This window comes from Scardinius erythrophthalmus, assembly GCF_964197995.2.
Source record: "Scardinius erythrophthalmus genome assembly, chromosome: 1".
Lineage (NCBI taxonomy): Eukaryota > Metazoa > Chordata > Actinopteri > Cypriniformes > Leuciscidae > Scardinius > Scardinius erythrophthalmus.
This window is the reverse complement of record NC_138221.1, coordinates 7,442,884-7,514,972: the sequence shown is the minus strand read 5'-3', so window position 1 is coordinate 7,514,972 and position 72,089 is coordinate 7,442,884. Positions and strand designations below refer to the sequence as shown.

General features: G+C 39.6%; 2 protein-coding genes across 2 annotated transcripts; both read left to right on the top strand.

The window, feature by feature from the left end:
• The first annotated feature begins 23,154 nt into the window (after positions 1-23,154).
• LOC308692656 (uncharacterized protein) lies at positions 23,155-26,622 on the top strand. The gene is made up of 2 exons (XM_081368871.1): positions 23,155-23,223; positions 25,381-26,622. The coding sequence occupies exons 1-2, from the start codon at positions 23,212-23,214 to the stop codon at positions 26,407-26,409; spliced, it is 1,041 nt and encodes a 346-aa protein (XP_081224997.1). The 5' UTR covers positions 23,155-23,211; the 3' UTR covers positions 26,410-26,622.
• Positions 26,623-55,395: 28,773 nt separating this feature from the next.
• Positions 55,396-69,975, top strand: LOC308692650 (uncharacterized protein). Its single transcript, XM_081368859.1, has 7 exons — positions 55,396-55,727; positions 55,801-56,166; positions 65,477-65,578; positions 66,045-66,131; positions 66,221-66,313; positions 66,503-66,577; positions 69,649-69,975. The coding sequence occupies exons 1-7, from the start codon at positions 55,472-55,474 to the stop codon at positions 69,807-69,809; spliced, it is 1,140 nt and encodes a 379-aa protein (XP_081224985.1). The 5' UTR covers positions 55,396-55,471; the 3' UTR covers positions 69,810-69,975.
• The last annotated feature ends 2,114 nt before the right edge of the window (positions 69,976-72,089 follow it).

The following is a 72,089-nucleotide window of genomic DNA, read 5'->3' as shown; positions in this document are numbered from 1 at the left end:
ATCCTTCCTTTATTGATCAATATCACGGATTGAGATATATGAAAGGGCTGCACAGTTTTTGCAATAATTAAATCAATAAAATCATCAAAAGTTGTAATTGCAATTTAATTATATTTGTGTGTGGCAGCTGCATGCACAATTATTATTATTAATAATCACAATAATAATAATAAAAACAAGCTCAAATCACATTTTAAAGGGTTTTAAACAAATGTGAAAAGAAATCATATTTTGACATTTAAATTCCAACATTGTTTGTGAAAGTCCAATAAAGGTAAATGTGGCTAAATAAAAAAAGCCAACAGTTGCTGCTAGGAGTTGCTGACATGTTTAAAAATGGTGCTATGCTTTAGCCAAGACAGTGATGAAGGTAATATAAAGTTAGATTAGGTGACACACACACCCAACTCAGAAACAGAGAAAAGCGGTTTGTTAACGGACATATGTTAACTCGCCCCCCACTTTCATAGATGTTTCCTCCAACTCCAGAGTTTCCTCTGAAGGCACAACATGCCTGTTCCTCACTTGATCTATGTGCCGGCGCACTATCTGGCAATTTCCAAGTGCAACAGTACAAGACACCAGTCCCGTCTGTTCCTGAACTGTCCCAGGAATCCAGATAGGCCCTGAACCAAAGTTCTTGGTGTATCACCTTCAGTCACCGGTCTCTTTTTAGCATGTCGATCATGGTAAAAATTTTGCTTCATCTGTTTTTCCTGCACTTGACTTTAAAAGTCAGGATGGATGAGATCCAAGGTAGACCTTAGTTTTCTTCTTAGTTTTCATATTTAGCATGCTAGATATTTTTCTGGGCTCGGCGACGCGTCTGCGAGCGTCTTTGATGTGTTGTTGGCTCTTTCATACTAACAGATTGGCGAACGTTCATCGCTCGCTAATCCCCCGCGATTTGCAAATCGGGCTTAAAATCATGTAGTGTGAACTAGGCATTAGACAAGTCTACCTCTGCTGTAACCATTCAGTGCCTGAGACAAAGTTTTAGCCAACATGGGATACCTGAAATGGTGGTGTCGGATAATGGCAGTAGTTTCACAAGTGCAGAGTTCCAAGAGTTCATGACCCGAAATGGCATCAAACACATCACCGTATCATGCAGCTTCTACGTAATGGACTGGCTGAACGGGTGGTGCAAGCGTTCAAAAGTCTAATGAAGAAGAGCACAGGAGATTCCACTGAGACAAAGCTGGTTAGAGCATTGTTCAGTTAGAGGATCACACCACAGTCGACTACTGGGAAATCTCCTGCGGAACACAGCCACGTCAAAGTGATCTGAGGGCGCGGGCGCTTCCTGCTGTGTGACTTGTCTGCTGTGTGACGTGTGACTCACTAGATGTCGCCTTGGCTACGGCAGTTCATTGGAACGAATGTCTTTAAGGCGACATCTAGTGTATCTATGCACCAGTCTGCGTACACGTCACACAGCAGGAAGCGCCCGCGCCCTCAGATCACTTTGACGTGGTTGTTTTATAAGAGGTAAAAACGATACTGTTCATTTTCTCACACAAACCGCTCGTTTCGTGTCTTAGGCCATCAATGTGTACTTACGATGGGGAATTGTTTAATTTGGACGATGTGGAATTGTTTTAATTTGGACTGTGCTTGCTCTTTGAGGGGGTGACCATATACCTGCATTATATGACTGACAGACAAGAACGGTTTGACCTAAAAATATCAAAATTGAAACTACTGCGGAAAAAAAGACACCTACATCTTGGATGCCCTTCAGGTAAGCTAAAACATACCAAAATTTAATTTCAAAGTGAACTATCCCTTTAATAAATCCTTATCTTGAGCAAAATAAGCAAACTGACATTCAGTACGTCATTTACGTCTTTCAGTTTGTCAAGAGATTTAAAGCACCGTTTCTGAAGATTGCGTATGTGTGAACGTGCTCTGTAAGAACGAGCCTGATTGAATCTGGAAATAAAGCAAAATAACATAAAAATGAGAATTAGTCCTCAGATGCCATGTCTGTAATTTATAGCAAAACATCTAGCATTAATTCGATCTCAAACGGATTCATTAAAAGAAGTTATTACTCCACCACGTGCGTGACTGTAACCGGTCTGCTGCTGACCGCTGTTACGATACTCTCTCTTAGGAATGGGACGGTTAGTATATAACCGTGAGACCGACGGTTATAGTTGAACACCATCATTAGAACTCTATAACCGCCAAAACCGTGTTATTAAAATATTTTTTACAAACATTTTTTATCATAGAGAATGTTTAAATACTAATTAAAAACAATTGTTAACAGTCTGTGTTATTAATGGTCTACGTCGTTTCCAACTACATGTTTCCAACTGTATTTGATTCTTTGCCAAGTAGCTACCCCCTGACCGACCGCGAATCATTTGAGATAGAAATAACAGCTATGATATAGTGATGTGCCATCATTATGAGATTTATGAAACAAATGAAAAACATTTGCAATAATAAACATTAGCAATAAACATTTGCAATTGGGAGACATGGTTTTTTACCACTTAATGAAGTTTTGTTTTGTAAATCGTCAGACATGATTTTTACCACTTCATTTAGTTTTGCTTTGTAGAAAGCCTTTCTTTAAAGCGAATTTCGTTTTGTACAAATTGTATCTTAATTTTAATAAATGTTTCATCAACCAATTGAATGTATTTAATAAATAAAAAGCAAATAGCCTATAACAGACAATATAATAACCGTGACATGGAGGCGCGGGCGCGCAGCGTTCACTTGCATTGCATTATGAACTAGAGCGCATCTCATCGTAAATGAATGAAACTCAGCGTAGGCCTATGCCTCATACATTAGCATTAAATATCTTTGCTGCATCCTTTCTAGAACAGACAAGGGCTTTCTTGCGGCTCGCATCAGCAGAGCAGAGCATTGCATCGTCTATAGACCGCAAAACAATCAGCGGATGGCGGGCGGGTGCGGCTTTGAAATCTGGTCAAAAAACGTTGGTGCGGATGATGAGTTAGCCCATGTGATGCGGTTGCGGATGAAATAATACCCCATCCGCGTATCTGTATCGATAACAATATTGAACACTACACAAATATTAATTGTATTTTTTTTAATTTAGGTGATCAAGTACCTAATCAGTGTCTGTTCGTTTATTCAAACTAAGTTGTCCTATAACAGACTAACGCCCCACGCCGGTTATGTTACGAACCGTCACATTTGACTCATGTCATAACCGTCACCACCCATTCTGAAACCGGCACACCCATAGTCTCTCTGCGTTGTGTATAAGAAGGACCAGGACACCGTTACTGCGGTTCACCACAATGGGGATGTTTATTAACAGTCACGCCCAACATGGGCTTCTCACCATCTGTGGATCTGGGTCAAAATCACCATAAAGTGCCTTTGAGACTTCACAATTTCCAAAAAAAAAAAATCAGAGATTTTCCATTTAACTTCATACGTGTTGTATTAAGGAGACATTAGGCTGTTAGAAATGCATATTGGTCAAGCTCCAGCACTTTTTATAAATTAACTGCAAGCTGACAATATACGAGCAAACCATAAAATATGTCCACCCTGTCATGGACAAATTCATAGTAGAATAAATACATTTTCATTGCATAGTGATTATAAAATGTAGATCTGTGGAAAGATAATGTGTCCCTTTCCCAACAAAACATTTTAGTTAATGTTAAAAGTATTTTGATAATAATGAAGTTACTGCTTAAATATGCATTGCCTAATAAAATATGCGATAGTTGCACATTCTATTCTAAATAAAATCTAACAACAAAGATATTTAGTCAAACTTTAAAACAATACTAACCTGCCCTCATTTGTTTAAGAAATCACACACAAGGTTTTGTTAACTTGTTAAAATAATTAGTTTATTTTCATCATAAAAGTTTAAAATGACAGGGTGGACAACAAAGTGACAGGGTGGAACTTGGCATGACAGGGTGGACAAATGCTTTAATGGGTGAACTAGAACGGGGGAACATTTTAAAAACAACAGGAACTTCAAGAAACCCTTAACCAATATAGAAGAAGGAGGGGCCTGGCTCAGGCTGATTTTCAGGAGTTGCAAATGTCCACCCTGTCATGAACCATGTCCACCCTGTCATGGAACAGGGTGGCCATTTTTTGGCTAAAGTTTGTATTTAATGAGCACATGGTGTACAGCAGTTAGCAAAGTGATTCAATGTTGAAGCTGACTGTGCACTGTTTAAAATATATATTTAGAATTTCTGAAAAGTTTTTATATTAATTAATATTTCACAATGACAGGGTGGACATGTTAAGCTTGACAACACGCAACTACAAACACAATGGTCCTCATTTATCAAAAGTGCATACACCAAATTTCCAGCGTACACCCAAAACCACGGTGACTTTGAAATTTATCAATATGGACGTTGGCGTACGGCATGCTCAAAACCTACGCCAGCTCAGGAGGTGGTGTACATGCACGCACGTTTTGAGTTAGTGCGGAAATGCGCAGAAAAACAATTCCTAACACCACAAAACGCACTGACAAACTAAAAGATATGATATATTGTGACCCACTGTAAAAAACAACAACATAGTAATTATAAACTTCAGTGTTTATTTTTGTGCAACATGGACTTCAATGTTTAATTTGTGTGAATTTACCAAAGCATTTGATTTGTAGGCATATGTATTCCTTCAGTTGCGAGCCTGTGCGCTTTACCTGACGGGCCGGTGACACACTGGATGCGTGGTGTGTCCGTTTTTATTTCGGCTCCCATGTTAACAGGTTAGAGCTTGCACACTGTCTGCTCGAGCCGCGCGGAAAACGCGTGCATGCTAGAAATAGAACCGACGCCTATTTTGCATTTCCAGGCAAAATAGAATAGGAAAAGATGTTTATATGTCATTTTGACACGAATACATATTAATAAATAACATTTTGATGTTTGAAAGTCTCTAGGTTTTGACATAAATGCAGATATAGCCTAAATGTAATTAAATAATAATAATATCGATTTTCAAATATTGCACCTGTCAGTACAGAACGAAATATTCTGTAGCCTATTTTGTGTCAATACTGCCGACGTTGTCTTTGCTGCTATATTTATGTTTAACATGAAGTATAGGCCTTCCACAACTCTCTCCCCATATGTCAAATATATCACCAATGACTAGGCTTATCATATGTCACCTATAGCAGCAGCAGCGCCGCGTCAGACACGCTGCTGGTGTGCAAAGACATAGAAAACGCCACTGACACGCAACAGAAACGCCACGCTCACGCCACGCAGCCAGTGTGTCACTGGCCTAATGAAAGGCCTTTCAATGACCAAAAAATAATTCAGACTGACAAAATAATAAAAATGACATTCTTCTTTTAAATAATAATAATAATAATAATAATAATAATAATAATAACAACATTCTTCTTCTAAATAACAATAAGCATCATTAATAATAAAAATCTAGAAATCATTTTTTTTCTTTCACTTCCCTGGTGATGGTCTCGATCTCCACGTCGGAGAAGTTTCTCTTCTTTGCCGTCTTCAGTGTGTCCATGGCGTAAAATGAGGGCGTGGGGGAAGCGGAGACTTTAATATATAGGGGCGTGTTATTCTAATGACGATCGTTATCAGCCGCGGCATTTGCGTACACCTGGATTTCAAAGGTACGCACAGCTTCATAAATCAGGCGGTGAGAGGAGTGTAAGCATAATCTTACGCCAATATATACGCCCGTTTCTACGCAAGAATGATAAATGAGGGCCAATATGATGAAAATTAGGAAATATAAGTGTAGATACTTACTGTGTGTGTTGCAGATATTTTAACCTCCACTGAAGAAAGACCAAATGGGGGAGGAGATGTCACTGAGTAGGCTACATCAGTTGGTTTCTTAAATGGGCGTTTTACCCCATAATGACAGGGTGGACAGCAATTTCAGGGACACATGCAAACTGCTTAATATTATTATGAACATAAAAATATGACTTGTTTTATTAAACAGCTTGCTGAGGACAATAAATACATTAAAAAAGTATTTTAATTTTATGTCATTTAACCACTTTTTACACTCACTGAATTTAGCTGAGCAGCGTATGGGACATGCCAAAATCACATACATCCAATCAAAGAAAACGGTATAAAATCAGAAAAACACATTTCAAGAGACGTAGCCTATCATTGTTCTTGTATGTGTGCAAGTGCTTGGCCATTTATAATAAAACCTCAGAATTTCATTATTTTGCATTATGTTCATGATGACTGAGCGATTCTGATGAGGACACCAAAGGCACTTTATAGAGATATTGACCCATCTGTGGATCAACATCAATAAAGTTGATAAATGGCGTGTGCAACAACCTTGCATACATATCATACAGTCCACACGATATATCACGCATATAACACACTATACAGTCTCCGTACTGTTTACAAGGGGTATTAAATCAATGTAGGCTACACACTTTGCAAACTTAATTTGCTCATAAATTGAAGAGCTCTGAAAAACGCTTACCTTTCCCCAGCATACAATGCGAACTGGAGAGAGGCAGAAAAATATGTCAAAATAAAAGTCTCTAGAGAGTGAATCGCAGAATCAACATATATATTGCTCAAAGAAAAACAGAAATAAATCAGTAATAAAATAAGTATTTTAGTGAAAAAACAATACATTAAGCTTGGATTGTACTTATAACTCGCTACACGTGACGTTATAAACCAACGTGGTTGAACGACCACTTTGCAACAAATTATGTTTTATAAACAAAGTTCGGGAGGAGCACGTTAAAATAATCAATCCAATCTACTTGTCATCAAACAATTACTCTGTCTACCCTATATCAGCATAAGAGGAAGCATGTATTCACTCTGTCAACTCACCTAATATTCCTTGACAGTTTTTCAGCATTCCTCCACCACCCCGACTCCTCACTCTCGGCTTGTTCTTTCACAGCCAGGAATACGGGGGGAGTACTCTGGGTTTGGGCCGAATACCGAGCCCACAAAGTGGTCGTTGGTTTATAACGTCACGCACGTGGTGGAGTAATAACTTATTTTAATGAATCTGTTTGAGATCGAATTAACGCTAGATGTTTTGCTATAAGTTACAGACATGACATCTGAGGACTATTTATCATTTTTCTCAGTTATTTTGCTTTATTTCCAGATTCAATCATAGGCTCGTTCTTAGTAGAGCACGTTCGCACATGCGCAGTCTTCAGAAACGGTGCTTTAAATCTCTTGACAAACTAAAAGACATAAATTACTTTTGAATGTATTCTAAATTAAAGACACAGGTTGTTCTGAATGTCAGCTTGCTTATTTTGTTTAATATAAGGATTTATTAAGTCCACATGTCATGCAAACTAGTAGCCTATGCTTCTAACCACAGCTCGAGATCTGTCGTTCCAGCCACACAATTGTGCGATGCTGTTTGCGAATGTTTGTTGGAACGATGGTTTCGGGGAAACACTCGTTGAACTATGCTGATAACAACGGATCTTGTGAACATAGTTGGCCAACGATGCTTTTGAGAAACCCAGAGGCTTTAAAATCTGCTGCGTTTCCACTGTCGGGTCAGAGGCTCCGCAGCGCTTCACTAAAACACACCTGTAACAACACGCCTCTCTGGAACAACGTCACACTAACCCAGCATTTCACCAACAAATGGAAGTTTCATCAGAAAACTAATCAGAAAGAAATCACTGGAAACAGCGCCATCGCAAAACAAACAAGATAAAAGCAACTGTTTGCTGGCATTTTTGTTGTTTACTTGAATATTTAAAACCCAAGAATCAATATTTTACCACAGGTTTACAATAAAAACGGATGAATTCATCAATTCATCTGTGTCAAAATTGTACATTAACCGCACAGAAATAAAGTGGCTTACCACTAGGTCTATTTAAAAAAGAAAGAGGACAGACTTACTTATTCAGTTGTGTCGGTTTATTTAGTATTTAGCCTACATGTAACCACCCCAAGTCGTAATAAGGGTGATTTACAGGTTCTCTACTGGACCAATGATTTTCTGTGGCTCAATAACCAAGGAAAACACTCAAGTACACAATTCCTTAAATATAACATTTTTATTTTTGGACAGTCATAGTATTAAAACCCAGGGGGACAGCAGGTTGATGCAGTGACAGGTACAATTCTAATCATGTATTTGTAATTAATGATAACATTTAATCAATAAGCTTAAAGAGAAATAAAGCATCAATCCAACAGGACAATATACTCAGCATGGGGTTACCAAGGTTGTTAAATACATACATTAAATCAATTCATGTGATCACCTATAGCATGCATAATTTCATTACACTAGAACATAGCAATACCAAGACACACATCAACAACATTAAAATGAGAGTGTACTGCTGGCTTCCTTACCCGCTACCGGGCGTGGGTTCCCGCATTCAAAGAAATCGAGGGCGGCCGCCAAACTTAAGGGGAAAACCCCAACAAAATGTCCCTCCCAGTCTATTCGCATGCATCTATCTCCAACCCACGTCCCACCATGGCAGCCTCTGCAAAGAACTCAGCAGCAGCCCCAAAAATTCCCCCAAACAACAAATACATCATACCTTTATGGCTTTGATCCCTGATTGCTAATGCAACACAAGTGTTTCTCTTCCCCGGCACATCATGAGGAAAACACTGTGGACGCTACTAGCGTTGCCACTCCCCTTATTTGGGATGAGCAGCTTACATCCAGGACATATTTACATCACATTTAGAAAGAATGATCATTTCTACTGTAATGGGAAATTTTGATTTTCATTGATTTACATTGTTGATTTTCATTATTTTCATTATTAAGACATTGAAATGATCTTTGCTGGACTGTACGTAGTCTGCCAACATATGACTAATGTGTGTGTGTTTTTAAACACTGGGAAACAGGTGAGACGTCAGGAGGAGGCAGATTGAAAAGGGACCTCTGACCCCTAGGGTCAGTGGCCGCCCAATTTAGAACTTGTGAGTTTGTAAGAACAAACTTAGCAGTATCAGAAAACTAACAGGGAAGCCTCTCCTTGTTTAGATAAGGGCCTGTAAGCAGAAGACCTTGAAAGCAGTATAAAGGCTCCTCTGCCCTCCCTCCCTGGTCGCACTTGTTTCACAGACTGTACTGGTGACTTCTGTGTGGCAACTGGGCCTTCTTGCAAGAATAAATACTTTTAAAAGACAATTTGACTCAGAAATGTCTCTTACGCAGGTGATGATTGTTTAATGAATATTTTTGCCACAACAATTGGTGTCAGAAGTTGGGATTACATGGCAGTTTCTTCTGGCCCTGAGTAAAGCGGATTGACGATTGATCATCCTGAAGCACAGGCTTTAGTCTTACCTCGCAGAATTGAGAGAGAAGAGCCAACTGCTATCAGGGCCAGGAGGAACTCCACTGGAATCAAAAAGAACCCGGTGGCAACAGAAGCATCTCTGGTAAGAGACAGTAAATATTTTATTTTGGGGATTTTAAGAAAATGTATGGGTGAACCATGATGGCTGTATTTGGGAACTGAAACTAGAGCTGTGGTACGGGGAAGAGCGGCTTTTAAAAAGGGCACGGAAATTGAGACCTCAGGGGTCAAGAAATTGTCCGGACCGAAGCTGAGTACTCGTTGTGATACGGGGAAGAGCGGCTTTTAAAAAGGGCACGGAAATTGAGACAAAAAGGTCAAAGATATTGTCCGGACCGAAGCCAAGTACTCGTTATTGGGAAATTAATTCAAGAGCTGAAATAATTAATCACTGGAACAATCCAGAGAAAGACATTGAGAGTAAGCTGAAATTAATTTTCAACCTTCTTATTTTGGGTGAACAGTCAGTTAGTGTGCGCTAATAAAAGATTAAAATCCACGGGCAATAGTGACAGGAAAAAGGCAGCCATTATGGGAACTTCCAACAGTGAATATTGCACACCAGTGTACTGAGCAATGAAGAAAACTATGGGCAAAAGGGCATGTTAGACATAGGAAAGTTGTGCCTGTGCAAAACATGTGTGTAAAAAACTGTGAAGCAACGGTTGAATGTTGGTTTGAATGAAAAGCAAGAAATGAGTGTGTATAACAGCAGAGATAAGTGGGACTGAGAAAATAATGATAACGTTAAGTTGAATCTGCAGCCTAACCATTTGATAGAGGAATACTGTTTCAACCCAGTTTTAATAAAATTGATGGCATATAGTACAAATTTTATACTTTATGAAGAGTCCTGAAACAAACAGTAGGACAGAAGAGAGCAAACGCTGTAAGCAGCTGTGCTCTGAAGCTTTGACTTCAAAGAAATGTGAAATTAGAAAGAAAATGTTTAGTGAAAACCCCTTAGAATATGTTGAGTGATTTCCTTTGCAACGTATGGAAATTAATGTGCTGCCAATAATAATGATGAAGATTATGATTTGGCTGTTGTGATTGAATCCGCCACTGGTAGACTGTCAAAAGAATACAGAGAACTGCTTATCAGTGGCTCTGTTTACATTCCTGATCAGGACACACTGCTTCAAGGGTGTGCAGTAAGTTGGAGCCGTTTTGCAAGCTCAATGATCAAACTATAGGCAAGGTGACAGAGAGGGTTTTGATTATGGTCAGCAGGCCATTTAGCCCGTAACTGTAAATGCCCACTCAGAAGGTGTAAAAGAAAGTGATAATGTGAAAGTGACGTGTATTAATGTGGGTTTGAAAGTGGTACAGTTTGGATGACGATATTGAAGTTTTCGTCTGAGAAAGAGAACGAAGAAAGAACTAAGAATGTAAGAAGATTGAAGGTTAAAAGAAGGTTGAAAGATTTAAGTCTTAAGGGAATCCTTTTGAAGGAAAGATCTATAATATATATATTTTTTTATATAAGTAATAATGATCAAATAAGTAGGAGCAGTATAACTGGATTAACAGTTGCTAAATGTAAAATGTGTAGAAAGGCATCTGATTAAACAAACAGCTTGTTACGGTTTTGAACGTGGAGAAATGGTGTTGACCATGAAAGAACTAGAAGCTGATGTTTTGCTTTCAAAAGATAAGCTTATGATTGGCTGAAACAGGTTTGATTATCTGAATTTGGTGTGTGCTGTGGCTGAACTGCCAGTGCGACAGAGACACTTTTGTGAGAGATACAAATTTGTAATGTCTAAATTCCTTGATGTGGGCAAAAGACATATATAAAAATGATGTTCATTTCTGACAAAGATGACTTACGCTGGGCTAGAGTTAAAAGATGGTAGATAAAGTTTGATTTTAGAAGTTTATGAGAGTGCAGTGTGTCACCGGTGCAGGCCGGGGCGGACTTGGATGACCAGCCGCCCCTGACTCCAGACACCACCGTGAGGAGCCGACACCACAGGCACGCAACAGACGGACAAAGGAGGAGGCAAGTAATTGAGTTCACAAGTAACAATCTTTATTGAATAATAATCAACTTGAGGAAAGAATGAGCAGCTCTTTTCTTCTAGGGCTATTTGACCGGAGTAGCCGCTGGATCGATTCTTCACTGTCTTCAAGACACAATGGTGTGATAGTGGCTGGAAAGGCTTACTCCACAGCGTTGCTGCACATCTGCAGGACTCAGACGGTAGGTTACAGGTAAGGTTTCTTCTCTTAACAGCAGCTTCTCTTATCAGGATGTGAGAGGGGAATTGTGACTTTAAAACTCACTTCACAGCGTTGCTGCACATCTGCAGGACTCAGACGGTAGGTAACAGGTAAGATTTCTTCTCTTAACAGCAGCTTCTCTTATCAGGACGTGAGAGGGGAATTGTGACTTTAAAACTCACTTCACAGCGTTGCTGCACATCTGCAGGACTCAGACGGTAGGTTACAGGTAAGGTTTCTTCTCTTAACAGCAGCTTCTCTTATCAGGATGTGAGAGGGGAATTGTGACTTTAAAACTCACTTCACAGCGTTGCTGCACATCTGCAGGACTCAGACGGTAGGTAACAGGTAAGATTTCTTCTCTTAACAGCAGCTTCTCTTATCAGGACGTGAGAGGGGAATTGTGACTTTAAAACTCACTTCACAGCGTTGCTGCACATCTGCAGGACTCAGACGGTAGGTTACAGGTAAGGTTTCTTCTCTTAACAGCAGATTCTCTTATCAGGACGTGAGAGGGGAATTGTGACTTTAAAACTCACTTCACAGCGTTGCTGCACATCTAAAGGACTCAGACGGTAGGTAACAGGTAAGGTTTCTTCTCTCAGCATCAAACACTTTCATCAGACATTAGCGAGAGACTCAATAGGCAGCTTTACCAGCGATGTTATACATCTTCAGAGCTCGGTCAGTAAGTATAACGATTCAGACTTTTCCACAGCCATACGGTTCTTCATGAGACTTGTACTTTCAGAGAGAGGGAGAGGATTAACAGGAGCCTTCAATGAGGAATTACTTCACGACAATATTCAGTGGAAGAGAGGACAATACAAAGTATTACTTCACCAGTTCAGTTGTATCGTTCTGGACGTTGGATAAGGACAAGTAGATCATTTCACAGGAATGAAACAGGCGTTGGGAGACTCTTCTCAGCATAGCACACAGCACTCGTGTTCACTACAAATCCACAGCATTAATTCGACGTGCATCAGGTAAGGCAAACAACTGCAAATCACTCACACAGTAGGGCTGATCAGAAGCCTCGCTTCATCCATGCATTTCAACAGGAATATTCAACTCTCAATTCCTCTCCAATCTTTCTTCCTTCCTCTTCCAGCGCAGATCCAAGCAGCAGTTCAATCCAGTAGTATTCCACAAGCAGTTCTAAACGACAGACTCCAATGGCAGTTCTTCACTTACACAAATTTCCAGGATCACAGCATCAAATGTAAGCACTCAAACAGGAGATCTTCTACCCCAAAACACAACGACAGAGACCCAGCCAAACAACTCATCAACTGAACCCCAATTGACTTTTACCAGTTCCAACCTCGACCTCAACTCGACTCTGAATGGCTCTTTTATCCTCCTCTTGTGAAGCAAACAGCCTGTGCAAACGCCGCTCCTCTCTCTCTCACACCTGCCGTGCATCGGCGGTAATTAGTTTGGACAATATCTCCGCTACACCCGGAACCGGAGTGAGGCGTTACACCAAAATAATTCCCCCCGGGGAACATAGAAAGAAAACAAAGGTTCCGCTTTTCCCAGCATTTTGTCTCCCGTGACAAGTGTACCAGTCCTGAATGCCTCAGGGTCTCTCTCTCTCATTCAAAGTCAGCTAAAAGCTGTTATCTGAGCCTGTGTCATAAGTAATAATGTGCTAGTAAAGAACAGTGTTTCAGTTGAAAACCATAGACATAGAGATGTTAAAAGAAATCATGTTACAGGATTGTATATTTAGAGGGCATATGTTTTAAAAGTAAAAATGAATGATTTTAAAGAAGTCTTAAATGATAGAAGGTTACGTTTTGACTATTTTAATTTAGGCCCAGTAACTTCTTTGTCTGATATTAGCCTCCACCATGAAACAGGGCTGATGGCTCCGGCTACAGATGTAGATGTACACTGAATAGACGGATGTGATTAAAGTTCACTGAGATTTGGCTGATTTGAAGATGTTTAAAATATTTAAGTGATTAAATACTGTTGTTGTTATTGACCTGTCTCCCTGTTGACACTATTAGGCAGTCCAGAGTGCTCTGGTGACTCTTGAATGTGCCTTCCCTAAGCTCCAGAAAACAACTGAGTCTGTTGGGGAAAACTGATTTCGTGGTGGGAAAGAGCGGTTACCAGTGTGCACGAAGTGACTACTCAAGGACGGGTAAGAACCTTTGGCCAGAGGTCAACCTAAGGCAGGGGGTCACGCCGACACTGGCCATCTCCTGAAGGGAGGTGTTTTTATGTGAGAAAGGTATTAGAGTTGAGCGGTGACTGTGAGGCCAGCAGCATCAGCAGAACATTGAGAGGGGAGATGAGCTGTAAGGAGTTACGGCAGGCTGACCCAGAAAATGTGAGTTCCTCTATATACCACTTGCAAGAAACCGCATTCATTGTATGGCTTGTTTTTCATTATGACAAGCGTTTGCAACCATGCCAGGGGACAACACCCTGATGAAGATTATAGATAAAGAGCTGATGGGAATGGGCTTTCAAGAGCCAGCTGAGACCATGAGGTGATTGTCATTATTTGTTGTGGAGACAGTAACAAAACTTAATTTATGTCAGGAACATGATGCTGGTTGCCTTATGGGCAAGGAAAATATTATAGTGTTGATATTGAAATAATATGTCTATAAGATCGTTAGACATGGTGGTGGCTAAAGATTAAGACAGCTTTTGTAGATTCAAGAAAAGTCTGGATAAAGGTTAATGGTCAAAGGTTATTGTAATGAATTTATTATTATGTTTTGTCTAAATTACAGTCTTAGGAGGCTGTTGAAAAGATTATTAATGATAATGAGAGAGACTGCTTGAGTGAAGGAACGGATGGTATTCTGTCAGTCTTTCTGTTATCAGCCTGCTAAAGCAAGCTGAAGCAAAATAATGATAATGAACCAAAACAACCCAGCTGACTTTTCTAAGAGAAAATGAATAATGAACAAACGTGCTTTGAAACTGGTAAAGAGACCATGTAAAATTAGATAAAAGCTACAGGAAATTGAGAAGTTTAAAATCTTATTTAAAATTCAAATATGTTTAGAGTTAAAATCAAAGATATGAATGTGAGAAAATGAGCAGTTAATAGTCAGGTGTGTGTGTGTGTTGGATGGTGACAGCATTGTATGTTTTATAAGTGTTGATTCATGATTGTATGTGTTAGTTTAGGGGAGCTATTCTGTCCCTATAGTGTCTATATTGTGTCATTAACCTCTGGAATGAGAGTTTTATCATTACAGATGGGTTAAAGCAAATGACAAATTTGAAAGAAATTTGGTCATCAAGCTCTGTAGATTATTGTGAACAAAGGAAGGAGAATGTTGTTTGACTGACACTGACGATTAAGTCTGTACACCACGACCTGACCTGATAGAAACAATTGATGACTTTGACACTGGAGGATGTTTGTAGATGACTGACTTAAGAGACTAAATAAAAGGCCTGAAAAGCAGTGAGACTCAGGGCCAGTGCCCTTCAAATTATTAGATAAGAAGATGAGATTGTGGCTTACGTAATGTTTTGTTTCAGAGGCAGAGAAAGATGTCTGGGAGAAATTTGGCTGAAGGACAACATTTGGGTTAGTGTTGAAAACTTTGTTTACCCAAACACCATTATGTTAAACGAGTAGTATCATGCATCAAAAGGGGGATGGTAACAATTGCCATATCAAGGGGTTCAAATTTGCTGAATGCAATCAAACAGGTGGGACGATAAATGTTGGGAGGACACTGCGTTTAACTGGGTAAAAGCCATGTAAGAAGTCATTTTTCTCCAGGGGCGGACTGGCCATCGGGAGCACCGGGACATTTCCCGGTGGCCTGACGGTCGTTCTGGCCTGCCGGCTGCCGCTGTGCAGACGATCAGCCTGGCATGTGATAGACTGGTGTGCAACTACGAATTAATTGACGGATCTCTCAATCGACGAATCAGGCAATGACGGAGTGAAAATGACACTCCCACCCAACGTCAGCGACGCACTGCCTACAGGGTATATCTGACTCAAATCGTTCAAAAAATGGAGCGTAAACGCAAAGGAGGAGCAGAGAGGGAGCGTATAAAAAGGAAAAAAGCCCTGGCCACAGACGCAGCAAGCTGCTGCAAAATCCCAGCCATGTTCGCCAGTAAGGGAACAGGTCGGTCAAGATAACATTTACATTATATTTATAATAATTTGACAGACGAACGCTTTCATCCAAATCACTTAGATAATCACAATAGATAAAATTAAACCAACAAACGAGCAACAATATGTAAGTGCTGCTGTGCTGTGTCAAGTCTCGTTTCGTCTACATGTAGCATATCATTTATATAATAAAAATGAATAAAAAGTAGACAGAATAGTGTTAGTGCAGGGCTCGACATTAAGAAGCAGGGGCGGACTGGCCATCTGGAGCACCGGGACTTTTCCCGGTGGGCCGCTGGCCAAAGTGGGCCGGCCCACCCGGTACACAAATATATATATATATAGGCTAGCCTATATATATATATATATATATATATATATATATATATATATATATATATATATATATATTTATATATATATATATATATATTAAAAATGACGGAAATCATTACATTTATTTTCTACGCAAATGGATGAGTGAGACGATCGCGCGGGCGCGGCCGACAAGTGTTTTGTGAGTGGATTGCACTACCTCCCTGTTAATTAGTTTGGTCTACTCCATTGCGTATCTTGAAACACGCCCCTTTTCACGTCCTGGAAGTTGGAACACACCAAGCCGACGCCGATGAACTAGCGCTGTGTTGTCTCCTCGCGTCGCGGGGAAAAAAGCTGCACTTGAACACACCGAGAAAACTACAGCCGGCTGTCAGCTAGAATGCGCGTTCTGCGTCTGCGTGTAAATGAGACAACGGTCTATTTCTGCAGATATATTCATATTCATCATTCAAAAAGAGAAACCGATGCTGCCGGCTGTAGATAAGTTACACAAACTGTAAACAAAGCAGTGCGTGCTTACCGTTTTGAATATCAATCCTGCTAAATACTTTCTTTATTCCACTCCGCTCATGTTAATATTGAAATATTCGCCAAGGAACACTCAGGTAACATGACGTGACATTAGAACAGCCTTCTAGCGTTTTGACTTCTTTGGTCGCTGTTTTGCTATTATTATCGTGCACTGACTTGTTCACTACCAGATAATTATTTTATAATAATTTATATAATTATTATAATTGTCCATGTATGACAAGAGGAAGTAAAGAAAAGGTGGAGCTGAAAAAAAAAGCATTAGAGGTAGATGCTGTGAAATGCTTCAAATTAACATATTATAGGCCTACATTTGGCGCGAAGACTAGCAGTTCAGCAGACTCTGACAGCTCTAGCTCCCCCTGACTAGCTGATATTCTGTCTTGATAGTTTTATATTAATAATGTTGTGTGTCTTAAGGTTCTTCTGTTTGTTTCCCTTTGTTTTACAAATATGACCTAATATATGTTGTTACTTAAAATGAATGTTTAAATAGCATTTATTTTTGTTTTGTGTTATGTTTTTATTAGGGCTGGGAAGCGATTAATCGCATCCAAAATAAAAGTTTGTGTCTACGTGATATATGTGTGTGTACTGTGTATAATTATTTTGTATATATAAATACACACTTGCATGTATATATTTAAGAAATATTTATTTATATATAAAATATTTAAATTTATATATAATATAAATTTTTATAAATATAAATTAATCTTTTCCCAGCCCTAATTTTTATGCTATAAGTGGTGTTAAAAATTATTCTGCACATTATTGTGCCAATGTGTTATGATGTGGGATGTGGTGGGCTGCTGTGGGCCAGAAAGTCCAGGGCCACTTTTTGGTCCCAGTCCGCCCCTGTTAAGAAGTCCGCTTGTCCGGGACAAGTGGATTTTTTTGTAGGACAAGTGGATAGTTGTCCCACTGGACAAGTTAAATTTCAAACAAAATAAAATGCCATGTTACTTCACGTTATGTGCCACTCATTACGTCTATAATTTTACATATTTAATTTTACCGATTTGAGACGTCGCATAACTGCCAGATTCAAACTGCTTTCGCGCGTTGGCTGGCGCTGAGCCAGAGTCGGACGCATACAGTGCTGTCATATATCACAACTAAACACTAAGCAGTGTTTTCAACCTCATAATGTTTATTTTAGGTTTCAGATATTTAAATACGGGAAAAACAATACATTTGGAGTTTGTAAAATACACACTGATGTCTGTGGAAGCAGCCATAACAATCTTTTCAAATATAATATCGCGTGACGCGTCGCCATGGAAACATTAAAGGGAACGTTCGCCTTGAAAAAACTCACTCTGGGGGTGGGGGTGTCAGTTAGAATATTTTAAACTTACGCGTGAAAGGGTTAAAGTCAAGAAAAGATCAAAAATAAATATTTGTGTGTGCTAAAGTCAAGTGGTTAGAAGAAAAAAATCGGAATCGGCAGGTCAAACTCAATGAAAAACCGGAATCAGCCTAGAAAATTGTAATCGGTGCATCTCTATGTCTACAAAATTATTTTAGATATCGTTAGCCTCATAGCATAATTGCCTAAGTCATATTTCAATGTCTTTGGAAAACAAGAAGAAACAAAAAATGACTTAGGCAATTATGCTATAATAGGGTTAGCCTACAAGTTTATCAGTCCAGTAGATTACATGAATAGGGTGGTGCAGCAGCAGAGGTGGCCTGGTAGTGGAGTCAAATTCCCGGCCTGAATTATTGTCCCAGTCCGCCACTGTTTTTCTCCCTAACAAAATTGCTGTCTGTAAGTGTGCTAATAAGGACTGTTTCAACAGGGAACGCCAGGGCAGATGCGGCAGTGAAGGCCGCTTCAGCACAGCAGACAAAAGAAACTATGTGTACTTTACTATCTGACAATAACCTCGACGGTTGTTTTTCTTTACAGAGCATGCAGACTTTTGATGTAGGTCAAAGTGTGCCAGTAAAATAATGGCTATGGATGAATTTGGCTGACTATCCTGGCTTGAGTTATTATTGTGGCAGAAAGGCCACACCTTGCGCAGCGCATAACTTAAAACTTTCCTTTTGCAGAATGTCAGGATGGATTGTGTCGAACAGAACTGATTCTGTTCCAAATGTATAAATATTGTTTTGTTAACATGAGCAAAGTGGGTTGAGTGTTTTTTTTTCTTTCAGGTTTTTGAGTGCTGTTCAGTGAGCAAAATTATCTGGTGACAATATGTTTCAGGCTGTTGATTCAACAGGTCACACCAAAAGGGACGACCGGCAAGACAAGCGGTCACTAACAAAATAGCTAGGGTCTGCATTGACAGGTGACAGCAGGCAGGAAATGGTACATTCCAGTGGAGGTGCAGTCGGGATCTAAGGGAAAATCTTGTAATGATCAGAAAATGGTTGGAGAGTGTGACACCTGGGTCCACGCCTCTCACCTTAGACTACACCAACCAAACTCAGCAACCCCATGCGCCGACGCGGAGGGCAGTGAGGGATCAAGGACGTGCTAGTAACGTACCTCCCTTGCCAGCGGGGGAAAATCCTCTCTACGGCACGCAAAGTGTCATATTGGTGAAGACGGAATGTCCATGGGGCGAACGAGATGGTCAACACACCTGGAGAAGGATGTGGACCAACTAATGGTTTAAGTTTAGCTGAATAATTTGTTTTGTGATGATGTTGATGATTTTATTTGATTAAATCAAACTAGAGCTTAGTATTGATATAGATCTAATGATTTGATTGGTGCAAATGTTTTCAGGAAAAGTAGAAAATCTATTCAATGATGTGAAGTACAGTAATAAGCAAAAAGACAGTCGGTCTGTAATGGAAAAGTAAGAGTTAAATTTTAACAATCAAATTGGATAGAATGGATAAAATCATAAAACTCTTCTGGTTAGATTTTATTAAATAGTGTATTAAATAGAGCTTACTAAGTAAAACCATTGCCCAATTGAATTAAAAGTTAACAAAATACGGTTAGGAAATGTGTAGATGGGCATGGATTAATGGAAAAGGCTGAATGTATAACAGTTATGATTGTATGTGTTATTCTGATAATTTTGTTATTCATGAGGGGATACGAGAAAATTGGAATGTCTGTTCAATTGGCGAAAATGACAGCCTATCCCAAGGATGAACAAAATTAGGCAGATGGTGGAAGTAGTGGAAGCTACAGTAACGTGGTAAATTGGGGGGTGTTTTTCATTTTCCTATTTTCTTACTTTCTAAATTCTTTCTTTCTAAGGACGATGATAATGTGTAAAGAGGGTTAAAAACAGTAGCCATCCGTGTTACGAGGTGGCATACAAGGACAGGGTTTGAATTGAGGGATATTTTTTATCTACTTTTCTTTGTGTAATAGTTTCTGAAATCAACAAGGGGTGTTGAATTGATACGTGTTGAACTGATGTGTTGTTTTCCTACTAAATATAACCTACACTTTTCTTGTTTATACTGAGATGACTGAGGGTCCGATCTATATAGTGTTGGGGATGCAATAACAGTGCTTATTCGTCTAGCCCGGTTTCAGAATAAACCTTTATTTGCTTGCTATAAAATTAAGGGCCTATCCTTACAAAACAGCCTAAGCTTATTTCATTTTAATCTTTTCTTTTCCTGCACGTTTAAGAAGAGTGATCAGAGTTGCAGTATTAGTATTATTGTTTTGTTTATCAGTGAATGATAAAAAGGGGGAATTGTAATGGGAAATTTTGATTTTCATTGATTTACAGTGTTGATTTTCATTATTTTCATTATTAAGACAATGAAATGATCTTTGCTGGACTGTACGTAGTCTGCCAACATATGACTAATGTGTGTGTGTTTTTAAACACTGGGAAACAGGTGAGACGTCAGGAGGAGGCAGATTGAAAAGGGACCTCTGACCCCTAGGGTCAGTGGCCGCCCAATTTAGAACTTGTGAGTTTGTAAGAACAAACTTAGCAGTATCAGAAAACTAGCAGGGAAGCCTCTCCTTGTTTAGATAAGGGCCTGTAAGCAGAAGACCTTGAAAGCAGTATAAAGGCTCCTCTGCCCTCCCTCCCTGGTCGCACTTGTTTCACAGACTGTACTGGTGACTTCTGTGTGGCAACTGGGCCTTCTTGCAAGAATAAATACTTTTAAAAGACAATTTGACTCAGAAATGTCTCTTACGCAGGTGATGATTGTTTAATGAATATTTTTGCCACAACACTACATATCCCAGATAGCAACATTGTGTCGGCCCATATCCGGCCCACATCTGGCACCCGTGGAAAGATGATCTGGCCCACATGCAGTGTGGAATGATGGCACTTGGGCGGATCGCTCCTGTTTGCCAGATCTGGGCCACAAGCAGGCCATAGCAATGCCACATGTCAGCCAAGAGCAAAGAAATAAACCACAACTGGACCTTCCCAGCTAACAGACTTTTGTTATAAGAACGTTCTCCAAATATTCAGAGTTGATTCTGGGAACGTGAAAAAATGTCCAGTTTTCTTGACTTTAGAGGAATGTGTTTTAAAAGGTATAATGTTCCTCAAATGTTCTTTCAACTTAATTTTGATTTAAAATTCAACATTATAGGAACGTTGATTTCTAACATTCCAAGAACATAAAAATGTCCAGTTTCCTGAATGTTACTAGAATGTTATTTAAAGGTTAGTGTGATGTTACTGAAACATTCTTCAACACAAACTACAACTTTATTCAGACACAGCCTTCAATGAACTGAAGATAAAAGACATTAACTCTCTGAAGATCTGATTAAACAACTCCACAAACAGCATAACCAGCTTCACTTATTACTAACCAAACTGACTTTATTTCTGTCTCACGTCTACAGAAGATCTTATTGAGAATCAACAGAGGTTTAGATGTTGATGTCTTGTTGAAAATGTTTAGTTTGATGTCACCATTATGAAGATCAGTGTCTGTTTTAGTTGGGCTCTTGACCCTTGACTTTCATTAAGTTTGTGATTTATCAGTAATTGCAGATGTTCATGGAGAACATATCTGTTTTAATAACAAAGGACTGCAAATAAAAATTGCTTTCACTGTAGATTTGCTCACTTTTACAACTTGAAAGTGATTAGAGAAGTTAATGAACTGAATTGATGTAATAAAAATCGTTTGTAACTGAAGAAAATTGTCTAAGATTGTCCAAAATTATTTAAAAGTTAAAAACGACACACTTAGACATCAGCGCTCATTATACAAACCTCAACAATGGTGACAATCAAAAAATTATTCATCTGCATAATTTAATCATGCCGCAATGCATGCTGGGAGCCATGAATGTGTTTTGTATGCTGGCATGAAGAATGTCACCATTGTTGTGTTTCATATACCGAATGTTGATGTCTGTGAGTGTATAAATGACTGAAGACTAGATTAAAACAAAACCTTAACACATTCAGTGTTTTAAACTCTCACAGAAATCAACAATCAGTATCTGAAACTAAATATTATTGTAACAAATCATCTTTTTCACATTTGTTGAGTTTAATATTTTTCAATAGTGTTTCAATTCCGTAATTCATCAATTACAGAAAAAGCAGTCATTCATCTGTTATTAAAACAGACATGTTTTTCTCCACGAACACCTGCGATCACTGAAAAAAACACAAACTTAATGAAAGTCAAGGGTCAAGAGCCCTACTAAAGCAAACACTGATCTCCATAATGGTGACCTTTTCAATAAGACATCAACATCTAAACCTCTGTTGATTCTCAGTAAGAGCTTCTGTAGACGTGAGACAGAAATAAAGTCAGTTTGGTTAGTAATAAGTGAAGCTGGTTATGCTGTTTGTGGAGTTGTTTAATCAGATCTTCAGAGAGTTAATGTCTTTTATCTTCAGTTCATTGAAGGCTGTGTCTGAATAAAGTTGTAGTTTGTGTTGAAGAATGTTTCAGGAACATCACACTAACCTTTAAATAACATTCTAGTAGGAAACTGGACATTTTTACGTTCTTCGAATGTTAGAAATCAACGTATAATGTTGAAAAAACGTTTGAGGAACATTATACCTTTTAAAACATGTTCCTCAAACGTAAAAAAAATGGACATTTTTCACGTTTCCAGAACCAACTCTGAATATTTGGAGAACGTTCTTGTAACAAAAGAAAAGTTAGCTGGGCTGGTGTTAATGGCGCAATGATGAAAACACAGAAAGGTTTCATTTGAGTAACTGCTCTGATGAATCACCTTTACACAAACACCATTAAAGATTCAGTTTCAGAGTGACTCAGGGACACATAAAGATAAACATTTCAAAGAAATGACAGTTACAGACCATATTACACAATGTTTTGTATGCGCAGGAAAACCATTGTTTGGTTACAGAGAAGCTGCCCGAGCCCTAAACATCCTTTAACGTGCTAAAAAGCAGTTCGGTTAAGAGAAACTGATTATCTTTGGCTTTGGTTGTATAAAATGTTGCATGTTACATGCATGTTTTAGCTTGTTTTGTTATACAATTTGCTATATCCTTATACTCTTTATCATTTTTGTATTTATTTGTTTTGAACTAACACATTTCCTGTGTGATCATGTAAGAAAAGTTAAGTTTCATTTCTAAAGAAAAGCCCTCATGGGTGTGGCCCTCAGAGGGAAAGCCTTTAAAAGCCAGCAGCGGATCTCACAGTCATCACAGGACAGAGCTGAAGAACATCACACTTCTCTTGAAAACATAAACCTCACGAAATGGCAAACGCAGTAAGTAGGCAATTCTTTTCATTTGGCAATAAACTCCTAGCAGACATATCAAAATAATATAGTGAGAACCAGAATGTGCTGAATATATTGCATTGTTGTTAATGCACCCAGCTGTCATCATTTTACAGTATCGCAGTATTTTTATAATATATGAAAATTTCTTAAGTTAGTTTAACTGCAGTTTTACAACAAAATAGTTTCAGTTGTTAGTGAATATGTTCTATTTTGTTCATGCTCTTGATTTTTACACTGCTGTAGGTTCACAGTTTGTATGGGGCGCTGTTTGTAAAGCGGCTCACTCTGAAAATAACAGCAACATTTTGTCACATTTAGCTTCAGACAATGTTTAAAAACTGGTATGAATTTTTGACGATCACTTTTTAGCACATTTACAACAATATTTGTCAACTTAGAGATATTTTAAATAGTTAAATCTAAATATTAAATGTTAAATCTAAATGCTAAATCTAAATGTTAAATCTAAATCTAAATGCTAAATATAAATATAAATGTTAAATCTAAATCTAAATGTCAAATCTAAATCTAAATGCTAAATCTAAATATAAATGTTAAATCTAAATCTAAATGTCAAATCTAAATCTAAATGCTAAATCTAAATCTAAATGTTAAATCTAAATCTAAATGTTAAATCTAAATGTTAAATCTAAATCTAAATGTTAAATCTAAATGTTGAATCTAAATGTTAAATATAAATATAAATCTAAATATTGAATCTAAATGTTTCGGTTGAAACTAAATATATAACTAATATGCAAATTCAAAATGCCGGTAACAGGAAGTGCCAAAATAAAAGCTCTGCACTGAACATTTCATGAATAAAAACATTTCTGCATTGATAAAGTAGATCAACATTTCTGTTTTAATAACAGATGAATAACTGCTTTTTCTGTAATTGATGAATTACAGAATTGAAACACTGAAACACCCCCTCAGGGCTCCCTTGTAAAAGAGATTTGACTATCTCAATGGGACATCACCTGAAAAATAAAGGATAAATAAATAAAAACTATTGAAAAATAATAAACTCAAATGTGAAAAAGATGATTTGTTACAATAATATTTAGTTTCAGATACTGATTGTTGATTTCTGTGAGAGTTTAAAACACTGAATGTGTTAAGGTTTTGTTTTAATCTAGTCTTCAGTCATTTATACACTCACAGACATCAACATTCGGTATATGAAACACAACAATGGTGACATTCTTCATGCCAGCATACTAAACACATTCATGGCTCCCAGCATGCATTGCGGCATGAATAAATTATGCAGATGAATAATTTTTTGATTGTCACCATTGTTGAGGTTTGTATAACGAGCGCTGATGTCTAAGTGTGTCGATTTTAACTTTTAAATAATTTTGGACAATCTTACACAAATTTCTTCAGTTACAAACGATTTTTATCCCATCAATTCAGTTCATTAACTTCTCTAATCACTTTCAAGTTGTAAAAGTGAGCAAATCTACAGTGAAACCAATTGTTTATTTGCAGTCCTTTGTTATTAAAACAGAAATGTTTCTCTCCATGAACATCTGCAATTACTGATAAAACACAAACTTAATGAAAGTCAAGGGTCAAGAGCCCTAAAGCAATCACCTGATCTCCATAACGGTGACCTCAAACTAAACATTTTCAATAAGACATCAACATCTAAACCTCAGTTAATTCTCAATAAGATCTTCTGTAGACGTGAGACAGAAATAAAGTCAGTCTGGTTAGTAATAAGTGAAGCTGGTAATGCTGTTTGTGGAGTTGTTTAATCAGATCTTCAGAGAGTTAATGTCTTTTATCTTCAGTTCATCTAAAGCTGTGTCTGAATAAAGTTGTAGTTTGTGTTGAAGAATGTTTCAGGAACATCACACTAACCTTTAAATAACGTTAGAAATCAACGTTCCTATAATGTTGAATTTTAAATCAAAATGAAGTTGAAAGAACGTTTGAGGAACATTATACCTTTTAAAACACGTTCCTCTAACGTCAAGAAAACTGGACATTTTTCACGTTCCCAGAACCAACCCTGAAAATTTGGAGAATGTTCTTATAACAAAAGTCTGTTAGGTCTTTATTAGTTCATTTGCATTGTATTTATGTTCACTGTACTATATAACACACTGTTAACTAACTTTATCTTCTCAGGCAGATAACGGCTTCAGAGAAAGATTGAACAAGCGCATAAAGCGAGAGTTATATGTTGAGGGAGAGCATGTCAACATACAAAATCTGAAAATGAGAGATGATATAAGAGAAGTACAACAAGTACAAAAGTATCTCTCCAAAGATATCACAGGTTATCCAACTCCTGTTGAATTTCACATCACAGAATTGACCCATGTCACTAACAAAACTAGCCTTCAGGAGATCTGGAAGTCAGAGGGATTCATGGGATTTGAACAAGATTCACTTTCATGGTGGAGCCTGAAGATCAATGAAGAGGATATAAGAGCCGCTGAGGAGCGTTTCCTCGAGAGTTCATTCCCAGACAGAAGCAAAGAAGAAATAGCAGCTCAGCAGCCGTTCCTGAGTAAATTCACCACGTCACCAGCATTCAAAAATGAGTCCTCACGCTACGGCAACTTCCGCTTCACGTTTCCTCTGACTGAACTGATGGAGGCCTACAAGAAGCAGATGTGTGAGGACGAAGAGCCGGTTCTCAGGGTATACGAGACCAAACTGTTCAGGCAGGAGATTGAGTATGTTGTTCTCATTCACAGCCCTCAGTTTAATGAGAAGTTTGGTAAATATCCACTGCTTACATCCATCAATGTGCCCAAAGTGGTGTCTGATCCATCCAGCCCATTGGTGTCTTATGAGGGAAATCAGATCATCTGGAAAGCACAAGCCATTTGTGAAACCCACAACTACCAACTGGACATCCAAGGAAAAAAAGCAGTGACAAAACCCATGAATTCATACCAGTTTTATGTGTGGGATCAGCTTAGCCTCGTCTTTCACATCAAAGAGGATGAGGTCCTTACCTTCCCTCAAAGAAAGCTTAAAGCAAGCCTCAGTTGTTGTGCAATTGATCCAATAAACCTTTCCAATGGAGAAAACTGCTCTTCCATTAAAGAAGCTGAGAAATTGCTTGAAAGCTTGCAAGATGATGATGAAAAGGAAGATGAAAAAGAAGAAAATGCACTTGAGGAGGTGAAAATGGAAGCGGACTAAGAATGTGAACGTTTTGTAAGAACTTTTTGCAGTTCTGCGAATTTGTGGTTTTGCCCATCCTTTCTGCTAATAGATTTTGTAGAGAAATTACAGTAAATGAAAGTTGGAGGGTGTTTTTTTTTTATCTAATATACCTGTCATTGAAAGGCTATTATGGGATAAAAACACTGAAATCATCTGGATTGTTCAAAATAAATACACCATTTTTAACCTATAATGCTCTCTATTATTCTTTCACAAGCTGGTCAGTGTTTGCGAGGCAAGACTATTACAACTCCTTGTATATGTGTGTGTGTGTGTGTGTGTGTGTCTGCCAAACTGATTCTCTTCTTTCCTTCAGTGATTTTGCTTGTTAACAGGCTTTTTAAGGCTGAGGTGACTCCATATTTAATATACACAGGTTTTGTGGCTCTGATCACCCCGCTAACAGACTTTTGTTATAAAAACGTTCTCCAAATATTCAGTGTTGGTTCTGGGAACGTGAAAAATATCCAGTTTTCTTGACGTTTGAGGAATGTGTTTTAAAAGGTATAATGTTCCCCAAACGTTATTTCAACTTCAGTTTGATTTAAAATTCAACATTATGAACGTTGATTTCTAACATTCCAAGAACATAAAAAGGTCCAGTTTCCTGAATGTTAATATAATGTTATTTAAAGGTTAGTGTGATGTTCCTGAAACATATTTTAATCATCTTTCGAAAGAGCAATAAGAACACAAACTACAACTTAACCATTATGGAGATCACTGTTTGCTTTAGTTGGCCTCTTGACCCTTGACTTTCATTAAGTTGGTGTTTTTTCAGTAATCGCAGGTATTCATGGAGAAAAACATTTCTGCATTGATAAAGCAGATCAACATTTCTGTTTCAATGTCTGCTTTTTCATGACTTCAAGAATTGTTGGTTAAAAACTATTAAAGTCAACAAATGTGAATAAGATCATTTGTAGCAATAATAAAATAAAATATAATACAAATAATAATAATAAAAAAGCACTTCTGAATCTGAATATCTTTTTTCATGTTTCTTGTTATTTGGTAATGTTTTTTTTGTTTTTTTTTTAAACAAGTATAGAAACTAATTAACTTGATCAAAATAAGAGAAATTACAGGAGATGAGACTAACATCAACGCTTTAAATGCACATTATTGTACTTTTTCACATGTTTTTAAAGGTTTGCTGTAATAAAAACACTTGTCATGGAATAATTAATATAATTAATAATTAATAACAGTTGATATGTTTATTTGATGCTGATCTAACAGCAGAAACACTCGCCGGGTTTAAATCCCAGTTGGACAGTTGTGTTAAATTTCCATGTTGTCATACTGCGTTACAATGCGTTTATATTTTTTTCTATATAAAATTGTCAAAAAAGTTATTTTTTTTCCGTTAAGTCTATTTTCCATATACTAATTCTATATTCCAATAGACCTTATTTTAAACCCGGCGAGTGTTTCTGCTGTTAGATCAGCATTAAATAACCATATCAACTTTTAAATAACAGATAAAATATCAGATTTGTCTAGTTTTAAATAAACACAAAAAAAACAAAGATGAAAAATGAACTTCTTTAAATGGTTAAATAGCCTACACTGTAAAAAAATTTGCTGTAGTTTTGCAGCTGTTTGCCAGTAACTTACTGTAGATTTAAATTTATGTTATTTACTGGCAACAGTTTGTTCAAAGTTAAATGAATATGAAACATTAACAAGTCTTTGTCTTTAAAGAATACAATTATAAAATAACAATCTAATGCAAAGCATTCTGGGAACCAGAAATCTTCATCAACCTTTTTCTGTTTTTTTCCTTCAGATTTTGGTTCCCAGAATGCTTTGCATGAGGATGTTATTTTAGTTTTATTCTGTAAAGATAAAGACTTGTTAATGTTTAATGTTCATTTAATTTTGAATAAATTATTGCCAGTAAATAACATCAAATTAAATCTACAGTAAGTTACTGGCAAGTAGCTGCCAGTAATACTGTAATTTCTACAGATTTTTCTAACAGTGTACATGTTCAGTGATATCTTCCAAAGAATTTTTATTTTTATTTTTGCGCAATATTTTTCTCTATATAGGCTAGTGTCACTACCTCCCATCTAGGATTAGGAATGTAGATGACAAAAAAAAAAAAAAAAAAAAAAAAAATTGTTTGATATATCCCTTCTCCTGTCCCAGCTCACAAACAAATACTAGCGAGATAGTGACACAAATAAGCTTATTCACACAAAAAAGAATAACAGGAAGCGTGAATCTTCAGGGGTTCAGGCCAAAATAACAAACAAGAGTGAATCAAACTAAAGAGGAATTAAATACAAATAAAATACAAAAGCCTTCCCTTACTCCCCAACTGACCAATAAACAAGAGAAAACGATTCATAAAAATAAAAAAGAATGGCAAGCGTCCTCCCTACGGCTTCCAAACTATTAGCCTAAATAGGCTATATAACTCAGCAACAAAATAACTAACAAAAAAAAAAAATGTATATCAATTGCAAAACAAAAGAGGAACTTAAGATACACAAGTACCATCTGCCGCATCTGAACCCGATCAAGCCCTCACTGAGGAGCGGAGAACCCGAACTACACAATCACTGTCACGGCATCGAGACATCAGACACACAGCAAAGGGGAATAACACATTAGTACGTCCAGGGCCGGAACAATAGAGCTGATATGGAAACTAGTGCACTAAGTTTCATCATGTGTGGAAAGTTTTAAACCACGAGTGTTTCTAGTGAAACACCCACACGGCACAATGATCAGTTCATAAAGTGGAGAAATCAGCGCTTCTGTTCCAGCGTACGGAGAAATCATGTTCATACAAACTTTAATACTCGAACTACAACATGCACACACTCTCTCTCTCTCTCTCTCTCACACACACACACACACACACACACACACACACACACACACACACACACAAACAAGCGAAAGAGAATTAAATGATAAAACACTTCCGCGTTTCCGGGGAAAAAAAAACGCCATTGTCTGTCACTACACGATGTGTGTTTGATTGATTAGAATATGATTTTATGCACAGGCAGAAACTGATCCTCGGATTCACGAGCAGCCAAAACCATCAATGATATTTTTCTGATGACATTTGAGTTAATTTAGAGAAACTTCTCATTCTTCTCGTAACTTTCGCTGCATTATGCCTTATTTTACATGCAGTTTTCATATCTATTTATAACACACATGCAGCCTGTTGGGTCATACTTAAATTAAAAGTGGTTATATTTTTAAAACCTAAAAATATTTAATTCATAGAGAGGGGGCATAGAGACACGTACTGGCCTTCATGCATAAACAGTTAAAAATACATTAAAATACACTGCCTATATGTTGTTTCGTTAATTTGGAGAGTAAATTTGAAATTATAACAATATAAAAATGTATAAAAAACTTTTAATGTTTGGTGGATTCATTAAAAAAAGGGCCAATAATTATTTGTTTTTTAATGGATGTCCTTCTCTTTCATTTGCGATACAGAAGCACATGTTCAACCATTTCTGTTAGATTGCAATATTTAGATCAAGAATCATATGCTATTCTGAGAGGAGTTATTATCGAGTCATTTTATGACCTAGTGCTCACCTTGTTTGGACACTTCCCTTTGTTTCTTTACTGTATTAATCAGTTCTGTGATTCCTCTTTAAACTCTTAGTGGTGTTACAGGCCAACATGAACATCAACTTACAGTGAGTTTTGCAAGATCAGCGACTGGGTCACTATGGAAATGTCCCGATTTGAACAATTACGATTTGGCTGTTTTCAGTTATCAGAAATGTTCTCATTTATCTGATTACATATGAAGCTTTTAGTCGAACTCACTGCTGAGTCTGACCTACTTTATTGTTAGGGAATTGTAAAAAACTAGAATACATATGGATTAAACTACTTACAGTAAGTTAGTGATTATACCATGATTGTCAACATGTGGTTTGATACCTTGCGGCCGCCATTTTGTAAACATGCATTTTTCATGAAGATTGTCACTGGTGTCACTTTTCTAATGGGTAACACCAGTGACTCCCATTTATAGATAAACTTTATTCAAAGCTATTCATTTAGTTATTTGCATAAAATAGCACTAAGATTTGGTGATTGTAGCTTTTCTTTATCATTGTTAATCCTCCTTTGGTCAGGTCTAGTTAAACTGAGAAGCAGTGACTTTACAGACAGTGTAGAGATGCTGATCCTGAACGCGTGATCTTTATGATCTTTTACAAACTGCTTTATAAGTGTCAGTGATAGATTGTGTGAGTCATGAGTTGTATGAGATTGTGTACCTCTGATATAGAACTTTTGTCTGTGTCTTTACGCCCCTTTTATCTGCCCAGGGAATTCCCACAGATATTCGTCACACTTGTTTACATTCACCCGAAGGCTAATGCAGATTTAGCAACTCGGCGATGGTTAAGTGTGTGCAGCAGCTTCAGGGGATTTCACCTGAAGCACCAAATTTCATCATGGGCGATTTTAATAACTGTAAGCCAGGGAAGTCCCTGTGTAACTTTTATCAATATGTCACCTGCACAACACGACGGACCAAAAGTTTGGACCTCTGTTATGGATCCGTCAAAGGTGCTTACAAATCCTACTGCAGAGCTGCACTCGGCATGTCTGACCATAACTCTGTTTATTTGGTTCCGTCTTACAAACAGGTACTGAAGAAAAACAAGCAGGAACGGAAGTGGGTTCCGGTTTGGTCAGAGGACTACAGGAATGTTCCGGATGCACTGACTGGGATCTATTCAAAAATGAATGTAAGGACACTGATGAGCTCACAGAGACACTGTTTCCGCACACATCACCTTCTGTGAGGACTCAGTCATCCCTTGTAAACCCATTTCTATATATCCAAATAATAAACCATGGGTCTCCAAATCTGTCAAAAGCATAATTAATCATCGAACTATTAGTTTCAATCAAGGTAGCATGACTCAATACAGAGTACTTCAAAAACAAGCTAAAAAGGAACTTAAGCTTGCAAAACTTAATTATAGGCCTATAAGGACAAAGTTGAGAACATGCTGAGCACAGGTAAATCGCGTCCTGCATGGGAGGGTGTGAAAGCCATGATGGGGATGCAGCCTAAGAAGTGTCCGATTTCAGACCTTTCCCTCTCAAATGATGATTTATCAATATAACAAAAGACATAATACAGAGAAGAAAAAAAAAGCAGTTAAGATAACACTCAGTGATGCTTAAGGTTAGGAATAAGAGTCATTTAGCGCTTTGGGTTTTAGAAAAGTCCATTATAAATAAAATGTATTATTATTATTATTATTATTAAAATTGACACACTTGAGACTAAAATTTTACTCTGAGCTGGACTGGTTAATAGTGTCCCCAAATCTCTAAAGGTGATGATACACAGGGCAACTTTTTGAGCAATGTTGCAAGCAGATGAGACACAGGGCCCACGACTGATCTAAATTATCCAGATAGAAATGTATTGTCCATTTTCAATGGGTAAGTGCCCAGTAACATTGCTCAAAAAGTTGCCCTGTGTATCATCACCTTTAGGCTTCATGCACACTTCGAGCCTTAATGCTCAATTCTGATTTATTGCTCTGGGGCCGTATTCACAAAGCATTTTATCTTACCATTAGGAGTACTCCTAAATCGCACTAAAAGATTTTAACTAGGAGTTTTCTCTTAAAAGTTATTCACAACGCCTTTCAGACCTACTCTTAGTAAAGAAAAATGACAACTCCTAAACTAAGAGTGAGTCTTCGTTGCTATGGATGACGTCATTACTCATGCACGAGCTTGACTTAAGTGACCACCTTGATTGGCTGATGACTGTAACGCGGAAATGATTCCAAACCCCTCCCCTACGATGATGAGTGACAGGTGACAGGTCTGAGAATGCGTGCGCTACACAAGTAGTACGAAGGACGGAAGATGATGAATAACTGAATAAATAGCCTAAATGAATAAAGAGTAAGGCAAAACAAATAGCCTAGTAGCCTAATGAAACATATGGATTGATGCAATATCTTTGCAACATTATTGAATTAATCTGTCACTATATGCCTCTGCATACGTTTGCAAAGAGAAGAACGAAAGAAAAGAGATTTTAATTTGATTCACAATCAAACGTTACAATTAGTTTACATGCAATGAGTAGTTTTGGTTGTTGTTGGTGGCGTTATTGCTGTGCCGTCCTTGATATGTCTGCTCAATATCCTGACAGCCAGCTAAACTTTTTCCCAACACCAAAACTCTGAAGACTGACTTTTAATTCCACAGGTTTAATGGAGTTGCAAGGAAAATAGTGAAACTGCAACACACACAAAAAAAAAAACAATGACAAAATACACATAAATAAAGGAAATTTGTACAATTACTGTTGTATTTCGTTTGTACTCATTTTAAAACTAATAAGAAATACATATGAACTACATAAAGGACATAATAGCACCTAGACTGTGCAGCTCGTACGTAGTACACGTGAGCGCTTGCATATAGGCCTACATAGCCGACGTGCATTCAAACCATCCTCAAATTACACTAACAAACTTAAAATAGTCAAAAATAACTAATAATACTTCCCGAATATTCCCACAAAACAAAATACACATACCGACGATGCCACGTCAGAAATGAGAAGAAAACAGAAATGATAGAAGCTCCGTGAATTTTGCACACTCGAACAAACTGCCGAAACGCGTGAGTGTTAACTTCCCCACTAAGGATCCTGCAAAGGGACATTTAGAGCAGCGCGATCTTAAAGTGACATGACCCAAATAGAAACGCATAAGAAATAATGCATATTACTGAAACACAGAATACTGAAATGCTGACTAAAAGAAAAACACTTATCTTCTGAAACGAAAACTTAATGCTTATTTACATTTTTGCTATAATTTTGTTATTAAGAACAGAACACTCCCCGTCTGACGTGGACACACGTCACTCCCACAGTCCATGATCAGTCCTTTTTTTTTTTCTCTCTCTCTTAAACAGTCCATTTACTAAACAGTCTATTTACAGTGCCTCTGGAGGTAGGAGGAGAACAATTTCATTGACTGGCCTGAGAAAGAGGCTAGACCCGCCTGGTTTGATGATCTTCACCTCAACCTGGCGCACTTTCCCATCTTTACTAGGGAAGGCCTGTGTAATCAGACCAAGAGGCCATTCATTCCTAGGTGCTTGACTGTTCTTAAGAAGAACAACGCTTCCAGACTGAATGTTTGGCTGAGTGGACTGCCATTTTTGCGGGCCTGCAGTGTTGGGAGGAATTGTTTCCTCCAGCGGTCCCAGAAGGTGTTGGACAGGTGCTGAACCTGCCGCCACTGGGACTTGTAAAGGTCTGCAACTCCAAACTCACCAGCAGGAGCAGGCACAACGTTCGTCTTTTGTGTGAGAAGAGCAGCTGGTGTAAGTATGAACGAGTCATCAGGGTCCATAGTCACTGGAACAAGTGGCCTGGCGTTGATAATCGCTGCAACTTCTGCCATGAAAGTCACCAGCACTTCATGGGTGAGCTTGTCTTTCAGCTGGAGGAACATTGCGTCCAGAATCCTCCTAGCCAGCCCTATCATTCTCTCCCATGATCCACCCCAATGGGATGCATGTGGGGGATTAAAGGACCAGATGCAACCCTTGTCTGAGAGGTAAGTCTTTACAGCAGTGCTGTCAATGTTTGAGGCTATCTTCAGTTCCTTACAGGCACCAATGAAGTTTGTGCCACGGTCGGAACGAATGTATTTGACCGGCCCACGTATTGAAAGGAAGCGCCGTAGCGCATTGATGAAGCTAGAGGTGTCGAGGGATTCTATGACTTCAATGTGCACAGCTCTTATGCTCATGCACGTAAAGATCACTGCCCACCTTTTACTTTGAGCGAAGCCACCTCTGGTTTTGCGTGAGGAGACGTTCCATGGGCCGAACACGTCAAGACCCACATTAGAGAACGGAGGATCTGCTGAAAGACGATCGGCTGGCAGGTTAGCCATTTTCTGCATACTGAGTGGAGCTCTGAGCCTTCTGCATGTTATGCATTGGTGAATGATGCTGCTTACTCTTTTCTTCCCTCCAATTATCCAAAGGCCAGCTGAACGGACCGCCCCTTCGGTAAAGTGACGGCCTTGATGCTGGACTTGCTCGTGGTGGTGTTTGATAAGCAAAGTGGCGATGTGATGCTGGCCAGGAATAATCAGGGGAGTCTTTTCACTCTGATTGACACTTGAATGATGAAGACGGCCTCCAACTCTTAGAAGGCCGTTTGTGTCGATGAACGGGTCCAGATTTCTGAGAGGGCTTGTTTTTGGCATCCTTTCATGTTTTTGAATGCACTTTATCTCCTGGTTGTAGACTTCCTTTTGAACTGCTTGGATGATTACAGCTGACGCTTTCTCTGATTCCTCAACTGTGAATCCAGCTTTGCAGTAATGCCAGCCCTGGCATGCTCTGTTCTCTCTGTGAACTGTCTTGAAATGACAAGCTATGTGATTGAGGCGAGTGAATGCACGAGTTAATGACTTCCAGGTAGAGAATTTTGCAAAGCGTTGTGAATCCAGTTGCTGGTTTGAGGCTGTAGTGCTTAAGGCAGAGACCAGAGGGCGGATATCTGGGTCTGAGCTCGGGTCAACAAGGTCATAAGTGCTCTCAGAAATACTGGGCTCTGGCTTGGAGAGAAATTTGGGCCCACTTAACCAGTTGGTGTGTTTCAACTGACTAGCAGGGACGGAACGTGTTGCGTGATCAGCAGGGTTCATTTCTGTAGGCACGTAACGCCACTGGTCTGGACGGCAGGATCTTCGGATGCGTAACACTCGGTTGCTGACATAGACATAAAAGCGCCTGGTCTCATTGCAAATATAGCCCAGGACTACTTTACTGTCTGAGTAGTAGGTTACTGCATCAAGCTGTAGGTCTAGTTCTGCTGAGACCAGGTCTGCTAACTCAACAGCAAGCACTGCTGCGCAGAGTTCCAGTCTTGGCACTGTGTGTTCAGGGCGGGGGGCCAGCTTGGCTTTTCCCATTACAAATCCAACCTGATTGTTGCCATTACTGTCTGTCACTTTCAGGTAGCACACAGCACCGATAGCTTTGACTGATGCATCACAGAACACACACAGTTCTCTTCTTACCGCTGCTGATGGTGAGGTTTCCGTGTAGCGCCTTGGGATGGAAAGCTCAGCAAGCTCAGACAGAGAGGCTCTCCATGACATCCAGGCACCTTCCATGGCTGGAGGTAAGGGCGCATCCCAGTCACCGTTCTCCACCGTGAGCTCTCGCAGGATAGCCTTGCCTTGGATTGTGACGGGCGCAACGAATCCAAGTGGGTCGTATAGGCTATTGATTGTTGACAAGACACCCCGCCGTGTGTAGGGCTTGGTCTCACTGGAGACATTAAAAAGGAAACAGTCTGTTTTGAGATTCCAGTCAAGCCCAAGGCTGCGCTGCAATGGCAGCGCATCTGCGTCGAGGTCAAGATCTTTGAGGTCACTCGCGTGGTCGCTGGATGGAAAGGCGTCCATGACTTCTTTGTTGTTCGCTGCAATCTTGTGAAGTCTCAGATTCGACTTGGAGAGCACATCCTGTGTTCTTTTTAACAGGCTGATAGCAGCTTGAACTGTGGGCAGGGACTTCAACCCATCATCGACATAGAAGTCATGCAACACAAAGTGCTGCACATCTGGGTCGACGTGGAACTCGTTGCCTTGAACAGACTTGTGTAGACTGTGAATAGCCACTGCAGGTGAAGGGCTGTTGCCGAAGACGTGGACGTTCATCCGGTAATCCACGATGGCTTTGGAGAGGTCATTGTCCTGGAACCAGAGAAAGCGTAAAAAGTCACGGTCTTTCTCTCTTACCCGGAAGCAATAGAACATCTGTTCTATGTCGGCTGTGACGGCGATGGCCTCTCTTCTGAACCGAATCAGCACTCCCAGTAGTGTGTTATTCAGGTCAGGTCCCGTTAACAGCACGTTGTTGAGTGACACGCCGTTGTATTGGGCACTGGAATCGAATACCACACGGATTTTCTTAGGTTTTTTCAGATGATACACCCCGAACGTTGGTAAGTACCACCTTTCTTCATCCGGGCTGAGAGGGGGGGCTAACTCTGCATGACCGTTCCGAAACATGTTGCTCATGAAGGCGAGAAAGTGGTCTCTCATCTCAGGCTTTTTCTCAAAGTTACGCTTGAGAGACATGAGACGCCTCAGCGCCTGAGGCCTGTTGTCAGGGAGCCGTGGCCGTGGGCTCTTGAAGGGTAATGGAGCCACCCAACTGTTATTTGAGTCTTTTTGCAGTCCCTCATCCATTATCTTCATGAACTTTGTATCTTGAATGGAGGGAGCCACCTGGTTGTCATCCTTGGTTCGCCTGAACACTGTGCATCCAAGGTGATCGGTTTCGCAGATAGGCTGGTCCTCTGAATAGGCTGGAGGCTCACTGGTGGCTTGGGTGTCACTGAACCTCTCCTTTACATGGAACACATTGGGGCATGCGGCAAAGAGAGTGGGCCGTTGCAGCTCTGTGGTGTTCGTGTGGAACGTGCTAATTGTCAGTGGCCTGTGAACATTACCTAGGCACACATTTCCAACAATGACCCACCCCAGGTCTAACTTCTGTGCGTAAGGCAGGTTGTGAGGACCATTCACCTGTTTGCGGACTTTATGCACTCTGATAATGTCTCGTCCTAAGAGAAGCATAATGGGGGCTTGCGGATCAATGTCTGGGATGAGGTGTGCCACTGACCTTAGATGAGCATGATGACGAGCTACTTCGGGGGTTGGAATCTCCTCTCTGTTGTTCGGTATATCGTTACATTCTATGAGGCTTGGCAACGGGATGCGAACAGCTCCATCCAGAGACTCCACTTCATAGCCACAGGCCCTTCTGCCTGCCGATGGCTTCACTCCGGCACATGTTCTCAGTGTGTAAGGAGCGCTTGGACTTTGGTCATTGAACATGTCGAAGAACTGTGAGCGCACCAGTGACCTGTTGCTCTGCTCGTCCATGATCGCATACAGTTTCACGGCTTTTTCTCTGTGCCCGACTGGGAACACTTTGACGAGGCATATTTTCGAGCAGGAGCGGTCTGTGAGTTCCCCTCCGCAGACTTTCGTGCATTTGTTGGTGACCTGAGACTGCGGTGAAGCTTCATCCTCCTCCCCGCCATGCTCAGCAGTAGGGCCAGCCCTCTGCTGCCAGGGTGCAGCTCCAGGGTGAAGCGCTGTGTTGTGCCTGTCGCTCTTACATTCAAAACACTGGACATTGACTTTGCAGTTCCTTGCTATGTGAGACGAGGATGAAAGACATTTAAAGCACACATTGTTTTCTTTGAGGAGTGTTTTGCGCTCGTCAATGGGCTTCTCTCTGAATGCCCGGCACTTACGGAGAGGGTGTGGCTTTTTATGCAACAGACACAGTTTGTCGCCTTCGTCGGATTTTGTTGGAGGCTCACCCGTGTCAGATGTGGCTCTGGGTGACACCTCTGTCTTGTGGACGGAGACTTCCCGCTGTCTGTTGGGTTTCCACGCTGTCTTCTCTGTCCTGGGGGCCATGTCTGCGTTGCCGATGAGGCTGAAGCTTGGGTCATTTGCGATGCGAGCCTGCTCGCTGACAAAATCAACAAAGAAGCCAAAGGGAGGATAGCTCACATGGTTTTGACGCTTGTAGGCTGCACCAGCTATCACCCACTTGTCCTGGAGACGAGGCGGGAGTTTCTGTACAATAGGATTGACGCCTCTCGACGTGTCCAGGAAAGCCAGGCCTGGTAAGTCTCCTTCAGCCTTAGCGGCCTGCAGTTCCATTAGCAGATCACCCAGCTTTGTCAGGTTAGATCCATCTCGGTTTACTATTTTTGGAAAGCTGTCAATGCGTTTGAACAGAGCATTTTCTATTGCTTCAGCTGAGCCATATGTTTGCTCGAGCCTTTCCCATGCCATGGCCAGTCCTGCTTCTGGCCGATTGATGTGTATTGCTCTTATCTGCTCAATATGCTCTGCCGACTCCTTCCCGAGCCACTTTAGCAGAAGATCCATCTCCTCACTCGGTTCCAGGATAAGGCCTCTGATGGCAGTCAAAAAGGAACGCTTCCATGCTCTGTAGTTTTGGGGTTTGTCATTGAATTGAAGCAAGCCTGTAGCCACAAGCTCACGGCGGGCTAGATACCTGACAAAGTCATTTATGTGTGAGCCGCCCTCATTTATGTATGAGCTGCCATCATTGTAGTCAGGCGGTATGGCATGGTGTGCGGGAGGAGGCTGGGTGTGGTGATTTTGTGTTCTGAAGTGGTGTACTAGAGAAGCATGCTCACCGCTGGACTTGATGTGAGGTAGACGAACGTCTCCAGGCATCCTGTTGAATGGCTTGTGGCTGTCCTCGTATGTGCTGATGTAAGGCTGCTGTAAGATGAGACGATGTGGAGCAGTATTGTTCTGCTGTGGATAGAAGGGACAGGCTTCAGGCTTTAGTGGTGGAGGTGACACGTTGTGGTTAAGGACCGGCGCTGTCTTTGCTTGTGTGTCACCGTTATCACATGACTTAAGTTCTGAATCCCTTTCTTTCAGTTGATCAAGCACATACTGCCTTGTGCGTTGTGAGGCTTCTAAAGGAACAGAGTCTTTGTTCAGGTCACAACTATGTTTCTCGCTCTTTACATCAGCAGCAGCTTCAAGTGCCTCTGCTTCTGCAATGGCTGCTGCAGCCTCTTTTTTATGTTTTAGCATTTCTATAGACACTTCCAACTTAGCTTGTTGTAGCCTCAGATTAGCTTCCTCTTCAGCATAGCATAGGCGTGCCTTTGCTGCTTCGGCTTTCGCTCTTGCTCTGACTGCTGCAGACCCCGCTGACGATGAACTGGATCTCACTGAACAACATACTTGCGAGCGTGTCCTTAACGATGCACTGTATGGGTTCTCCTGTGCTGCTGTATTTTCATGCAAACTCTCCTCTGTAGCCTGTAGCTCGGTGGCGCGTGCTGCTCCAGTAGCACTTGACTGTAGAGTATGGTCTGTTGATCGTCCACTGGATGCGTGTGACGACGACATGTCGGCTAGCTTCCAACTTGCTCTGATTTATCTCACTTGCTTGATAGCCGTCGTTTCACTGTGCCGTCCTTGATATGTCTGCTCAATATCCTGACAGCCAGCTAAACTTTTTCCCAACACCAAAACTCTGAAGACTGACTTTTAATTCCACAGGTTTAATGGAGTTGCAAGGAAAATAGTGAAACTGCAACACACACAAAAAAAAAAAACAATGACAAGATACACATAAATAAAGGATATTTGTACAATTACTGTTGTATTTCGTTTGTACTCATTTTAAAACTAATAAGAAATACATATGAACTACATAAAGGACATAATAGCACCTAGACTGTGCAGCTCGTACGTAGTACACGTGAGCGCTTGCATATAGGCCTACATAGCCGACGTGCATTCAAACCATCCTCAAATTACACTAACAAACTTAAAATAGTCAAAAATAACTAATAATACTTCCCGAATATTCCCACAAAACAAAATACACATACCGACGATGCCACGTCAGAAATGAGAAGAAAACAGAAATGATAGAAGCTCCGTGAATTTTGCACACTCGAACAAACTGCCGAAACGCGTGAGTGTTAACTTCCCCACTAAGGATCCTGCAAAGGGACATTTAGAGCAGCGCGATCTTAAAGTGACATGACCCAAATAGAAACGCATAAGAAATAATGCATATTACTGAAACACAGAATACTGAAATGCTGACTAAAAGAAAAACACTTATCTTCTGAAACGAAAACTTAATGCTTATTTACATTTTTGCTATAATTTTGTTATTAAGAACAGAACAATTGCATCCCTAGTTATGCCTACAATGCAGAATTGTTTCCTCGCGACTGGAACCTCCTGTAGCCGCCACAAACGCATTTCAAAACATCGCAACGTGAAATGCCACAAAAAGCGGTTTGTGAAGGTCTTAGTGAGTTAGGAGTCCTCTCGACTTCTTTTAAGCTGTCCCAGGCTTAGGTGCTACTTTTAGGGCTAAAATGCTTTGTGAATTACTCTTAGTCAAAAAATTAGGAGTCCTAAAGTAACGAGTGACACGCCCATTATTTTTAGGAGTTGCTCCTAAATTCGCCAGTTAGGAGCTACTTTTAGCCTTAAAATTCTTTGTGAATACGGCCCCTGATCCATATGTATTTATTTTAACTGTTCATGCTGTTTTTTGTTGTTGTTGTTGTTTTATGTGGCCAATGTCAGATTTCAGTGTAAACTAATCATGGTCCTAAACTGACTCGCATTCGCAAAAGAATGATAAAAAGTCAAGCAAGATTTCAAAGCAAAATGTTTCTTCATCATTGTGATGGTTTTAGTAGCTCATGCTATCCACTGATATATTTATCAGCCCCGCTCATGAAGCATCAAAATTATTCACTGCAATAATCATCAGCTCGCTCCTGAACGATCAAACAGCCCAGCTTCCCGTTCACCTTCTACTCTTCAGGGCCCGTATTCTTAAAGCTTCTAAGAATCCTCTCAGAAAACTGCTTATTTAGCTTAACTTTTACGTAGGAGTCTTAGCTTAAGAGCGATTCGGGACCAATCTGAGAGCAAGGAAAAAACAAAAACTTTTATCTTAGTGAGGAGGCGGGGCTGACCCCGTTGTACGTGTGACGCACTCTTTTAAAGACTGATTGGTTGGTTGTCCAAGAAGGAAAAAAAGTGATTTTAAGTACAGGGTCTATTCTAAGTAGGGATGTCCTGATCGGTCCACAACTTCAGTATCGTGCCGATACTGGCTCAGAACGCTAGATCAGAGATCGGAGGGGAGAAAAAAATATGATCCGATACCTATCCAACACAAACCATGGGAAAATCTAGCTTAAACCATCGCCTAAATGCTTGAATATTAGCATTTCCCTTGCCTAGACATCCAGTTAAGCGGTGCAGCCTGTCATGTGATAACAGTAGTAGCCAATTATAGTCGCATGAGTATGAGAGTTAGGCTGCGTCCCAATTCGCCTACTTATACTATGACCTAAAAGTGTGTACTCTTTTTGTGAAGAAAAAGTATATACTTTTGAGTGTGTAGCAAAAGAAAATGCACGTTCTGGGACATACTACGAAGACGTCATGCAGTGGAAGAGAACGTGGTTGCCTAGTTACGCACACCGCGACCGTTAACAAAACATTTTACTTTTCATTCATTCTTATATGTCCAATATAATTTTATTTACTATTCCCATATTTTTTCCTCATCTATTTTTCCACAATTCATTTACAATGCATTCCACCAATTTGAGGAGTGAAGCAGGGTGTCGCCGTAGATCAACCCGACGCAGGGCTTTAGTGAGGCGGCAGATTCTGACGTTCATGTGCAATAATGTGTACAATGAAATCTAACGTTACTTATTTGCTGAGTTGAAATATGTAAAGTATATAGTATAACTATTGTTTATTTATAATACACACACATATACCCCTATGAAAATGAACCGCTCTGCTACTCCGGTTATCTCTGTATGAATATTTTAGGCAACAATAAAACGAAATATGTTATACTGCCTCTTTTTGTTTTCATTTAAAGAAATCTTAAACATTATAGTCACACAAATGTGGTTCAGGCAACGCGTATTGATTATATTCACTGCATATAACATTAGCCTATTTATAACAAAACGAAATATAAAACAAAACCTGGCCTCTTTTCGTTTAAATATAATATAAAAATATTAAACATTTTAATATGGTCCAGGCAATATGTGCATTTGTACTAAACAACAGATGTTGCAGTAAACAACATTACAGACCATCTTCGTTGTATTAAAATTTAAACTGAACTCAGTCTCTTTTTGTTAAATTTCATTTGTTTCATGACGTGACCAAAAAGTACGAATACATTACGTAACTGTTACGTCGTGTGTTAGCTGGGTTAACTTTACCGTTGTGGTTAGACTAGAGCGCTGACTAACTTTGTATGTTTGACTGAATTGTTTGCTTTATTTGTATAGCTTCTTGTACCTTTTACTTACTTTGTCAGGCACTCGGAACCTATCAAAAAATACAATAAAAGTCCATGGGACCAACCTGTAAAAACATGAATTTATGCTGTGAAAATGGACATTTTAACATGGGGTCTATGGAGATTTGCTCCCTTTTGCCCCTTGTTGCCCCTTGGTCCGACTTCACGTCTCCGTTTGCAGCTCCTCCCCGCCTGCACGTGGCTACTCTCGTTGATCGGGTGCATCCAGCCGCAGCCGATGTCGAAAGGCTTGTACGACTTCATGCAGCTCTGTGCAGACCGATCGGCGGCTGACTTTTGCATGCCGGTTAGAAATTTTGTCCGACTTGATCCAGCGCCGACACCACGTGACTGTGACGTATGCCATCAAAGTACCGCGAGAGCATTTCGAGAGTAGCCGGAGAACTCAGCCAGCGCAGCTTCTCCAGAGCGGCTGCACGAGGGCTGATGACGACACAGCTGTTCTACGATTGGCCGGATTCACTGCATGACAACGATCACGTGTGTTTCGTGTTTATTCAAACACCTTTAGTTCCTCTAAAGCTCTCAAATCAGTTTTTTATAACAGTAAACACTCTTTTCATGTAGTTGCGATGTTATATTGTGTCATGTTTATCAAATTAAAACTGATTAAAAAACATATACTCCACTTCATTGATAGTAGCTTATGTTGAACTTTATTGTTGTTCAAACAGACGCTGTATGAAGCAGTACATAAAGTATTGAATGAAAATGTCTCTGAAACATCTATTATTTGGCAAATATTGCACCCGATCTGCGAGAGTAGCCGCGTGCAGGCGGGGAGGAGCTGCAGACGGAGACGTGAAGTCGGACACTTTCTGGTTCCCGTAGTGACCGCTCACGTGGTGTTTGCATACTTTACCACAGCTGAAGTGAAATAAATGCAATATTTGCCAAATAATAGATGTTTCAGAGACATTTTCATTCAATACTTTATGTACTGCTTCATACAGCCACTGTATGAACAAGAATAAAGTTCAACATAAGCTACTATCAATGAGTCTACGTTTTTTAATCAGTTTTAATTTGATAAACATGACACAATATAACATCTCAACGACATGAAAAGCGTGTTTACTGTTATAATAAACTGATTTGAGAGCTTTAGAGGAACTAAAGGTGTTCGAAAAAACACGAAACACAAGTGATCGCTGTCATGCGGTGAATCCGGCCAATCGTGGAACAGCTGTGTCGTCATCAGCCCACGTGCAGCCGCTCTGGAGAAGCTGCGCTGGCTGAGTTCTCCGGCTACTCTCGAATTGCTCTCGCGGTACTTTGATGGCACACGTCACAGTCACGTGGCGTCGGCGCTGCATCAAGTCGGACAAAATTTCTAACCGGCATGCACTGCTTCAAGTCAGCCGTCGATCGGTCTGCGCAGAGCTGCATGAAGTCGAACAAGCCTATTGATATCATATAAAGGCTAGATGTCTCGTCCACGCTGCTGGCCAATGGAGCTCGACATCCGCACACGGCGGCCATCTTACGACAGGGTGCTCGCTCACTCATAACATGGTGCATGTACTTTTAAATAACCATAACTTGCTCAATTTTCTACCGATTTTCAAACGGTTTGGTTTGTTATAAACATCAGAGATGTAGCTATTATACTGCATACATATGAATAATTATGTTCAAAATGTTTAAGCATTCAGAATTATAGCCACGTTAATAACGTTTTTAAGAAACCAAACCGTTTGTAAATCCGTCCAGATTTCAGCGAGATAAGAGGATTTGTGTGCGTGCTGCTCACTCACCTTAATTCACAGAGCCCTGTGGTAAGATGGCCGCCGGTGATGCCGGAAGTGACTCCGCCTTAAGACATCTAGCCTTTATATCAGGGATCAGCAACTCCGGTCCTGGAGGGCCACTGTCCTGCAGAGTTTAGCTCCAACCCTAATTAAACACACCTGAACAAGGCAATCAGTGTTTTCAGGATTACTAGATAGATACAGGCAGGTGAGTTTTTATCAGGGCTGAAGCTAAACTCTGCAGGACAGTGGCCCTCCAGGACCGGAGTTGCTGATCCCTGCTTTATATGATATGGCAGAGCCCGTCTACGGAGAGCCTGCCCACTCCCTATTAAGCCCTGTTGTACCGAATTTTGGTTGTAGTACCACCAGAGTTCCACTGGGGGGCGATCGCCATGAGTGCAAAATGAATGGGAGTCTATGGGGATAGATGGCTAAATGTGTCTCTTTCACCCGATTGCCATTGATAAATCTCAAATCTGATTGTAGATTTTGCAAGTTCAACATGGGTTTTAGGTCGAAAGTTGAATGAACGAGTACTTATGTCCTTTCGATTTCTTACAGGTTGAGTTGTTGTTGCCCATAACACGCTAGCATTCTGCTAATGAACGCTGATTGGTCAGTGAAGGACTGATTACGACCAGAGGTACCGCTTGATGGCATCGTGTCATCCGCAGCGGGACCAGAAACAAACAAAACAAAAACTCTTCTAGCAAGTGTGTTTACCTGTGTCAGCTGTGTTGTCGATGCCTCGAGAGAAAAGAAAGTGCAGAGCGCGAACGCACCAGAGTGACTGAAGGATTGCCGTGAAGCAGTATCTCGGGTCGTACATGTATATGACGTCATTGACACTTTAAAAGACTTTTTAAAGCAAATAAGTGACTCAAAAAAATCTAACACCCAGCAATGTGTAATTTATTTGCATCTCCTTTCGAATACAACATTCAAATTACTAGACAAAAAATGATATCCTGAGAAAAGTGGATTTTGAGGGGTATAGCGCCATAGACCTCCATTCATTCTGCACTCGTCCTGTGAGCGCCCTCATATGGAATCAGAGTGGAACTGCAACCAGTTCAGAAGCCGGAAGTGTACTGAGAGTGAAACTTCTCGCCATATTAGACATTCTCTGATATATATGCTGCGTTCCAGTCCACTTTTAGACACGCACTTGCGAACTTCCCTAAACACTTCCCCTCGGGGGAATCCCCGCCGCCATTTTGAAGTGCGTTCCACTTCGTGAAGTGGACGAGGGAAGTTTATATCGACAGACCCTCGTTCCCTCGATTTTGACCGAGGGAGCGAGTCTACTTCATATGTACACTTCAGGTATCTATATGTCCCACAATGCAGTTCGATTGTGACGTCACCACAAATCTCGTCTAATCACCACCACAACAAACAACTCTATGATATATTAATTATAGATTTTTTTCATTTAAAACAACCCACACACACCTATATACATTTGGATGCTACATTAAACAAATTCGTAGAGGGAAAAAATGTAAATAATAAATCAACTCTTTAGCTGATTCCAAGTGATCAAGGGCTTAGGGCGTTCCAGTTCAGCCCATTGCAGTTTCCGCCAGTAGTGGGCACTCGTGCATCGTAAGCAATGACGTACATCCGAGTGAACGAGATGGAGGGAAGTTAGCAAGTGAAGGGCATGACAATTTTGGACTGGAACGCAGCAATGGTCGAACGCACCTGAACACACCTTTTCACTTTCCACGTGATTTGTTCCTCTCTGGTGCCGTGACGTCACCATCAGCATCACGTGATCATATTCCTGCATCTGGCTTTATGTATGACAGAGATCATTCGGGAATCTTGAGAGCAAGAATCAGCAGATATTGATGAAACACACTAACTGAACACACACACACCCGAAACAACGAACACACGTGACTCATGAGAGAGCTTGTTCAGTAAGTGTTATAATTTTGTAAACAATAATCAGTTCTGATGCTTTAATGTATAATAACGGTGACCTGATCATATTAATAAAGCCTCGTATGAATGAAAGCGTCTAAAGCTGTTTGATTTGACGGGACATCAAACGTCATCAGTTTGAATGGAGATTTGGCGCCATCTGCTGGACACTCAACACACAACATCAGAACCGAGAAACTTAAAGCCCCGACACAATCATGTACTCTGAAATGTAATGGATTTATTAATAGGACTGATCGCAGGTTTGGAGAAGCTTTCAGCACAAGCTGTTTGGAGAGAAGTGTCACTTAAGAAACATTTCTAGTATATGCTTGTTCATCAAGACAATATGGAAGCATATGGGCAGCAATATTCAATTTGAAATGTAATATGCAAAATGACAATGCAATATTTAAAATGGCAACGTTTGTTGCAAAATAAAAATGATAATTCAATTATACAATTTACATTTTCCATTTTATACACTAGTTTTAATATGTAAATTGAATACATATTTTAACGCTTAAAATTAAATAGTATTACAGAAATGATTAGATATGTTTAACATGTTCAAGCAAAAACTGTAGCAAAATGATAATTTAAATGTTATTTTTCTTAATTGTGTTTTACACTAAGTTAAGACACTTGCGATTGCAATAAATGTCCCGCAATGAATGTAGCAAAATTTTATTTTGATTACAGGTGATGGCGTCACCAGCCCCCCCGACCTGCTGAATTGCACTACTTGAAAAAATATGCATTGCATTAACCCTGCTTCCATTTTAAAACCATTTTTATGGGCTAAAATTCAACATGGTTGTATATTTAAGCTGTGAATATTTCAATTCCAAACATTTCACGCACATTTTCATTATTAAAAATCAATAATCCATATTCACCTTTCAGATTTCACTTCCAAAATATTTTATTTCGCTTTACAAATTCGCTTCCACAAATTGAGTTGTTGAAATTCGACAGAAAATTCAACATTTGACATCCGGGAACGGCAGGAATATCAGTAGATTGCCGATTGATGATCGCCATAGCTGTTAGTTGGCCTCACCAGCAGGGGGAGCAAGCGGCTGTTGACGAAGAAAACTATAGAGCAAAGGGTGAGAGACTCATTCATTCGTTGAATTACAGAAATGGAGCGAGCAGTATGTTATTTGTGATTATTATCAGGGTGATGAATTGTGATATGGAAAAGCTTAACTTTATATTGCGGCGCTGTGCTGCAGAACTGGGGATCCCAGTTTCAAATCTAAAAAGTGTGCATTCAAAAAGTTCATGAATGCACACTTTTTAGATAGTTGATATTAAAATAAACGAGCTCATGTGGTACTGAAAAAAAATAGCAATATGTAGGCCTACACATGATTTGACAGTTTATTTTATTAAATATCAAAAATCTAAAGTGTGCATCATGTCTGACACCTACATGAACACTTTACAGTTGGTTTTATGACTGTAAGTCATTGTCTTCAAATGCTATTTGTAGATCATTTTGGTGAATCATCGTGTTTGCGTACTGTATGGACACTACAAGACACCGTACCTGAGGAAGTGCACATGCGCATTAGTTTTGCCCGTCCTGTGGTACATCTCCCGCCAAGTTGTTAGTATAGCTGGCTGCCTGTGGCTGTGTAAGTTCATTCTACTCAACAGCACAGCACACTCAGACTCCGCTACAGGCCGCCACCCAGAGAGAGCCTCCCGAGCCGAGTCCGTGTTCCATCGATATGAGCCGATATGAGGTCAGGGCACTACAGTCCCTACTTCATTGTACCCAAGAAAAGCGGTGGGTCACGAACGATCTTGGATCTACGAATTTTGAATTTTGAATCAGAGCCTTCACAAGCTACTGTCTAAAATGTTCACGCAGAGACGCATTTTCGAATGCGTCCGTCCCCGAAATTGGTTTGCAGCGATCGACCTGAAGGACGTGTACTTTCATGTCTTGATTCTTCCTCGCCACAGGCCGTTTCTGCGCTTTATGTTCGAGGGTCGAGCATATCAGTACAGCATATCAGTACATGGTCCTGCCCTTCAGGCTGTCCATATCTTCCCATGTCTTCATGAAAGTCCCGGAGGGGGCCCTTGTTCCCATGAGAGAACAGGGCGTTCGCATCCTCAACTATCTCGACAACTGGCTCATACTAGCACACTCTCGAGATCAGTTTTGCGAACACAGGGACCTCGTGCTCAGGCACCTCAGCCAGCTGGGCCTTCAGGTCAACTGGGAAAAGAGCAAACACGCCCCCGTGCAGAGGATCTCTTTTCTCTGTATGGAGTTGGATTCGGTCGTTCAGACCGCACGCCTCACAGAGCAGCGCGCTCAGTCGGTGTTGAACTGCTTGAACACGTTCAAAGTCAGGACGGCGGTCCCACTGAAATTCTTTCAGAGGCTCCTGGGGCATATGGCAGAGGCAGCAGCGGTAACTCCACTCGGGCTGCTGCATATGAGACCGAGATGGGCGTGGCATCATGGCACCCGCCGGGTGACAATCACACCGGTGTGCCGCCAGACCTTCAACCCGTGGTCAGACCCCTCGTTCCTGCGGGCAGGAGTCCCCTTGGAACAGGTGTCCAGGCATGCTGTGGAGCTATCACGAGCTGTCCTCCCGGGAGAATGGCGACTCCACCCCGAGGTGGTTCAGCTGATTTGGAGAGAGTTCGGTGAGGCTCAGGTAGACCTCAGAGACTTCCCAGTGCCAGCTGTTTTACTCCCTGACCAAGGGAACACTCGGCATGGACGCACTGGCACACAGCTGGCCCCAGGGCCTCCGCAAATATGCATTTCCCCCAGTGAGCCTACTTGCACAGACTCTGTGCAAAGTCAGGGAGGATGAGGAGCAGGTCCTTCTGGTGGCTCCCTATTGGCCCACCAGGACCTGGTTCCCAGAACTCATACTCCTGTCTCCCTCCACCCTCAAAGTACATGCTGCCGCTATTTCAGCATATCATGACCACTATAAATGGCAAAATAGTAGGAAAGCACGACCTGGTCGTCAGGTTCCTTAGGGGGGCGAGACGATTAAATCCTCCTCGTCCGCCCTCCATACCCTCTTGGGACCTTTCCCTGGTGCTTCGAGCACTTCAGGATGCTCCATTTGAGCCTTTGCAGTCAGCAGACTTAAAGCTTCTCTCCTTGATGACTTTGCTGCTGATTGCACTGGCCTCGATCAAGAGGGTAGGGGACCTGCAAGCATTTTCGGTCGATGAATCGTGCCTAGAGTTCGGGCCGGGTGACAACCATTTTGTACTGAGACCCCGGCCTGGCTATGTGCCCAAGGTTCCTACCACTCCCTTTAGAGATCAGGTAGTGAACCTGCAAGCGTGGATAGTGGATGCCATCGCCTTGGCTTACCAAGCTCAAGGGTAGCCCTGCCTGCTCAGGTTGCATCCAACACCCTCGGCCCGGACATGGTGGAGCGTCTGGTGACAGGCCTTTATCCGCTGAATCCTTGAGAACCGGGTCTAGGCTGGGTCCCATATGTGTGACCCTACTGGGATCCCATGTGTGTATATTCTTCACGGCTGCTCCTAGACGGTGACTGTGTCTTTCCCTTGGGCTAAGTCACCCACTATTCATATGCAGTACAACCTTCGGGTTAGTCCATAGGTGTATTCCCACATAACTCTTTTAAGAATGTGGCTCCTGCAGTGTTCCTCATAGACTGTAGAAAAATATGGACGACGCCCCTTCGCTCTCTTCTATTGGTGAGAATTCTGCGCAGTAGCAATTTCGGGACCAGACCTGTGCAGTAGTGAGCAGGAAGTAAAGCCGCAAAATCAAGGCCCCGCCCTAACTCTCGTTGTGAAATAATTAATTATAGAAATTTAGATATTAAATTTAAAGCTCCAATCTCCTCAGTCCTCCGAAGATCCTGAAAAAAAGTCTGTTGGTGCTTCAGTGACTACTTCGCTCAGAGAACCTGTCAATCACAGCTGTCAATCATGACGTCAAACCACCGGTTTTATAGCATCAAATAACTAACTAAAAACAAACTTATTTTAAAAACAAACACTTGAATTTACATCAGCGTGATAAAAACTACAGTAAATGACAGAAACCACCTTCGTAAAAAAAGATATTTGAAGTGTAATTAAATTGTTTAAAACACGGGGAGGCGGGGTTTATGACCTATACTAGGACCAGTCACCGTGGGGCGATTGAGACGTTTTGGCTTCACTTTTCAGGGCTTATGCGGCACGCTTGGTGTTCCCCTCCCTCAGATCGGGCACGCTTTCCCAGTGTTATCCAATAATCTCACTGTATGGGTTATCACGGAACAACAGTGACAGATACACTCGGTGTAAGCCCTCTCCTTTTGTCCTTCCAGGCAAGGTGTGGAGGCTTACACAGGGCGCTGGATGGGGTGCAGCAGCTGTGGCCCTTTTGTAGGGATTCCTATTCGTCGGTCTCGCCACATCCCGTTGCCACATCTGCTGCTGCCCGCTGGGGTGGCCAGCTTTTCAGGCTTGGCTCCTCAGCCAAAAACTGAAGTGTGTCACAGTGTCTGGTTTGTGTATCCCGGGTGTCCACTAGAGGTCTCTTCCTCATACTGTCACCATTACTTCATGAACTGCATTTCCCACAATCCTTGTCTGGACTCATCACTGTTCATTGCACTCAGCTGTTTCCCGTTCCCTTGTTAGTTTCTGTGTATATATATACCCTGTAGGTTCAGTGTTTGTCACGGAGTCCTTGTTATTCGTCACACCATGTTGGAGGTCTGTTTTCTTGCCTGTTCTTGTTTTGTTTCTCGTTTATGGATTGCTTACATGGATTTTGACCCCTGCCTGGACTGGTTTTATGATTTACGGATTACTCATTAAACTGCTATTGGACCTACCCCTGTTTCCTGTGTGTCCACACCAGCTGCTTGTTATACCCGCGCTGCGAGGCTGCACAGCTGATGCAAATGGTTTCACTCGAAGTAGATTGGCCTCTCTAGCCAGATTCGTCTATCTCGACGTGGCGTCTCCGTTCCTTCCCTCAGGGAAAGAGGGTTACCATATGTAACCGAGACGTTTTAGACTATACTGCCTTTACAGATGCTTTTTTATTTTTTATTTTCACTTTCTTCATGATGTTTTTCCATTTTATCTGGATGAGCTGCAGTTTCAAATTTCTTTGTCAAACACACGAAAGAAAGCAATACAAGTTTAAACACACTGCCTTCATGCGCCAGATATCTTACAGATGTCACTTTAACGATCCAGAAGATGATCATAACTTCAGCTGAACATGGACCTGCTTATGTTCATTTCTCTGACTGTGATTCCAGTTATATCGAACGGTATGTGCACTGTTTTTCTCTCTTCAAATTAAGTCTGCGGCAAGGCAGATTGTTTATTATGTCCTATTTAAAATATCTACAAATTTACAGTATCAGTTTTGCACACATTTGACTGAATTTATGTTGCTCATGATCTTAAAAATATTTTTTGCTGGTAGAGGCTTCTGCTAAAACGCTTGAAATGAGTTTGTGCGTACATATGGATTTCTTTACAAATTATTTCATTTATTTTCTATTTAAAATGTATTATTTGTACCCGATAGTGAAGAAAAAACATCATCATGTGTCCTCCTTCAATAGTGTGTAAAATCATGTGTTATAATTAGTACATATAAAGAGCACATTTAGATGAATCCCTCCTGATTTACTTGTCATTTTCAACATGACTTTGCTTGATGTCTTAAAGGTGGGGTATGTCATTTGCAAAACGGCCGGCAGATTCAGATAAACATGTAAATATATATACTTATATATTATAGTCCTTTGTCAGTGTTTTAATTCACAATACAATAAAGAGTAAGGTCTATAATTATGCAAATCGCAAACCAGAGTGACTCTCTCTGAGCTTCTGAAGCTAAAAAGCGTAGAAATAAGCCATACATGTGGCTTTAGCATAATTCCCACCTCCAGATGTTTCTCAATGCAGCTTTTAAACTCAGATTGTGAGCCAGCTAGTGCTAAACTAAAAAGAATAATACAAAAGGGGGTGAATATTAACAAAAAAAGGCCCTGAATCACATTCTCAGGTTTGGGGTCAGTTAATATTAGCATACCTATTGTCACTATAGAGAAAACTAAAATAAAATAATTCTAGATTGTTTTGAAGAATCTAAATTAGATGCAAACTGGCAAATAATATAATCCAAACACAAATTTTTACTTGGGGAATTATTAATAATGAAGGTGCGCACAGAAGGTTTTGTTTACATTTATCTGGCTCCCAATAATTGCAGTGGATTTGGATTTATTGGCACCTTTCAGCCCACATAGGATCCGTTCACACATCGTGACAATGGATATTGCTTTGGATGTTAGATATATGCTTTGTGAAGTGTCATGAACACTGTCTGAAAGTAAAGACCACAAAAGAAAAGGGCGGGCCGCAATGAGCCATGGCTGAACTTTTTGCACCAATTTTTTACATTTTAATAAATAAATAAAAAGCAGTGTTTAAATGCTTCCCATGATGCACCTCTTGAAGCTGAAGGTCCAGAGTGAGCAGAGCTGGAATCTAGACAAAAAATAAGCTCAAACACAGGATCTTTACATTTGATTAACATTTGATTAGCGTTGGTTAAGGTTGGTTTGGTGTCCTGTTGAGGTGTGTCAATCTGTGTTGTACTTCAATATTTTTCTCAGGTTATATTTCCTGGTTACCTGATTTGACCCTGTGTTTACAACCCCTTTGAAAGTGAAAGAATTTCTGTCAATGATTCATAAACAACGTTTGCTTGTGAAAAAAAATATATACTGTATATATACACTCACCTAAAGGATTATTAGGAACACTATATTAATACTGTGTTTGACCCCCTTTCGCCTTCAGAACTGCCTTAATTCTACGTGGCATTGATTCAACAAGGTGCTGAAAGCATTCTTTAGAAATGTTGGCCAATATTGATAGGATAGCATCTTGCAGTTGATGGAGATTTGTGGGATGCACATCCAGGACATGAAGCTCCCGTTCCACCACATCCCAAAGATGCTCTATTGGGTTAAGATCTGGTGACTGTGGGTACAGCCATTTTAGTACAGTGAACTCATTGTCATGTTCAAGAAACCAATTTGAAATGATTCGAGCTTTGTGACATGGTGCATTATCCTGCTGGAAGTAGCCATCAGAGGATGGGTACATGGTGGTCATAAAGGGATGGACATGGTCAGAAACAATGCTCAGGTAGGTAGTGGCATTTAAACGATGCCCAATTGGCACTAAGGGGCCTAAAGTGTGCCAAGAAAACATCCCGCACACCATTACACCACCACCAGCAGCCTGCACAGTGGTAACAAGGCATGATGGATCCATGTTCTCATTCTGTTTACGCCAAATTCTGACTCTACCATCTGAATGTCTCAACAGAAATCGAGACTCATCAGACCAGGCAACATTTTTCCAGTCTTCAACTGTCCAATTTTAGTGAGCTCCTGCAAATTGTAGCCTCTTTTTCCTATTTGTAGTGGAGATGAGTGGTACCCGGTGGGGTCTTCTGCTGTTGTAGCCCATCCGCCTCAAGGTTGTGCGTGTTGTGGCTTCACAAATGCTTTGCTGCATACCTCGGTTGTAACGAGTGGTTATTTCAGTCAAAGTTGCTCTTCTATCAGCTTGAATCAGTCGGCCCATTCTCCTCTGACCTCAAGCATCAACAAGGCATTTTCGCCCACAGGACTGCCGCATACTGGATGTTTTTCCCTTTTCACACCATTCTTTGTAAACCCTAGAAATGGTTGTGCATGAAAATCCCAGTAACTGAGCAGATTGTGAAATACTCAGACCGGCCCGTCTGGCACCAACAACCATGCCACGCTCAAAATTGCTTAAATCACCTTTCTTTCCCATTCTGACATTCAGTTTGGAGTTCAGGAGATTGTCTTGACCAGGACCACACCCCTAAATGCATTGAAGCAACTGCCATGTGATTGGTTGATTAGATAATTGCATTAATGAGAAATTGAACAGGTGTTCCTAATAATCCTTTAGGTGAGTGTATATATATATTTAATTTGACACAGATAACCATTGGAATTTGTCCATATAATTTAAAACTATTTGGGGCTAAAGCAGATCATTTCCAGTCCTCCTCTGTAGGTGCAGATTTTTCATGAGAAGTTTCCTTGTGTGTATGAATATGTATATTATTAGAGATTGAGACCCATTGTTTGAGATGAAAGATAACAGAGGTGTTAGTCAAGAAGACCAAGGTCAAAACCAAGACTAAGACTAAGACCACATTTACATGGAGCCAGAGCTTTGCCTATGCAGTCTTTTTATTCCCTCATTCTAAAAAAAAATCTGTAAACATGGCGCCATCTTTAGAAAAATCTGTATACTCACGAAACCACTGAAACCGACTGAAAACGATGTAGTAAACATGCCAGACCAGTATGTGACGCTGTAATTCTGCCTCAGAGATGCACTAAAAAATGGAGAAGAAGACTTAAACCAAGAACTTTACTTTACAAGAACTTTTTGTTCACACGAAAACACAACGGTGTCGTTTTCAGATTTATCCATTCTGGGACCCGGTTTCAAATAATAGCGATTTCAGTCTCCCAAAACACCGGATCCGTCTGGATGACATGGCAATACGATTTTTTTTTTTTTTTACATGTACAGCAGAACGCGTCTCTGTGTGGACAAGGCCTAAGACCATTCAAGAGTGGACTTAATGCAGTAATTAAGTGATGACTGAGCATTAGTGATGAACACCTGCTCTTAACAAGCAGAATCACTGAAGGAGAGATTAACAAGAACTACAACTGACCTCAGACACAGCCTTATGTCTGCAACAGACTCTACTATTAACTGTTAATCTTAGATACGATGTGTACGTAGACTGTACGATGATGATACTTACTGAATCATAGTCTACGACGCAAGTTAGTATAGAAGAATAAAACGTCATCAGCATGTGCTAGTGGTAAACATAGAGCAAGATACTCTACTTCTAGAAGCTTCTCTTAGATAGGTCTTTAATAGCACACATTACGCGTTTGTCACTTATGTAAACGAGCACCGATTTGCCTAATTCCAGGCATTTGTCGGCAGTTTCAACTGATAGCGAGTGAAAGTCTGGGCTAAAATCATGCAGTATGTGCTTGGCATTGGGTAAAACTAGAAAAATAGGGAGGAATATAATTTTACAATATAAAAATAGGGTTGCAAATTTTGACAGCTAAAAATGTCATTATCGTTTTTTTTTTACTACAAAACCAGCTTTATTTCACTTTTTTCTTCCCTCTTTGTTTTCAGGGTTGACTGTGCACGGTCCCTCTGGTCCTCTGGTCGCTCCTCTGGGATCTTCTGTGATTCTGCCCTGTTATGTTGATGAACCTTTACTAATGGAGGATCTGGAGGTGGAATGGAGAAAAACAGACTCAGAGACTTTAGTTCATCTGTATGAAGGTGGTGAGAGTCGACCAGAGGCACAGCAGCAGGATTATCAGGATAGAGCTCATTTCTTTACTGAGGAGATTAAACATGGAAACTTCTCCCTCCGTCTGGATGATCTGAGAGCTGAAGATAAAGGAGAATACACATGTACAGTTCACACTCAGCAGGAGTCTGGAGAGACTGAGGTTCAGATAAAAGATGTTGGTGAGTCTGAACTGAAATGGATCTTCAGAAATACTTTGAGAGTATGTGATATTTACACAGTTTGTTCTTTCAGAGCGTTTGCTAGTCTCAGGATCAGATCGGTCCATATCTGCATCTGTGGGTGAAGACGTCACTCTGAACTGCTCTGTAGACTCTCACATCACACCTGAAGACCTTGAACAGGTTTCATGGAAGAAAACCGATGAAGATGATGAAGATGAAGACATTCTGGTTCTGCTCTACCAAAACAACGAGACTTTTCCAGAATCATCAGATGAGCGATACAGAGACAGAGTTGAGTTCTTCACTGCTGAAATCCCCAAAGGAAACTTCTCTGTCCGACTGAAGAGCGTCAGAACTGAGGATAAAGGGGTTTACATGTGTCAAGTGTTTGCTGGAAGAGATTCAGCCAATGCAACTGTAGTGCTGGAGCAACTGGGTGAGTCATAAAACACTAATACACAAGTGTAATTTAGTTAATTATTTACATCCACTGTAGCAATGTTAAGAACAAGGAAGGAAGACAGGGTCAGCTGACTTGGACTTGTACTTTTATTATGCCTTTTTCAATAGACAAACAAACTGGCACTGAACACACTTCCACAAGCGTTCACTTTAGATCAAAGCAATCAGCATCTCCGTTCACAGCGGGCAACCATTCTCAGTTCACACGAGTCCTCAGTCCAGTCTCTTCATCTGCCCGTATCCCTGCGGCTTTTATCCGGTCTCTCCACGCCACTTACTGCAACAAGACACATTTGTTTGTTATTTTGCACTTTACCCATTTACTCACCGCTCGTCTCCTGACTCTCTCTCCCGCTGCAGACCTCGCTGAACCACGACCCCCTCGCCAGTCCAGTTGTATATACAGTTTATTAAGATTCAAAATTTATCAAAGTGTGGTGGGGCGGTGCAATTTTGAGACACAAGCCCAAGTTTTTACTAGTAAGAAAGTCCGACTGCGCCACCCTAGGAGTTATCCCCAGGGAAAATACTCACCCCTCAAAAGTAAAGCACACAGGTTCGGTTCCCTCATAGAATTAGACAAGAGACGTGAGTAGAGAGCAAAAAATACAAATGTTTATTAAAACAAAAATGGTTTAAAATGTTGGACACTAAAACCAACAAGAAACACTAGAAACCCCACTTCAAACAAAAAAAGAAAAAAATAGTAAGAGTAAGAATAGAGTAAGAAACTAAAGAAATGACCATAGAAATGGCAATATGGACATCACTAATGAAGCAAGTCCTCACAACAATGAATATCAATAACAAACAGAAATAAGGAGAAAAAAAACAATAAAACCCTAGAAAGATCAAATAGTTGGTCACCTGAGATTACTACAAAACAACTTGAACTCAGTAGATGATCACACACAAATAGAGTTGCATTAATAGATGATTGATCACATGCATCCAGAGCTATAACCATTTAATTGGTTTTACAAAAATTAAGAAAAGAAAAAGCAAATCAATTCAACCAAGTCAGACAAACTTTACGTCCACAGAATTAGAAAAAAAAAAAAAAGCCAAAAAAGATTCAATTGTTTAAATCAAAATAAAAAAAGAAACAGAGGCCAGTTTAGCTCCTATACAAGCGAAAAGAGCTAGAAAACAAGCCAGAAATGTGAAGCAGGGCACTAAACCGGCATGATAATTAATGGTGATGATCGCGTCTGTATAAACCGCAGCGCTTTAACAGCGCGAAGACAGCAGCAAACAATCACGGCATAGAACGAGAGGGAGAATCCTATAACGAACACACAAGGAGATGTTACCAATCATAACACTATCCCCACTCCCAATTATAGTTGCATTTAAACACTTACCATCAGGATATCACGCCAGATAGCACGCTTTATAGACACGGATTGGTCACAGTCATGCCGACCGATAACACAATGGGATACGGGGAATCATGCCTATTTAGTACGCGAAGAGAATGTATGCACTATGATTAACATAAACACGATTTCAAGTTATGCACACCCCAACAATTCCCAAAATCATCACCTATTAAAACATAGCACGCTTACCTACAGCCACCGTCAACACGAGCAAACAAAAGGGGAAAACTATGGCAGGCCATCGGGGTCAAAAGTCTTTAAACGAAACGCGTGATTTTTGACCGTGTCAACACCATAGACTGTAAAAAATATGGACAAAGCGTCTGTGACGTCACCCTTAGACTCTCTGAAGAACGGTTTTGAGGCCGTTTATGGGGGTATGGGCGGCACCATCTTGGAAAATCTTGGGAAATCCTAACCCCGCCCACCTTCTGGCCAATCCATATATGGGTAAAGGACGCGAGTCCAGTTATCTCTGTAAATGGAACAGCACGCGTCACAGATTGCTCCTGTCTGATCGATTGCTCCTGTCTGCCTCGCTGCCTGCCTCGCTGCCTGCTGTGAGTGTGTTTGTTTGATTCGGTGCGATAAGCTCCGTCTTAGCCATATATTTCTTTGTTTTGAACCATCATTTTACTACCATTTCTAGTTGTTTATACTACTACATTTTACCCAACATCTCAGATTAACCTGACATCGCTAGCTTTTGTTATTAGTACTACTAGCACAAAACGCTAGTAATTCGCTAGCCTGTTAACGCGCCACCCGTGCGCTCAGCTATTTTATTTATTTATTTTTCTCTCGCGCGTCCGCGCCTTTGAGTTCATAAAAAGCTCAGGTGAGTAAGAATCACTCAACAAACACGGTGAGTAATGTCTTGTCCTGTTATTGTCACTTGCACTTCATGTCACATGTTTAGTATAGGCTTCTCTGTCGACAATATAGGATTTATATGTGATAAATGTAAGGAGACAGTTAGGTTGACAGAGAAGATTTCAGAATTAGAAACACGCATCCAAACTTTAATTGAGGATAGTAAGAGTGCTAGTGCTTTAGATGTTTTGGATGCGCATAGAATAGTGCACACTTTACATGAGTCGGTTCTGGCTGAAGTAGAGCCTGTGCAGCCGGGCAAATGGGTGACAGTGAGGGATCGCTCTAGTCGCGGATCTAAAAACCACTCTTCCGTTCCGATTACCATAACAAATCGATTTGCCCCGCTCAGTGAAACACCCACTGAGAATGATTGTGCCCTAGTTATTGGCGATTCTATTACACGGAACGTGAAAATAGAGACACCAACCACCATAGTCACATGTTTGCCGGGAGCCAGAGCGCCTGACATCAAAGCAAATTTAAAAGTGCTGGCTAATGCTAATCGTAAATTCTCTAAGATCATTATTCATGTCGGCACTAATGATGTTCGACTCCGCCAGTCGGAGATCACCAAAATTAATATTAAAGAGGTGTGTGAACTTGCAAGTACGATGTCAAGGACTGTAATTTGCTCTGGCCCCCTTCCTGTTCGCAGGAGTGATGAGATAGTTAGTAGATTGTGTTCGCTTAATGGTTGGCTGTCTAAGTGGTGTCCGCTTAATAATATAGAATTCATAGACAATTGGAAAAGTTTTTGGGGCAAACCTGACCTGTTGAAAAGAGATGGTATTCATCCCTCCTGGGATGGTGCTGCTCTTCTCTCTAGTAATATGGCTCATAGTCTTAGAGCTCAAACATGACAATCTGGGGCTCAGGTCAGGAAGCAGACAGACTGGCTAAACCGACTGTCTGCTAGCGGCCTCTCGTCACCAAGGTCAGATAAATCCCATCACATAGAGCCTCTTTCACCTAGATATCATCATATAGAGACTGTGTCTGTTCCCCGAATTTGGAAATCCAAAAAACGTTTAAACCCAACTAAGGTTAAAAATTTAATTGATGTTCAACAAATAAAAAACAGCTATAATACAGATGAGCAAATGCTAAAGCTTGGGTTGCTGAATATTCGATCGCTTACTTCAAAAGCACTCATTGTTAATGATATGATTTCAGATAATAACCTAGATGTGCTGTGTTTGACAGCAACCCCGCAAGATTACTGTTATAAACATGAGCCTCGTCTGAAACGCAAAGGGGGTGGTGTTGCTGTAATCTATAGTAATAGTTTCAAAACCACTAAGAAATCAAGTTTCAAATATAATTCTTTTGAAGCATTGGTGCTTAATGTAAAAATATATAGTGTAAACGATAAATCACGTTTGAGATTTGTGCTGGCTACTGTATACAGGCCACCAGGGCACCATACAGACTTTATCAAAGAATTTGCGGACTTTCTATCAGAATTAATATTGACTGCAGATAAAGTACTAATTGTTGGTGATTTTAATATACACATCGATAATGAAAAAGATGCATTGGGATTGGCATTTAAAGACATTGTAAATTCAATTGGAGTTAGACAACACGTGTCAGGACCTACTCATCGTCGTAATCATACTCTAGATCTAATATTATCACACGGAATAGATGTGGATGCCGTTGAAATTCTGCAGCAGAGCGATGACATCTCAGATCATTATCTAGTCTCGTGTAATTTGCATTTAGCCAAGGCTGCAAAGCCGACTCCGTGTTTCAAATATGTGAGACCTATCACTTCTGCTACTAAAGATTGCTTTATTAATAATCTTCCTAATCAGTTTCATCATCTCAGCATCTCAGATAGCTTAGAAGAACTAGATATTACAACAGAAACGTTTAACTCTCTCTTTTCCAGCACTTTAGACACAGTTGCTCCGTTGCGCTTAAAGAAGATTAAAGAAAATAGTCCAACGCCGTGGTACAACGAGCACACTCGGGCCCTTAAGAGAGCAGCCAGAAAAATGGAGCGCAACTGGAAGAAAACAAAACTAGAGGTATTTCGCATTTCATGGAAAGAGAGCTCAATTACTTACAGAGAGGCTTTAAAAGCTGCTAGATCTGCTTATTTTTCAACCCTATTAGAAGAAAATAAACATAATCCTAGGTATTTATTTGAAACGGTGGCTAAACTAACGAAAAATAAAGCTTCAAGCACCGAAGTTTCCAAGCAACACAGCAGTAATGACTTTATGAACTTCTTCACTTATAAGATTGATAATATCAGGGACAAAATTATGACTATGCAACCGTCTACTACAGTATCGCATCAGGCAGTGCATTGTAGTCTCCCTGAGGAAAAATTTGATTCATTCGTTGCTATAGGAGAGGAAGAATTTACTAAACTCATTAAATCATCTAAATCTACAACATGTATGTTAGACCCTATACCGACTAAGCTACTGAAAGAAATACTTCCAGAGGTCATAGATCCTCTTCTTAATATCATTAATTCGTCTTTGTCTCTAGGATACGTACCAAAAAACTTTAAGCTGGCTTTGATTAAACCGCTTGTTAAAAAAACGCAACTTGATCCTTCAGAATTAGTCAATTACAGGCCGATCTCGAATCTACCTTTTCTGTCAAAGATATTAGAAAAGGCAGTATCCTCACAACTGTGTTCCTTTCTTGAAAGAAATGATATCTGCGAGGATTTCCAGTCCGGATTTAGACCGTACCATAGTACCGAAACAGCTCTCGTTAGAGTCACAAATGATTTGCTCTTATCATCCGATCGTGGTTGTATCTCTCTATTAGTGTTACTCGATCTTAGCGCTGCATTTGACACCATCGACCACAACGTTCTTTTAAATAGATTAGAACATTATGTTGGCATTACAGGAAATGCACTAGCATGGTTTAAATCATACTTATCTGACCGTTATCAGTTTGTAGCAGTAAATGATGAGATGTCTCATCGATCACAGGTTAAGTATGGCGTACCACAAGGCTCAGTATTAGGACCGCTGCTGTTCACTCTGTACATGCTACCCTTAGGAGATATCATTAGGAAACATGGAATTAGCTTTCACTGTTATGCTGACGATACTCAGCTCTATATTTCTTCAAAACCTAACGAAACTTATCAATTCACAAAATTAACGGAATGCATAGCGGATATAAAAAATTGGATGACTTGTAATTTCCTACTTCTAAATTCTGAAAAAACAGAGTTTCTAATTATTGGACAAAAAACTTCCTCACGTAATAATCTAGAATACTGTCTAACACTTGATGGCTGCTCTGTTAAGTCTTCGTCGTCGGTTAGGAACCTGGGTGTGCTCTTTGATACCAATCTTTCATTTGAAAGTCACGTGTCTAGTATCTGTAAAACTGCATTTTTCCATCTTAAAAATATATCTAAATTACGTCATATGCTCTCATTGACAAATGCGGAACAATTAGTTCATGCGTTCATGACCTCAAGGCTAGATTATTGTAATGCTCTACTGGGTGGTTGCCCTGCACGCTTAATAAACAAACTACAGCTGGTCCAAAACGCAGCAGCTCGAGTTCTTACCAGAACCAGGAAGTATGACCATATTAGCCCGGTTCTGTCAAAACTGCACTGGCTCCCTATTAAACATCGCATAAATTTTAAAATATTGCTGATTACTTACAAAGCACTGAATGGTTTAGCTCCGCAGTACTTGAGCGAGCTCTTAACGCATTATAGTCCGTCACGTCTATTACGATCTCAAAATTCCGGCCAGTTGATTATACCTAGAATATCAAAATCGACTGCTGGCGGTAGATCCTTTTCCTATTTAGCACCAAAACTCTGGAACAGTCTTCCTACCATTGTCCGGGAAGCAGACACACTCTGTCAGTTCAAAGCCAGATTAAAGACACATCTCTTTGACCTAGCTTTCACATAATACATTATAGACTTCTATAATTTAATGTTATGCTGCATAGATTAGGTCAGCCGGAACCGGGAACAGTTCCCAAAAATCCTGATGTACTCGTTACATCACGAGAAGAATGGCATCTACGCTAATTTTAGTGTCTGTGTTTATCCCAAGGTTTTTCCTGCAGCCTGCCGGATCCAGGCCGTATCCAGATCTGACGAAGGACCTTCACCTGGACCGATGACAACGCAGTGCTGAAGTGCCAACTAGTCTCTCCCTATGGAGGATCCCACTACCACTCTACAGATAAGGCGTTGTCGGGAAAATTCGTCTTGCGGTCCTACCCCAAAGCAACTAATAAAATAAAATTCCTTATCAAAATTTATAAGGAAAGACAAGTATTTTGTTTAGGCTTGGCTTGTAGGGAATTCCAAACCTGCGTATATTCTTACGCACATAACTATAGAACCCATTCTAAATGCGCATGTGAACGTCATCAGCGTTTCTCACAGGTTCGCGTTTAAAGTCTGTGTAGAGAGAATGGTGTCGTCTTAGCGGCCCCTAATTTAATAACAAATGATCATTGCGACGGAACCAAATCAATTAAAACTAACTTTAGATGGAAATAACTTAACTCTGCTGTAAAGCCGAAACAATCTCTGTTACCTTAAATTATACGCTTATCTCTGTAAAGCTGCTTTGAGACAATCTACATTGTTAAAAGCGCTATATAAATGAAGATGACTTGACTTGACTTGACTCAGCTCGCTCTTCTACTCCGGTTATCTCTGTATGTATATTTTAGGCAACAAAAACAAAATATGTTATAAAACACCACACTGCCTCTTTTCGTTTTCATTTAAAGAAATCTTAAACATTTTAGCCACACAAATGTGGTTCAGGCAACGCGTATTGATTATATTCACTGCATATAACGTTAGCCTATTTATAACAAAACGAAATATAAAACACAACCCTGCCTCTTTTCGTTTAAATATAATATAAAAATATTAAACATTTTAATATGGTCCAGGCAATATGTGCATTTGTACTAAACAACAGATGTTGCAGTAAACAACATTACAGATCATCTCCGTTGTATTAAAATTTAAAATGACAAAACTCAACCCAGTCTCTTTTTGTTAAATTTCAGTTTTTATCAATATTAGCCATTATAAAAGTATAAGTAAAATGTACAAGAAGCTATACAAATAAAGCAAACAATTCAGTCAAACAGTCAGCGCTCTAGTCTAACCATACAACGGTAAAGTTATAGCTTATAAAGTTATGAAACTTCCCCTCAGCCAAAAAGATTGGCCAGGGAACAAATTATAGATTCACGAGACCAAAACAAAAATCGCCCGTTAGATATACACAAGACGAATTATATCTCATGTTTAACCACTACAGAGATGCCAGAGTCAGCGGCAAACGTCAGAACGACTAGCCGAGGAAAGGCTGTTCCAGGCGGGGTACATGAGCGCCGAGCGCCCAGTGATCGCCTGCATCTCACAACCTGGATCAAATTTTCATAAATCTTTATAAATAAACCACAGATTTGAGCTTTAAACAACTACATTCTCGCCTGAAAAACTCTTAAAACTACATTTCATGATACAAAAACAGTAGTATTATATTCCAACTGTGTATTAAAAAAATGGCGCTTCTTATGTTGTCATTCTCCTTGGCGCAGCCTATGCTCGTTATCAGCTATCAATCAAGCTGTCAATCAAAGTTAACCACGCCCTTATTTGTCATACATTTTATATCTAAATACGATCTAGTTATGAAAAAAATTCACCCCCCTCACAGTTGTCAGGCACTCGGAAGCTATCGAAAAATACAATAAAAGTCCATGGGACCAACCTGTAAAAACATGAATTTATGCTGTGAAAACGGACATTTTAACATGGTCTATGGACATTTGCTCCCTTTTGGGACCTTCCCCTAGCGGATTTTCAATGTATTGCAGTTTTTCGCACTTCCGGGTAGGCTTCATTTTTCAGATTAGAATGTTGCCGCTTGGTCAACACGCACCTTTTGTCCGTGTTAACGCGACAACACGCACAGCAGCCAATGAAATTGCTGTATTTGAGACTATATTTGCATATGTGAGGCGATGGTACGTTGGTATATACATATACAAACATCAGACGTCATGTTTATTCATGAAGGATGTCGTAATGGTATACCTATGCAAACATCATGAAGGATAATGCATTGGTACGTTGTGAGTGATGCCAGTCTTATGTCATGATTTGTCATGCCCTTTTAAGTTGTTCGTTTAATGTTCTTTCTCAAGGTAGAAAAGTCAACAGCTTAAACGATGGCTCTTTTATTTTAGCAAACTGCCAAAAAAACTTTTCAGACTGTGTGCAGCTGAACCAAGAAAAGCTTAAGATTGCACAGCGCTGATAAGCATGAATGGCAGAAGAAAAAGACTGCAATTAAAAAACAAAACAAGAGAAAATTATTTTAATGTAAGCAATAAAAAACTGCACACATCAGCTATGGAATAAAATAAAAGAAATGCACATTTAACTGGATTAAGGCAAACTCCTGTCTTAATTTAAACCCTGTCCACCACCCCCAAAGGTTTCACAAAGTTATTATTGCCACTGTAACTTATGGCTTCCTAAAGACAGGTTTATGGGTAAATAAATTACAACACACACAAAAAAAAATCTCATTTTTTTCCTGTTCAAACAAATGTTTTTACTCAGACAAGTGAATGACCGACCGAAGGACATGTAAAAGCCCTGGTATATATTTTAGCCCTGGTATATATAATAGCCCTGGTATATATATTTTTTTATTATTATTCATTTATTTACCCATAAACCTGTCTTTAGGAAGCCATAAGTTACATTTAGACCTTTTATTCAATATTTCCAAAGCTTGCTAGAGTGTGGGTTAGTATTTATAATTAGCTATGAAACAGTAGAAATCTATTGAATGTCTCCTTTTAGCTAAATGTGTGTGTGTTCCTACTTAATCATATCTTAGGGACACATTTGTGCAATATATATATATATATATATATATATATATATATATATATATATATATATATATATATATATATATATATAAGGAACTTTTCACAATAACAGCATTAATAAGTGTGTGTGTTTGACAGGTTTCTCTGCTCTCCACATAATAATGCTGATTCTCTGTATCTCTGCATCTGGATCTGCACTTCTGCTCTGCTGTCTGATCTACTGCAGATCTCTGACTGAAGGTACAGTTATAACAGGCAGTTTTTCTCAAGTGTTTCCAAAATGTGTTGACTACCAATGGGAGTGTGACAGTGATCTGACATGATGCAGTTTTATTCTACAGTGACAAAAAGCACAGAGACCTCAAGACCTCTGGTGAATTAATCACTGTCAGTGTGAACAAACTATTTATGCTCATGTCTTTCTGACAGTGTCACAAAACATCTGGCTGTATATGCAGCTGTATTACATATATATTAAATTATTATTACTGTATTAACAGAAAAGAAAAGAGCAACTCTTCTTTTCTTCATCAGTGTTCAGTTATTTATAATATTATGTTTCATTCACTCATAAATGTAATGGTCAGAAAGAACAGAGATGTGTGTTTTCAATAAAACTGAATGACTGATAATGATAGTTTTAATAATTATTAAATGTAATAATTATTGATGAACTGATCATGTGTTATTGTGTCTCTTCTCTCAGACACAGTCTTTCGTCTTCAGATGTTTCTCGTCTTCTGTCCATATATTCTGATGTTTCTTGCTTTTGTCCTCTGGGGTTTTTCTGAAGGTCAGTGTTTCAGGACTGATGGTTTATCAATGCATTATGATTATTCATATATCTGTGTAGATGTACAGTAATGTGTGGTTGTGTTTCAGGATCTGTGTTTGAGTCGGTCTATTGTTCTGCTCTTTATTTTCTGAGGCCTCTCATGTTGCTCTGGATGGCTCCATATGTCAATAACTTCACAGGTATGGCGGATTTATTAGTATTTATAGAGTATATGAATTATAATACACATAATCTTTTCACATAAACTGTAAAACCAATTAATTTTTCTTTACAAATTTGTTCAGTGTTTTATTGATATTTGTGTTTCATTGTGTTCCTGTTGTAAATGATATTGTGGATGTAATTATTGAATCTTTTCTGTTTCACAGGCAAGATTGAAACATGGGTTCGAAATTATAGTTATGACACAGAATACATGGTTTTCTCAGCAGTTTTTTACTCAGGTAAATAAATCCAAATGTAAATCCAGTCGCTGGGGCTGCAACGTGATCTCATGAGAATACGTGTGTATTTTTACGTAAAGTGTAATTCTACCATACGTACATTTACTTACGTTTTATACACACAGAAACGTATAATACTGACGTATTTACAGCTCTAAAACGTAAAATATTTACGTATTAACAGCACAAAAACGTAAATTATTTACGTATGAACAACTCTACGACGTAAATATTTGTACGTATTCTTATTTATGCATATTAAAATCGTGGCATTAATGTTTTGACTCTATTGCATTATCAATTACGTTTTCAGTCGCATTTATTATTATTAAATGCAGTTTACTCAAGAAATAGGCTAATAACCATTCGCTCTGTTCTTGCCTTCTGCTGCAAACTCGTTTCGGAGGATTAGCCTAGATGCAGTTACACAAGAATACACTTTAAAACCTTAAAAATACCTTATTTAATCGTTTAACCATTTTGTAATATTAAGTTTATTTACAGCGAGACACAAAATGTGTTTTCTCCAATAGAACAATAATACACCAAAACCCAACATAAATTCACAAAAGACATCAATTTTATTAGCTTGATATTATAATCCAAATCTTTAGAATCCGTACGTTTGCAAGAAAGAGATCCTTAATTTAGCCCTTTATCCAGTGAGTGATCTTCATCTCCATTTCACAGGCTATCACAGCAGCGCAGTCCGTATCTGTCAAATCCCGCGCTCGTGATGAATTCAAATTCAAAAATTGCGCCCCCAAGAAGCGATACGACATGTTTTACGGCAGTGATATCAAACGCTCATTGGCTCTCGCCACAGATTTCACGTATTTCAGTCGGTAAACTACATTTGAAATGGAGGCCCTGTCCCAAATGGCACACTCCGAACTTGTGGACTTCCTCAGAGTCCACGCTTTGGTGACGTCATGTAGTGCAGACCTATAGGGCCCTTGGCGCGAGTCCACGAGGGCGCATTGAGAGGTAGTTTTGGGACAGACTCGATCGGCACGCCGGAAATAACGGTCTGGTTGTTGTTGGACAGGAGAAATCACGTTTTTGCGCTCCCGACGTCTTATCTCTATGTCAACTAACTGTTACACATCCTAATTTTACAGTTCTATATTTTGATATTGTGCATAACACCTGGGCATTAAACAATAGATATATCATGCTTATTTAAATGATGTATACAGTTGTGTACATAATACATAATGTTCCTAAGATTACAATTTTAAAACATAATTTAAACATAATTTTTTTAATTTACAGGTTTCAATATTCATACTATGTTTACAGTAAAGCCCTGACATTCGGTTCTATTTATTTAATGAATCATAATGCGATCGTATTATTCAACACACTATTATTATGTTTGAGACATCAACCACTGGTCGATGACCATAATGTTTGTATAAACTGTAGGTAACCACTGGTAAAATGTACATTTACGTCATAAAAACCGTAATATTTTCTTCTCAGCCATGTCAACAATTATCCGTGAGCGAAATCTCCTCCCATCTGTTGTCTGATTGGCCTTTCGCAAGGATTCCAGGGTAGTTAAAGTGCGTGGAGCCTGCTTCTATGCGGGCTTCAAGGGTACAAAGGGGGTGCTGCTGAGCACACTTCAGAGCAGTAAAATGCTGAATGGGACGGTCTACGGACTCGTAGACTCAGCGAGCACGCGCAATTCAAGTCCACGAGACCGAAAGTCCGCATGAAGTGCGCCATTTGGGACAGGGCCGGAGAAGCGCGCGCGCCTTCACACAGAGCGAAGCCGGATTAACATTTTCTTGGATTAATAACTTAAATTCTGCTCTGTACCTCATTCAAAACTATTATACTGAAAGAGAGGACTGTGACTGCAACACATTTTGGTACCGGTTTTGACATGTTCGCAATGAATAAATTATTGTGATTACACGTATGTTGTAATTTTTCTTCATAATTGTAGCCTATGTAGTTTTAAGAAATTGTTATGGGTAGGTTTAGGGGTAGAAGTAGGATTAGCTGCTAAAAAAATCTTTTAATGCTATATTGTTAATAAAATTGGCATTTTCCTACACATCTCTCTGTACGTTTTGTCCTTTTTATATTCTGTATAAAATGGGTAACGTTATGTTTAGGTTTGGGAGTGGGGTTAAGGGATCTTCCATTTATCTATAAAACGGTAATTATACAGATATCTTAATGATATGAAAGATTCGTAAATATTTTACGTTTTGTAGCTGTAAAAAACGTAATAATGTTACGTTTAATTGTTGCAGATACGTCCATATCATACGTTTCAGCATCTATCCAAACGTACAAAACGTACGTTTTCTATCTTTGAAAATTACGTATTAATACTACGTATTAACAATGAGACCAGGCTGTCATATTAATGCATTTCTGGATATACGTTGAATCTATACGTATTTTAAGTTGTAATACGTAAATATAGATACGTATCGAACCTGAAATAACGTCCATATGATAAGTAAAAGTCACTATAATACGTAAATATATATACGAATTGGATCGTTTTTATTTACGTCTAAATATGTACGTTTCGTGTGTGAGATCAGGCTGGTCATTACCATAAACACATTAATGCATATTAACAGTTGAACAATAATTACACTTAAATGATGTAATATTCTCAATATCCAGCAGGAAATCTTAAACACATGACATTAATACTGTGAAGTGTCTTGTGTTCCTGTTGTGTTGTTGTCAGTATATCAACATGTTCAGCGCTGAATCTCTGTGTGACTGAACACATTTATAATCGTCACCGCTTCATTATGAAAACAGTGCATTAACTGTTACAGTCGACATCATGCTAGTGACTGAGAATGAAGCTAAAGCTACTTCTGAATATCATCTCAGCATGTGTCAGGGTCATGTCAGGGTCAGGGGTCATCATCAGCACAAAGGTCAAGGGTCAGGATCAGACAGAGACTGTGTTGTAATGTTGTGTATAAAAGCATCTGTTTAAATGAGAAGGGTTTATATAATTCCTCTGATCTGTATTAATATTTAGTTTTTCTATGTTAGTAATTGTTGTTTCTCTTCCTTTATTCCAGCTCTGTTTAAATCTGCCTATGACAAAAGTCTGAGTTACTCCGGATTTGAAGGTGTGATGATTATAGTCCTCTTTATACTGGCGCTCCTGCTAAACCTCTTCTATATTATTATCTGTAAGTATTTCCTTCCATCAAGAGTCAGTGACAGATATGAGCTGTGAAATCATGTTTTACCAGATTAATGGAGTTAAAGTTACAAAATATACAAACCATAGTATCAGCCCTGATTTATCAGTTAATTCTGTTAGACAAGGCGAGTTATAAAGCAGATTTTATTCGCATACTCAGAGTTTTACATGAGAAAGAGAGAGAAAAATAAAAGTGATGAAAGAATAGAAGAAAAAAAGAAAATAAACTAAAACAAAATGTACATTTTAAAATGTATGAAATGAGTAATAAAGAAAGTCACGGTCCATTGAAGGACATAAACTGAGATGATGGTGTGAATCAGCAGGTAAAGTCATGAGTTTATCAAGTCTTTAGTTTCTTCAGTCTCAGGACATCGAGTGATTTAAACAGGACAGATTCTCCTACGATCCACAGGATACTCCATTATCCATGATAGCTCACCATATTAACATTACATTAGTGACGTTATACAGACGTGTGTGTGTTTCTGGCTTGTCTTTACTGGTCTCCCTCACACACTCTCTCAGCACTTTCATCATTATCTTCTCTTCAGGATTACACACACTCTCTTATTGAAATGATTTCTGAGGCGTTCGATCCCTCATGCCATTGATTCTCTGATTCACGGTCATGGAAAATCTGGAAATATCAGGGAAATTTCAAATTGTGAATTCCAGGCCATGACAAATCATGGAAATAAATGACATAATAGTGAAATATGGAATAGTTTTGCTCATTAGTTTTGCTGTAACATATGTTTATCAGCATGTTGCAGTCTTTGTAGTTTTCCAGGTATCCTGTATGTATAGTTGAGGTTATACGTTTACATACAGCTGGGAGAATCTGATAAATGTTATATTATATATATATTTTTTTTATGTTTTTTAAAAGAAGTATTTAAATTAAATTAGGCTACTAATAATCAAATGCATTTTGTTTTATTGAGCACAATATTATCATTGATATTTGTTTGAGAGGGACACTTTTGATTAATATCTCGAGTCACTTATTTTATTACTAAACATCTGGAAAATCCAAAATCTATTCACAGCTATTATTTGTTGATTTTAGTTCTGCTTTTAATACAATTAAGCCCCACCTTTTAATTCAGAAATTGCAGACGTTAAATGTGAATTATTTTTTAAGTAAGTGGTATTTTTCATTTGTGACTCGATCACACTTTATCAGAGCTATAAAGTATAAGCACAGGTGTTCAGGGATGTGTTAGTTATCCTGTCCTCTTTACAGTAAATACCATTGAGTGTTGTGATTATAATAATAAGTTGTGATAATACTATTTTGTTATGAAATTCTCGGATGACACAGCGATTTTTCATCCATAGAGAAAAACAAACTGTATATTAATATTTCAGTAGACACATGTTCAACATTGTTCTGTTGATAAAGGTTATTATGATGCTCGTCAGTGTTCATGATTGTCATAGTCATCTAAAGCAATCACACACTTTAATAAAAACATCACTTATCTCAGTATATATTATTATTGATCATGGATCTACAGTTTTTGAGGGAATCAAATTATTGCAACAGATTCTGTAAAAATAATATTATATCACAACTTAATTCAACATTAGAATAACTAATAATGTTGTTTCAGCTTCCAGTAAGTCTTCATTATCTCAGCAAAAGCTCTCGTGATTACAGTGTTTTATTAATTACAGTGTATAATTGCAGAGATTTATTATGGAGATATTTATTACTCGTCTTTATTACAGTATCTGTCAGCTGAATATACAGTAAATAATAACTGGATCAACAGAAACATTAATCATTTCTGAAGTAAAACATTGAATCTCTTGCTCTTCACACGACTCACACACTTATTATAATGCTGTTAATGTGTGTAATATTATGTGGTTTTGATACAGTATAGGGAGTTTTTCTTTATGTGGTTAAGATGTTTTGAGTTTATATATATGATATTTATAAGTTTATATAGTTTTGAATGAATGGTGAATGATTGTGTGAAGATTGTCTGTCCAGATTAAATGATGAATTAGTGAAGCGAGTTTACTTCTTTACTCATTGATTATCATGACATTAATGCTCAATCAGATCAACATGTGGATGATTTATTAATTGTTTTTCTTCTACAGCGTTGATTAGATTAACTGTGGAGATCAGGGAACGGATCACGACTATAATCGATGTTCTGGCTGGTATAGTCTTTTATATTCTTCCTTCACTGCAGTTCATCCTCCTGTTCTTCAGCTTCGGGTCGAGAGGAGGTCAGTTTACATTTATCAACTATTCATATTCATTTATGAGTAAGAGTGCAAGAAAACATTATT

Excerpts from the sequence above, each read along its gene's own strand:
- LOC308692650 (XM_081368859.1), top strand. The coding sequence starts at position 55,472 with ATGGAGGATCTGGAGGTGGAATGGAGAAAAACAGACTCAGAGACTTTA. Across the intron at positions 66,132-66,220 it reads CCTCTGGGGTTTTTCTGAAG|GATCTGTGTTTGAGTCGGTC; the intron begins GTCAGTGTTTCA and ends GTTGTGTTTCAG. Across the intron at positions 66,578-69,648 it reads CTCAGCAGTTTTTTACTCAG|CTCTGTTTAAATCTGCCTAT; the intron begins GTAAATAAATCC and ends CCTTTATTCCAG.